General features: G+C 41.1%; 1 pseudogene; it reads left to right on the top strand.

Annotated features, from left to right (window-relative positions):
* Positions 1 to 32,473: 32,473 nt before the first annotated feature.
* Positions 32,474 to 70,405, top strand: LOC147421997 (uncharacterized; annotated as a pseudogene).
* The last annotated feature ends 1,684 nt before the right edge of the window (positions 70,406 to 72,089 follow it).

The raw sequence follows: 72,089 nt of genomic DNA, 5'->3' as shown, positions 1-72,089 counted from the left end.
TTAAAGCCTTAAAAAGGAGAGCCACCTCAAGAACCAACTATTGAAGACCCACCGAAGATCGAGGACGAAGAAGAGGTGCTGCAGCCCAAGTCCATTCTTAGACATGAAGACAAGGTATTGAGAGGCGGTAAGATTATCTGACAGTATCTTATTAATTTTAAGAACTATACTTTTGAAGATGCTAGATGGATGCAAGGCATACAATTAAAGGATAACCTAAACCTTGTCAATGCTTACAATGCTTCCCTAGAGTAAGCAAACGTACAAATGTTTAAAATGAACAAAGTTTTTTTCTTATAAAACTCTCTTTTTATTTATTGTGCACAAATATTAAGTAGTATGCATGCTTAGGATCAAGTTTGCGGAGACGACGTCTTCCAAACACCAAGTAGAGCTTGTCACTCTACTATGAAGATTGATAGGACTAATGTGCAGACATGCTTGCGGGTAGCTTAGGCTCTCAAGCACCAAATGGATTAGTCATCCATTCTGGAACGATGTTGTAGGGTAAGATAGGGATCCTCTACTTGCTAGAAAAAGGACTAATGAATAGGGTTTATCTTCTCTACCCCATAGTCAAGGAAGACTATGATTTCAAGAGAGAGGTAATGTCATAATAAATTATATCTACTTCTCCTAAATGATTTTCTCATGTTAAACTGATCATTTTATATGGGGAAGTACCAATGGAGAAAAAGCTAGAATATTGGTTAAGCTTGCAGACCGGTCATAGTAGGGATCCAAAGGAGGGAAAATAGGGATCCAAAGGGGAGACCATCTGCAAAAGAGCAATGTGCAAACAATGGACTTCAAAGACCCTAAGGTTCAACCTTCATCTAGCTTGAGATCACAACGATGTTTATCTGCTGTTGTCTTATGATTTTCTTGAAATCTAAGGATAACATGCTTCACTTGAGTGTAAGCGGTATCTAAATCTTGAACAAACTCATTAGCTGCAAATATCCTATCCTTGGTGAGAAGTATTGGGGAAAGATGTGTTCCTGTAGAGAAATGTATGGTGCTATTATAAGAAAATTTTGCCAGAGGTAGATATTTCTCCTATTCTTGTTGGTTATTTCAGACATAGCACTTTAAAATGTCGAGGATTGTGGAGTAAGTGATTTCACTTTGTCCATCTAGTTGAGGATGATAAGCCAAGGAAAAATTTAGCTAGTTCCTAGGTTTTTCAAAAGTGCTCACCTGAAGTTACTGGCCATTCATGGGCCACCATCACGGATAATCATTTTAGGCATACCATGCTGCCTAAAAATTCAAGCCAGAAAGATCTTGGCCATGTGATCAACTTTAATGGTCTTTCTCACTGGAATGAGATGAGCTTGCTTACTAAATCTGTCTATAATAGTCCAAATTGCATCATTTCCATTCGGGGTTTGTGGCAAATCCATTATAAAATCCATGGCAATACTTTCGCATGGTGTCTAAGGTATTGGTAGGGGTTGAAGCAAGCCAGGAGTCTTATGGTGATTATACTTAGCTTTTTGGCATGGTACATATTCTCTAATATATTTGTATATGTCAACTTGTAGTGTTGACCAATAAAGATATCTTTCTAAGTCTTGTACCGTGGACATTATGCCTCTACTTCATAAGGAGAAGCATGTTCTTCATTCATTGTTCTAAGTGGATGCGCCACACAAAGAGCCTGATGAAAATAAAGGTAACCATCTTTAATAGAATAGGGAAAAATTTTAATACCTGTTTGTAGCTGTGACAGAATTCACCAAATTGGGGTTGTGAGGGTACATCTCGGGTAGAGATTCCAATTTTTGATGATGTATACTCGTTATAGCATTTACTTGGGGCCGATGAGAGAGAGCATATGCTACTACATTCTTACTTCCAGAAGTGTGTAGAATTTGGAAGTGAAACATGGAAAGAAAATTGGCCCACAGCATCTGTTTCTCAGACAACCTACATTGAGAGAAAAAATACCAAAGACTTTGATGATGTGTTTTGATCCCAAAATCTCGTCCCAGAAGGTAGTGTTTCCAAATTGAGAGAGCATGAAGGCTTCCATGAGTTCCTTCTCATAGATGGAAGTTTTAAAGCTAATTTACTATTTCAAATGGAATTCTGCAACACGTAGAATTGGGAAAAACAATGCACAAAAATTGACATAGCACTAGGGACCAGAAGATGGGTTGACCCCCCCCCCCCCCCCCCCCCCTTTCATGGAGATTTTTATCAATTTCTAACTATTACAAGCACGTGAATCCAAAACAGAACTCATTGTTCATGTTACAAATACTTTTTTGATGTATAAAGATGCATAATTTCATAAGCCTATTGGCTGAAATTCATCATACTTGTACCCGAGTACAACTATGTCTGCTTCATACTGGGATTGGCAACGTGGGAGAAGCTTCTACAGATATGTGCTCGCATAGGGGATGCCCACACGATTTCTCTTGGTTAAAATCTACTTTTGAAATGCGTCATAGTGCTAAATTTTTTATGGACAGCTGGTACTGTGCTCATCTGAGTGCGACTATTTGCTACAGGGACACACATAAGCTCATGTGGCTGCACTCCATCTTCCTTCTGGGCTTCCAAGCCTCTACATGGCCTTCACGGACCCTAGAGTAAGAAAATCATGAGGAGAGAGAGAATGGGTTAAAGTAAGAGCTGAGAGAGGTGGCTTTGTGTGTGAGTGAAAATTGCTGCAGAGCACCCCACTTGAGGTAACGCTAGACTTCCTTATAGTCTTGTCAAGAAGATTTTGCATCTAGCTCTACATGGGAGTGGGGGGGGAGAGAGAGAGAGAGAGAGAGAGAGAGAGAGATCAATTTTTTTTTCACACTAATGTGCAATTTTTCCAAGGCTATAGCTGAGTCTTTTAACTTTACCAATTCTGGCCGTGCTCAAACTGGGTGGCCACTAAGTTTAAAAGGTTTTTAACCTTTACACTTAAAATTGGGCATTAAATCCCATTTTTTTGGCCAATCTAGGGCATTATTAACCCAGTCAATTTCATATCTCTTCTAACTCAGTCTGTCAGCTCCCACCGAACTGTATTTCCACTGTGTCCAACCGACCACTTCGTGTGCGACCGTTGCAAAAAACTATTAAATTATAGCTTTTCTTAGCAAATTGGGGACACCATCTTATTCATGTGCTTGTTTTGAACTATTATGCATTGCGTCCGACTGATAATAGATTCATCGCTTTCAACATAGTGATCTTGGTTACATAGGCTCTTGAATTAGAGCGGTTTTGAAATCATTTGAGCGGCTTTCCTCACATGCCTCTTGTGTCAGTACATTGATTGCCATATTTGCTAAGAGTTCTCTTGGATAGCTTATGCCAAAATATAGGTTGTATTTTGACAATGCTTGGTGTATTCATTAGCCATGACTTGGCTATTGTTAGTAGATCAATTTTTGCTTGATCTTATTCATAGGTTATCACCATGGATTTAGGAAGTACATCATTGTTGGAGTTTACGCTTTTTCATATGAGGTTTGATGGCTTAGACTTCGAGCATTGGAAAGCAGGTATGCATGATACATTGACTCAGTTGGGCAGGTGTTGCCACTGTAGAGCATGGATGCTAGGCCAAAGTCTATGACTAATGATGAGTGAGAGACCTTGGACGATTCTATGACTGAGGATGAATGGGAGAACTTGGACAAGCTTGCACATTTAAGGATGATCATGTTGCACCTTGGTGAGTCCGTCTATCACATTGCTTTTTATGCATACACCGCTGTATATTTAGGGCAAAGATTGCACGCAATGCTTTTGGCATAGATGAGTCTAGAGAGATCTGCCTATAGGCAAAGGACAATCTTGCAAGCACAAAGACATTGTATGTTGGGACTGTGGTCATATAGGGCATAGGCATTGTTTTTGGTGGATGAGATAGCGTAGGAGACAACACGCACAAATGTTGTCACTTTGACTGATGTTGGAGAAGAGGTAGCGTATAAGGCCACACATGACGGAGATGTCGAATTTGCTTCATGTTTAGTCCTAAATTTCTTATGGCAGTTGATGAACTTTACATTGGATACTAGATACAAGTGCTAGGTTTCACGTCACGTCAAGTTGTGAGTGTTTTAGCACATATGTGAGTGGTATGCTTGGAAGTGTGCATCTAGCGAATGGTTCAACACATGACATAGTTGATGCAGTAGATGTCAAACTATCATTGCCAAGTGGTGCATCATACGTGCTAATTGTATGCCATGTACCAAGTTTGACGTAGATCTTGATCTTTGTGAGTAAGTTACAAGACAACATATGCTAGCTAGTGCTAGACAGACACTGTTTCAGATTGCATCATAGGCATCTAGTCATAGCAAGAGGTGCTAGTGTTGGAAAGATTCATGCGATGAAAGTACGCCATGTTCAAGACGACACAATCTCTGTGAGTACAAAGCCTTGGAGACAAGGCATGTCTCTTTTGCAGATAGGTTGCGTGATGCTCAAGTTGGTGAGCATGTTGAGCCACTTGTGTAGACAGTTGAGCATTAGGGCTTGTCATTTGTGGATGCAGATATGGATGACTTGAGCATTAATAATTCAATCTCGATTCAATCATTCATGGATATGCTTAGGCTAAAGGCTGATGCATGTGAGTTGGAGCTAGATATTTCTCTCAACACACATGGTTCAGGATAGATAGATGCTTTTGGTATGCATGTGATATGCGATGGATACGAGGATGGATTTTAAGGACTGAAGTTCAAGTGTGAGAATGATTTCCATGAGTTGAGTTCTGAGCCAGATTTGATTGAGATGGTTAGATTGGCAGAGATTGCCAGGATTGCATCAACATTCAAGAGTTTCATGTATTAGATATTGATCTTGAGACTCAAAACTGCATATGTGCGGTAAGGCACAATTGCAGTGGGAGCAGTCAACCGTGCAATGGCTAGTACTGGCTTTTTGAGCATAGAGGCACTTTGCAGCATATTGTGAGATACCTTTCAGAACGTGTGCAACTTTGGTAAGGAGTATGTGGTTGATTGATCTATACTTCCTTTGCAGCTGAGCTAGATACACACAGATTCAATGAGTTAGTGGGCGTTGGTTGAGGTCATACTTGATGATAACCTTGTACATGTTTTGTACAATTTTTGTTTGTTTTCCCCCTCACGACCACATTGGTCTTTATGTGGGGGGTTGCCGGGGGTAATGCCCCATGTGGCTGCTTAGGCCAGGATCCACCCAATCCACTTATTATTTTATGTATATAATAGGATAAGGAGCTCACATATTCTAGGTGGGTTTTTGTCCCTACAAATAAAGGTCTCCTCTTCTTCTCTCATACTCACTTATTCTTTATATACATAGAAGAATAAGGAGTGAGTGCTGCTTAAGGCCACTCTTCTCCGCCCCACTCTGTGTGTGTGTTCTCTCTCTCTCTCTCTCTCTCTCTCTCTCTCTCTCTCTCTCTCTCTCTCTCTCTCTCTCTCTCTCTCTCTCTCTCTCTCTCTCTCTCTCTCTCTCTCTCTCTCTCTCAGCAAACCCTAGCCAGAGGGCCTTTCTCTTGCTTCCACAATCCCCCCTTGGGCGAGGGGTAGCCCTATGGGGGGGGGGGGTTTATTCTATCAACCCTGCTCCACCCAAGTGAGAGAAACCATCACCAATAGCAACATCTCAACTTGCTCACCCACCAGCTCTTGCACAATAGCAACCAAATTCCCTCTAGCCTCAAACTCCAAGCTGTAGCCCACAGAGGATAGGAAGCTTGGCCATGTTTTGATGAGTTGCAGATTGCATCCCATGGTTGCAGTTGTAGAGCATCAACAAGCTTCACCTACAAAAAAAAACTTCAAGCTTGGCCTTCGAAGTTAAAGGGATTTTTTCCCAAAGTTAAGGGCGGTTTCTCTCTAGCTTTGTGTGGGCCTTTGCTCACATATGAGAGACTTGGGAGTGTTTTCTAAGAGAAAACCGAGATTTGGACCAAATATCTAATGTCTTCCTTCAACACACCAATTTCAAGCACACGCAAGATTTTTCTTGCCGTGGTGGCTGTGCTAAGAAAGGAATTCACTACTCACCCTAGAAGCTCAGATCTAAGAACTTATTTTGAAGAATGCTAAACTCAAGCAACTCTTGAGTAAGCTTCAGGATATGCAAGCAAAGGAAAGCCAAAATCTCAGCTCACAAAGAAGCCCATGAGGTGGCACATAAGAAGATCGATAGTGAGATACAAGCGGCCTTACAAGAACACCGGCCACAAGAATCCCTTGGAGTCAAGGTTAGGTTTAGAGGGCTCCGCTCACCACAGTGCATCGAGGAGGACACTCTTGAAGAAGCCATCACCAAGCTCAATGACATTCTTCAACCAATTAACATCGATCCCAACACTATCTCTTGGATCAATGACATGCATAGGCACATGCCACTTGATTAATTTATCCTCACTTTCAAGAACAAAGAAGAACCAATAAGGTTGCTACGCCAATCCTACCGCCTCAAGGGAAAAAAGCCTTGGATCACCAAGGAATTGACCACAAATCAACTCAAGATTAAAGAGAGTGAGTTGAAGTAGATTCATGAAGCTCACAAGCAAGGTAAATGGGAAATCTACCATGGCGACAAAGCCATCATTTAGGAGTTTTGAACGCCCAAGCTAGCTCTTCCACCATATGACCCCCCTTAGGTTTTCTTCTTGTTCTTTTCCTTTTTTCCTTTACCCTTCTGATGGGCCCTCTGTCCTTAACTGATATGTATCTAATCCCTTCACCTCAAAAGAATGGATGTGATGTTTTGTTTTTGTTCCATGGGTCATATCTGACCTTCGTGGACGATAATTCAATGTATCTATCTATCTTTCATTCAGCACATGCACCGCTTTTGTGCATCCCTTTGATGATATTGCTAGTCAGGGGTTGTTTAAAAAACAAATCGTGCTTGGCACTGCCTTGGTTTACATGCAAGCAAAATGTGGTGTACTTCAAAAAGCATAAAGCTTGCTTCAAGAGCTTCATGACTGGATTATTTTCTCTTGAAGTGCATTGATTGTGCAATATGCCCAATAGGGATAGGAACAAAGCCAAGAAGCTTTGGGTTTTTTTCTAAGATTTGTGAAGTAATTAGCACATATGTCACCAAGGCATTTCCAAGCACAATGTCTTTTTCCAATAACCCTTGACTAAAAATATCATTGTGAATTCGGTTTCCCATTTCATCATCTTGCATAATGCCACATGCCTTTAAGATACAAGTGTAGGTGATTTCATTTGGAGAGATGCCATGTCTTTATTGACGACCTTCCTGTCGTCTCTTGGAATACACTGATTACGGGATATTCCCAACAAGGGCAGGGCAAGAAGCTCTGAATAAGGGTAGGGCATCTCTACATATGCAATCACCTATGCTTGCATTTTGAAGGCATGTGACACTATGCAAGACGTTGATATGGGCCAAAATATTCATGATGATATTTTTTTTCATAGGGTTTTTCAAAAAAGAATGTTGTACTTGGCACTACCTTGGTTGACATGTATGCCAAATGTGGTGTACTTCAAAAAGCACAAAACTTACTTCAGGAGTTTCCTATCCGAAATTTCGTCTCTTGGAGTGCATTGATTGCAGATATGCCCAATAGAGAGAGGGCCAGGAAACTCTGGGCTATTTTAAGCAGATGTATAGAGATGGCATCCCTCTACATGCAATCACCTATACTCGCATCTTATAGGCATGTGGCATTACAGAAGACGTTGACATGGGCAAAGGAATTTATAATGATATGTTTAGTCAAGGGCCGCTGAAAAAAGACGTCATGCGAGTGAAACCAATACAACTAAGGTGAGTGCTCTATCTTGACGTATACATTGCACTAGTTGTGAGGTCCCCTCCCCGTCTCACCTTGACGGAACTGGAGGACACATGACGGTCGTTAGATCCTATGCGGAAGCAAACAAAAAAATTGGCTAATAAAAAAACTAGTGGATGGTTTCTCATCACTTAGTGAGTTGAGTCCAAGCCACCAGTGAAAGGAATCTAGCTCCGCCCCACAACGGAAGCATAACTACGTACTATCGGTCCTAATCTCATCTTCTAGAAGGAGAAGAAACCTCGGTGCCTTTTTCCCCGTAGCTTGCAAAGGCACGTACACTGAGTTTCTGCCACTCTGGCGTAATAAGATATCTAATTTCGTACTCTGTCACAAAGGGAAGAGAGTTCCCAACTGATCGGGACCACCCGTCTCGTAGGCTTTGGCAACCTGAGCCAAGTCCCCACTTTCCACCCTGCACTCACACAGAGTCTTTGTGTGGCCTAATTACTAACGCATTTTTGTTCAACACTTAGGGTTCCTTCTTTATATTTCCTCGACATAAGTTCCTTAAGACAATCCCTTCAATCAAGAAAAATCGGCACCAAAACATATCTTTCCTAAGAAAAAATACTTGACAAACAATACTTCATTAAAAATTCCAATGTCCTGAAGTCGTGAGGACCTCTAGCGAGTGTAAATTCCACCCGTTGTCAACTGGCCGCCCATACAACCGGCCATGATCCACCCAATTCTTGGAGTAACTCTCGCGGTAAAATCACGTATCCACTGCATCAAAAGCAAGCCATCATGACATATCCACCGCATAAAAAGCAAGTCGTGGATTTAGCTCCTACGACGATAACTTCGCGAGCTACCGCCCTGCTGTCAATTAGGGGTTCAAACTAAATCGACATTGGAATAATGAATGAAATTTGGTTGAGATAGTTTTTCCTAACAACCATTCTTTCCTACCTCAAAACAATATTTCCATAAAGCATTTCTTTCCTATTTAATTTAAACTTAAATTTAGATAAAAACCATTAAATTACTAATGCCGTTGTCTCAATTGGATTTTCAACATATTTCGGGGAGTTTAGACATTCCTAAATTGATCGTAATGCAATGCTTATGTAAGTTGCAAAATAAAATCCATCCTACCTCATGAATTTCCTCCACGTCGCTTCGTGGGATGGCCGGAATTCCCTCTCTCATTGGCACCTTACCGTTGGTCACCATGTTGCTAGTTCCCGCCTCGCGGTCGTTAGCACCACAAAACTGAGTTCTTTTGGGAGCCATTTCTCAAGACTAGGATTAGTTCTTTTGGAAAAACGAGGAGACTAAGTGTAGTACAAAAATTTGCACAACAGCCAACGAGAAAACTTAACAAGGATAACCTTAATCTTATACTTAATACTAGGCTAATTTACAATCTTTCACAACTATAAGTATGCAAGCAACGAGATGATTATACCCTTATTACTCATAATTTCACACTAAGATTATCATAACCAAGACTTCTCCCATATGTAATATGAGATCAAGATTATTGCACTAACTAGATGCATCTGTATATCACACAATGATAGACTATAACCATGCAAATACCAACTGTAGTAAATGATTAACTTCCACACTATTATACATAGATTATTCATAATTTACTAGTGCAAAACAAGACTCTAACTATGCATCTTTTAGTATGCAAGAATTCTCATAATTTTGCTCTAATTTCATGGATAAATCAAGGTTTTTATCACCTTAATTATGCTTCAATTTGGGTGCATAACAAAGACAATAAGATTCACCATATCTTAGAGAATCATACGTGAAAGAGCTTTACAACATAATTATGCATAATTTTTTTAACTAGCAATGATAATTATGTGCATAAACTCATGCTCAAGTAAGAAAAATTAGATATACTTAAGAAGCAAGGTGTTCCTTAATCCAATAATAGAACTACAATCAATGGATGGAAACCTTTGACAATACTTCGCATGGATTATAATAGAGTCTAGATTGCTTAATGCTATAGCCATCTAGCATAATTAGGCTCAACATATGAATCCTCTAGAGAAAAGAGGTTATGGAGCAATAGAATTAGCATAAACATGGTTAAGGTCTCCTTTGTGATGTAGAAAAGGCTTCACAAAAAATCACTATAGTAGCAACACTTCCTTACACTGTCTTGGGATTGTGTGTGCCTAGAGAGGGTTGAAACTACTCTTATATAGGAATCCCCCTCAAGGAGGTTTGATTTTTCTTGCTAAAATTGGAACTGGAGAGCCCATACACACACACACACACACACACACCTCCAAGTGTCATGCTAGGTGTGGGGGTTCCCTAGTGAGGTGTCCTCACTTGCCGATCTCTCTTGCCTATTCTCCCTCTCTCTCTTTCTCTCTCTCGCACACTTACAAAATCAATTCCTAAAAGGGGAGGTAGCGCTAGCTTTTGCTATTTTGAGGGGGTGTGGTGGCCTAAGTCCATGCTTCATTGCCCATACTATGCCACACCTCACACTTGACCCATGTGCCACCTTATCTACGCCATGCTACACTCTCCATGCCTAACTTAAAACTTGTCACAAGACTAGCCATGCTCATGACCCATGGCCATACATGATGGGAACGCATGTCCATCCATACCCGACCATGCATGCACATCCATGCTCATGCATACCCATGCATGCACATCCACATTCATGCCATACATACCTTAGAAATTGCTAACCTTAGGCTAATTAGATTAGTACTGACCCAAATTCAATTTTGAAACTTGCTAACTCGAGACAGATCTGCAGGTAACAAATACGACTACCTGCCAAAAATAGCAGCTTTCGACGTCTAGACCCTATTTTTAAGTAAACGTGGGTCAGTGCACAATTTGACGAGCCGGTCGATCCTAGACCATACTGGTGGTCAAAAACTTTCTATTTATGGAAAAATTTCACAAAACATGACTTTGACCGAAATTAAAAGTTCTATAGGAATTTCAATACGAAAATGATATCTGATCACTAGAAACTGCTAAAAATAGCAACTTTTGCCATTCAGAAACTTGGATCCAAAACTTTACATAGGGACTCCTTTTGCAAGAAAGATAGAAACCTTACACTAGTGCTTTACACACAAAAGAACAAGAGTTTATGATTATAATTTAACAATTAGAATCTAGTTTTCACGCAAAAAATATGTTTCAAAAAAATCTTTTATGTTTGTCTTGATATATTATTTGCTAAACTTTTTTCCCAATAGTATGTGTCCACGATTATGTTTTTTTTTCCAATAGTATGTGCCCACAATTATGAAAAAAGCAAAGTGAAGAGAATCTTAAGTGATGCGAGGTGCCCTCCATTTAATAGGGGGATTGGGATGCAATGCTTTAGATAAGGTAGGGGATAGACAAGGAGGAGCGTGTCGAGTGTCAGGCAACCAACATGGTAATGGCCGCGTGCAAGGAATATCATTGTTACTGGCACAATTGAGGTTTAGTTTAGTTTTTTCATGAGTGATTTGCAGCAGAAACAATGCTAGTTGGATGCTGGGTTGGTTATGTGAGCAGTCCCCTAAAACTGCTCTTTGTAGCTGACATGTGTTCAAAACCCTTTTAGAGGATGAGAGAGAGGGGTTTAAATGCTGGAACTGGAACATAAGGAATCTCTAGTATGAATGAATATAATATAAAAGGACCCATAGGTACCCACAATTCAAATAAAATCTTGTGAAGGTGAATCTTTAATAGATGCTTTACTTAACTAAAAGGTAAAAGGTAGAAAAGCACATGCATAGTTCGCGTGGTGGCCATGGAGGTGAGCAAGGGTAGAAGATGGGGAAAAAAGTAGGCAGGAGTACGGGGGTAACTGGCAGACTAGGTGGCAAGAGCAAGGTCGAGAAGAGTGAGGGGAGCAAATGACAGGCCCGAAAGACCAAGCGTAGCCGTTTTTTTAAAATTTCAAGTCTCCATCATAAGTCACCTAACCTCACAAGGCGAGGTGATGTAGGTGATGCAAAGATTGAGCATGCCCTGACGAGCTCGATCCTTGCTCTTGTGTGCCTGCATCGTGACTTTTGTAGACACGCTTCTAGACCAAATAGGACATTGGCAATGGTGCATCTTGAGAGATTTGCTATAATAAAATAACAATAGAGCCAATATGTAGTATGCAATTCTGCAATTGCATATAGAAACCCACTTCAATAAACCAACATAATAAGAAATAATTGCAATGTACGACAATTATGAACGTAAAAACTTCAATCCGAATCAAAATTTCAAAAATTTTAAGAGGAACTTCAATCAACAAAACTTTAACCAAAACCAGAGACAATCTCAAACCAAGGGAACTTTAGACCAAGCAATCTACCTTTTGTTCGGAATGGACCGCCTACCAACAATAACAACAATGGAAATGTTAAACGTCAACCTCATCCAGGAGGAGGAGGAAATCAAAGACCTCAAGGAAGACCTCAAGTTAACAGAGCTCAAGGGGGTAGAGGTGAAGGAAATCAGGCAAAGGCGTATGTTCATGCAACAATTGAACATCAAGAAGTGAATGAACAATTTTTAGTAATCCAGAACCCAGCGGAGTATCAAGGTAACCATTTTACCTTATTGATTGATTCAAGGAGTACACACTCTTTCATATCTCCTGTTGGGTTCAAGCCCTTGTCGATCAGCCCATGGGAAAAGCCTCTTATAGGCATGCAGTAGAGACTCAATTAGAGTAAATTTTGCATGGCCTTTTTGGCTTAATATATACATTGTAAGCATCAATCGATATAGAGTATCACTTTTTCTACTATGTGTCGAGTCTCTCCTCTCTCTCTCAACCTTCTCGTTCTCTACAGCTCGCACAGCCTCTCGCCATGGCCCTCAGGCGGCATCCACCCTAGCCCTCTAATCCTAACACATGGTATCAGAGCTTCGGTGCTCCTTCGGCACTGGCTTCTCAAGACGCCCACAGGTGGTGCCTCTGCAACTACTAGTTTCATATCTAAACGCAATCGCAAGGAGGTTTGCAGACGCAGGGAATCAATAGTGACAAGAGCATGCGCCTGTTGCTGCAGGCATCTCAAGACGCTGCCGGTTTGGTACGCAGCCACAGCACATCGTCTCAAAATGCAGGAGCTCCTAGGTGTGGTGCATTTGTAGTTGCTTTTCAAAACGCTGCCTTTTGTTGTGTTGTCTAGAGCAGAGCCCGGCTGTGGCTGCAACGGCGAGCCTGCATATCAAAACACCCTTTGTAGGAAGTAAATTGGCAGCTTTGTGCACATACTTTTGAAATGCTGCAGAGTTGAAGATTCTTGGTTGTGCAAGGTGGCTCAATACTTCAAAGGCCCTCCGATTTTCGAGCCTTTCAAAACACCACCCTTGGAAGCGCGCTCACTAATTCAATAAGGCAAGGCGACATATCTTCCCTGCAATACTACAAGCTTATCAAAACATTGTAGGGCAATAATATTCAATCAAGCATTTTGACATGCTATCGCAAGGCAAGCTTTCCAAAAATTTGACTGCAATGGTCATAGTCGTCAAGCTCGCAATAGAGGGTGAATTTGATGGCAGTTTTCTGTCACGCTTATCAAGAGGCTATCTTGCAAATAACATGGCCGACACTCCTTATAAAATTTCAATATGCTATCTCCTATTGAGTCTCCTAGGTCTACCAGGATTTTGTTTATATCATCATCTATATTTTTTCAAAGCTTTGTCAGTTGTCAATCATGGTCATGTCACTTTTGTACGGGTTATAGACACTGCCATCCATAAATGGTAAGACCTCCCATTTTGCCAATTCTCAGCCTATTGTTATCACTTCTCATGAGGTTATTGGGTACACCTTAAACCCAAGGTTTGGCAGTGAACCAAAAACTCCATTTTTGGTAGCTAACTTTTTTGCCCTACACCCTATCTGTTCAAGGGGGGGTTCTACCGACATAGCACTAGGTTATGGATACACCAGAAATCCTTGGTTGTGAGAAAACCTAAAACTCACGGTTGACAAGTACACCAAAAACTCGAGGTATCATGAGTTGCTTGTCCAGTTCGGGCTTGAGGGGGGGATTGTTTGGTTCAAGCCTTGTCGGTTAGCGCGTGGGAAAAGCCTCTTATAGGCATGCAGTAGAGACTCGGTTAGAGTAAAGTTTGCATGGCCTTTTTGGCTTAATATATACATTGTAAGCATCAATCAATATAGCGTATCACTTTTTCTATTGTGTGTCGAATCTCTCCTCTCTCTCTCAACCTTCTCGTTCTTTGCAGCTCGCACAGCCTCTCGCCATGGCCTCACGCAGCATCCACCATAGCCCTCTAATCCTAACATCTCCTAAGTGTATTGAAAATCTCATTTTGCCTAAACACCCTCCTACTGATGTCACTCTTTACCAAACTCCTGTTAGATGCCTCATTTATGTATGCAACATGAGGCCAGATATTCAGTTTGCAGTCTCACAGGTTAGCAAATTTATGCATAGCCCAAGGTCTAAGCATTAGCAGGTTCTCAAGACAATTTTTAGCTACCTTAGTGGCACTTTACATCTTGTCTTGTTTTATCCCAAGGGGGGATCATTGCCGCCAGACTTACATGCTTTTTCGGACTTAGATTGGGTTGGTTGTTTTGACACGCGAGTGTCCATAACTGGTTTTTGTTTCATGCTTGGTAGTTCATATCATGGCTGAGTGAGAAGAAACCTATTGTGGCCATTTTGAGCTGTGAGGCTGAGTACAGGGTAATCTTCACAGCTATGGTTGAGTGTGTATGGCTCAGACGCCTTATGGATGATTTGGGTGTTGGACAGGACACTATCTACACTAATAGTCAGAGCGCGTTGGCAGCTGCGAGGAACACAGTTTTTCATGCTTGCACAAAGCACATTGAGGTGCATTACCACTATGTCAGGGAGAGGCTCTTAGCAGGAGAGATCAGCTTGGCTTATGTGCCATCACGGGACAACCTTGCAAATCTTTTCACAAAGGCATTATCTCGTGAGAAGCTCGAAGCTTTCCACAAAGCTTTGGGCTTACTCCCCTTTGTGGACTGATCATGTCCTCAGGGCATGGCACTTCCCTTTACTCATGTGCCAGCTCTCGTTCACCGCATCACTCCAAGGGGGATTTTTTACCATATACATGTGGTAGTGATGTGTGGGAACCCACTAGGACCGCCGGGGCATTTTTTCCCTCTTTAGGAGGTTTTTACTCTCGTGCATCATATATACTCCCATCACTCTAGGGCTATCTATCTTTCCATTGCACACTAAGTAACACACTCTATTGTGTGCCTTGAGCTTCCTTTGTCTTCTCAAAGATGTGTGCATTTCTCTACAACCCTAATTCCAACAACAAGGGATGCCAAAAGCAGAGTCCTAAAAGCTGAAAATCAAAAAGCTTTCAAAAGCGCTTCAAAATCTAAATCTCTATCTCTCTCTCTTGCTTAGTGGACAAATAAAGCAAGCCCCAAAAAGCTTCAACGTAGGAATTTTTAGCTAGCATCACATAGATCAAAAAGCGCCCTTGAATGCCACAAAAATCGGGTGTCCGTACAAACTGCTACGTGTCATCCTTTTTTGCCATTTTTGGGTTTTGCACCGCATTTGGCGGGGGCTGTCATACAGCCATGCCACGTCAACTTTGTATTGTCCACCAGGATTATCCCAAGCCTGAAGGGAATGTATGTGTGTATCGGGAAGCCTTGTCACCAATTTGTGACAATATGTTAGGTTAGTTAAAGGTTAGGTTAGAGCTAGTGGCAAATAGTAGAAAAAACGTAAACAGATTTCAAAAATGACTCGTGTACTTCAAAAAACGCAAACAAACTTCGGTTAGGTTATGTTATAGGTGAGTTCATAGATCAGGTTTAAGCTGGTTATAGGCTAGGTTAGATTAAGTTATAAGTTATAGGTTATAGGTTATAGGTTATAGGTTATAGGTTATAGGTTAGGTTATGTTTGGTTATAGGTTATAGATTAGGTTTAGGTTATAGTTTTCAAAAGCACAATTGAACTTCAATAAGGCACACAGACTTCAAAAACACTTATATATAGTCATTGACCCTGTGGCCCTAGAGAATATGAGGTTGTTAGAGCTAGTCGAAAATAGTTGAAAAAATATAAAAAAACTTTGGAAATGTCTTGTGTACTTCAAAACGTAAACGAAAGTTGACAAACGAAGTAAAATAATGCAATTGAACTTCAAAAGCGCACACAAACTTAAAAAACCTTAATATATAGTCATTGACCAATAAAGACGAGATTATTACCCTATGGTCTTAATCTCCGTGAACCTCTAGACCAAGGTGTGTGGAGATCGGGCCTAGCTAGAGAATGTGAGGTTGTCATGTAGTTAGTAGTGTATAGTTATAACAACTAGAGTGTTTTAATTATTTGTTGCATCATTGGTAGATAAATTACGGACGATAGGATGGCGTGTCCTTGTGCGCATTGCAAGCATCCGATCTTTCAAAAAACAAAAGCGACCAGTACATACGCAATCACGGTCTCTTTTCGATAGAGCAACTACAAGACCTACGTTATTGATCTCATGGTCCCGAGACATAGATCAAACTCCGTAAGTAGATAATGCTCCAACTTCATCCCAGAGAAGAAAATTTTCAAATGAACAGTCATCGACTAAGTCCTCCCAACCAATACCTGATGTGGCATTTCAAGAAGTAGAGATGGAGCAGATGTTAGACGCATTCTTTGACGTGGATCCCATCATTGAAAACATAGAAGATGATATCATTCAAGGTAATACTGCCAACCAATCTCAATCATTCTGTCCATAACGACGGCATGATAGCAACGATAAAGAGGGCGAGATGATGCAAACTCTTGCACGCGTGTCGCTTTACAATGGTGCAAAAATCTCAGTTCTCCATACTGCTTTGGCAATGCTTAATTTGCAGTCTGTTGTCTACGGGTAGTCTGACACCTCTGCCATAGAGCTTTTTAGGTAAATGCATTGTATCCTAATCATGATCAACTGCAAGCTACAGTTCAATAATTTGATCAAGGGATTGGCATGTTCATGTAATGACAACTTGCTTAACTAGCAAATATTTTAGAAGAGAATCACATGTCCCCTCCCCATCCAGCTGCTAAAAAGATTCTTACTAATTTGGGCTTGGATTATCACAAAATACATGCATGTCCTAATGATTGTATACTTTTTGCAATGAGTATGCAAATTTGGAATAATGTTCCAATTGTGGATCAAACAGGTATAGAGAGGACACACAAGGAAAATTTACCCCTGCAAAGGTACTTCCACACTTTCCTATCATTGCAAGAATAAAGAGCATGTTCATGTGCAAGTCTATAGCCGCTTTGATGACATGGCACTCAAATACTAGATCGATAGATGATGTGATGCGGGTACCTGCTGACTCTTGTGCATGGAAGCACATAGAGGAAAGTTGGTCTACATTTAAGAATGAGCCTCGATGTATCCACTTTGGTTTGGCAATGGACAGAGTAAACCCATTTGGATTACTAAGTCTATCATGGAGCACATGGCCTATTTGTCTGGTTAATTATAATCTTCCACCATGGATAGCTATCAAGAAGGGCCATCTGCTCTTGTCATTGATCATCCCAGGAAAGTACAAAGCAAAGAACATGGACATCTATCTAGCACCGCTTATAGAGGAGCTCCAAAATCTTGTGGACAGGAATCGATGTGGTTGATATGTCCCAACTAATCAGACAACAAAATGTACATGTACAAGGCATTTTCATGTGGACCATGCATGATTGGCTAGGCTTTGATGAGTGTTCAGGTAAGTGCCTTTAAAACCCTCACACACGTCATGTTATTTCTAGCTATGCCGATGCTTTATATTTTAAATTTGTGCTTTTTCAAGCTTGAGTTACTCAGGCAATCATGCATGTCCAAAATGTGATCCTTGACTTGGCTTCCGCTGCTTTGAGCATTTGAGCAAGACAGTTTACAAGGAGCATGATAATTTTTTCCCTGAAGGACATGAGCTACATGGACCAAACATATGCAAACATGACATGCATCCACTAAAAGCAAGCGATTGGAAAAACATGTTGCTGGAGAGGGAAGATTTCATGCCACCCGGAATGAAAAGACTTTCTATTTTCCATAAACTCTTGTACTGGAGTGACCTGCTGATTAATCATTTGCTTGACCCAATGCACATCTTCAAGAATGTGGGGAGATCATATGGAAAACCAACACTAGAAAAAGAGAGAGCAAGGTCCAAAGAGATGACATGCAGGCTCTGGGTCGAATGCCAGAGATGTGGCCTCAACTTAAACCCAATGGGAAGTTTGCTATACCAAAAGGACCATGGGTTTTGAGTCGTGTTGTTAACTGAGTCAACGTCAGTTAATAGAAGCTACTAAATACGAAAGACGTAAGAATGCACATCGAAGATCAACATAAAGAAGCAGTAAAGATTGGAGTTACACATTTTCCACGATTTTCCAAAATGGTCACGTATTATAAATTCCCAATTTATTTTAAGCCATTGTAATATTGTTAATGTGTTACGGGCTCAATGGGAGTTCCAAGTTGTAAAGAACAGGTCAGTTAATGTTCCTAGGTAGCAGATTCAGTAAGTGGTGGAGCCCTAAAAGCCTTGGACGCCTGGACATTGCATATTTTTACCCTAGGTATATAAGGCAGTGTGTAAAAGAAATTAGGGTTCTCAAGCTCATTTGTTGAGAGCACTCTTTGGTGATATCTCTTGAGGTGTGTGTCTATGGAGTCCTTAAGCTTCTCTTTGCTCATGAGACTTGATTTACACTAATCAATGATTCATTCTCTTTCACTATGCCTCTCATGCTTCTTATGATTGCCTATGATGCTTAGATTAGCTAGATCTTAACTAATTAGTGATAAATACCTCTCTAATCTTGTGTGATTGCCCTCTCTTGCTTGTGTGTGCATGTAGGTTTGATGGAGTGTGGTGCTCGATAGATCTATGTGTGTGTGTGTGCTTACAATTAATGTGTTGCATGATAGGATTAGTGTTGTGTGTGTCTTGCAATCATAGTATGTGTGATTGGGTTGATTGGAGGTGAAGAGAAGTGGATGTGGAGATTGTCCTTCATTGTGGCTTAGCTCCTCCATACATCGAGAAGCTCACCTCGTAGATTTAACCATTTGTGTTGCCATAATTAGCTCACTAACCATGTGAGTGTTTCCATGCCCTATTTGGGTAGCTCATCCCTCCGGATTGATAATTTTTTTGTTCATTGGATCTATTGCAACAATGGAACCTCCAACAGTACATAAGAGCAACAAGTGAAGAAGACTATATCTTCATTCAACACTCCCACTGGGTGCATGTGATGTTTGAAAACTGCTTTTACAAGAGATGACAATCTTAGTGGTCTTAAGTCCCACGATTGGCACAAATTTTTGTAGTTTATCTTACCAATTTCCATAAAGGATTTTTCGACAGATGACATTAGAAGAACAATCTACAAAATTAGTGAGTTGATATGCTGGATCAATTCAAAAGAGATAAGACAAGACAGCATCAATGTAGCATTCTTAAATGCTATTGAAGCAGTGTGCATGGTGGAGAAGTACTTTCCAACAAACATTCTTACCATCCAAATGCATATACTTGTGCATGTGATCAATGAAGTTGCAATTGCTGGGGAAGTCCATAGCATGTGGATGTTCTTCTTGGAGAGATTTATGAAGACTTTAAAGGGGTTCGTTCATCAAAGGGCCCTGTCCCTAGGGTAGCATGGCCGAAGGATGGCTTGTACAAGAGTCTCTTGTCCTCATCAGTGAATTTTTTGTCTCAATTGATCTAGAGATGTCTCGGATGTGGACTACTGAGATCAACGTAAAGGTGACAAGGGGGACAAGCCGCAGGGACAAGGCATCGTTAGAAAGATGGACATCACAATGCGAGAAAAGGTTATGAGATTTTGCCTTCTTAACTCAGATATCATGCAAAAGTGGCTAGAGAGGTATGAAGGGGAAAAGCAACAGCTCTTGACAGATTGCCTGCAATTCAAGCGCAACCATGCCACTAGAAACCTTTCTTTTCCATATCATTTTCAAAAAGCACCCGACTTTCCAACTGGGTAGTGGTTAGATGCAACAATCTTAGAGGCACTGAAAGACAAATGGAGTGTTGATTAGTGAAGAGGAAGAGGAAATATCAAGGGGTTGCAATTGGCACGTATATTTTCACAACTTCCTTTTTGAGCTCCAGATAATAACATTACTTTAATAACTTTAAGTCTGTTTCAATTTTGTGGCTGCAGTATCATAAATATGCTTTGAGGTCACATGGGAAACACTTCAGAGTGCAACAAATCGACGAACAAAGGGTCACTTTAGACAGTGGTGTTAGGGCAAGCTTCGTCCAAGAAAGTAGGTGTAGTGTCAGGTATGAGAACACACAGACTAGCCAACTTGAATAATTTGGCTACATCCAATACATCTTGAAGAGTAGCTTTAGTTTGGTATTATTATCTTTGATGTCAAGTGGTTCAAAGTTATTACCAGCAGCCCTAATGCAATTTTTTGCAAAGACAAGAGTGGATTGATTCAAGTGAACTCTAGGCAAGTGTGGATAGATGCGCGGGATACATTTGTACTTCCGGAGCATTGTGAACAAGTTGTGTTCACACTAGATCCATTGTGGAGAGAAAATGATAAAAATGATATGTTTAAACCGCGCTGGCTATATGTTGTTCAAGTTGCTCCACGGAGCAAGCAAGTGTGTGAAGGATTGGACGTTGAGACCGACGAGGTGATTCATGAACAAAGTGGAGGGTCGAGAGATGATATAAGTTTGGATTTTGAGCGAGAGGTCAGTGGTGAGCATATGCCTGAACCTAGAGATGAAGTGTCAAATACTGAAGCTGATGCGGAGAGCAACAAAGAAGTAGGGTTTGATGACAAAGATGCAAAAGTACAGATTGAGATAGACATCTTTGGTGCATCAGATCTCATAGAAGATAAGAGATTAACTAATGATTTTTGCTAGAAACTCTTTTGTAAAACTCTTTTTTTTAGTTTACAATACACTTTAGATTCATTCATTTGTGTTGGCAATTTGTTTATTTGTTATTTGTATCGATTAAGCATTTCTTCTGTAAACTAACGTATTTTGTGAGTGTTATTTGTGTATCTATAGCCATGGCCGATGACAATGAGGCATACTCTCCTAGTTTTAGTTTTCCTGTCACTCCGATCGGCATGTCACCCCGAGCGGATGGGTCTCTTTTTTACACAGTTCACACCATAGCAGATCACAATGGCATAGAACCTTTGGGCAGCACATTCCTCTAGACCTACTACGATCGAGCCTACGCCTAGGACTAGTGTGGTCCCTACATCAATCAAGCCCGCACCTCAGTTGAGTGTGTCCCCTACACCTAGGACTAGTGTGCCCCCTACAGCGATGAGTGGTTCATCCTCGAGACGAGGTAGGCATCATTTTGGAGGTGGTGGTTGTTGTGGTAGTGGTTCTACCAATGCGTCCACACCACCTAGAGAGTGTCCCCCACTCTCTTCAGTAGATATTTCACAAATTGGCACACCACATACACCTTGGGGATCACACGAGCATGATCCTAGCAAGGTGTACAAGAGTAGGGATGGAGCTATTGTGGTGGATAGGGTCGAAAAGGCCATGCAAAAAAGGATTCGACAGCTCTATACAACTTAGTTTGGTCACTCTTTGATGGAGGTTGGGATAATCTTGACCATGAAAGAAAGAGTTACATCATCGAGGCCATTCACAGAGAGTACAGGTTGGTAGAGAGATACGATCCACCCTCAAATGATTGGATTTTGGGCGTGGCAAAGGCCACAATGTCACACCGTCTGTTAGAGGCAAGAGACAAGTACAATATCGATAGTCCAAAGCCGGCATGGTTGGACACAGAGGAGTGGGCGAGGATTTCAAAGGAGACACAAGACAATCCAGACAGATTTCAACAGCAGCAGCAGAGAGATGTAGCCAGAGCACGTTTGGAGTCTGCTGGAGCGTCACATCTTGGGAGTGGAGGCTACGAAACACTTTGACATGATTTTTTAAGTATTTTATATTTTCTTTTCATTGTTGAAAATATATATGAAGCTTAAATATTTATCTCATGATTAAACTATAATTTTGTAGGAAGTTTTTGGGAAGCACCCTTCGACACGCCAAGAGGAGAAGTATGGGTACAAGCATGGGCTTGTGGCCCTTTTGACCCAGTTTTTGCAGGAGGAGGAAGAGGACGTCAACTGGAAGGGATTACCATGAAGGTCTTCTTGATATAGTCTTACTCAATCATCTTCATACAGTTTTCTTTGTACAGTCTTTTTTGTAGTTGTGGTCTTCTTGATACATTCTTACTCAGTGATTGTTTGCATGTACAGTTTTGTAGTGCTTATGTTTATGGTTTTGCATTTTGTTTGTTATTATGATTTTTTTCACAATTATGGTATGGCACAAAGGTTATGGTTATGGTATGGCACAGAGGTTTTGGTCATGGTTTGGCAATCAAGTTATGCTTATGGTTTTGCAATGATGGTATGGCAATTATGGTATGGTTAGGGTTTGGCAATCAAGTTATGGTTATGGTTTTTAGTGATGGTATGGCAATCATGTGATGGAACTTATGGTTTGGCAATCTGATTATGGTTATGGTTATGGTTTTCCAATGATGGTATGGTTGTTATGGTTATGGTATGACAAGCAAGTTATGGTAATGGTTATGGTATGGGAAGTGGGTTATGTTTATGGTTTTGCAGTTTTTGAATCATGTTTTAAATATGGCTATAAAATCTTTATGTGGTTGTGCCTATGGTTTGGGAGTCGGTGTTATGCTTATGCTTTTGAGAACTTGTCATGATTAAGCTTTTGATTTTGTGGTTTTGTTCTTTTTACAGTTTTGCTAATCTGTATATACCTGCTCTTTAGCGTCAAATGTATGTGGAGTGTGGTTGCTTGTGTACTCTTCCTTTGGGTAGAGAAGGTTGTTTTCTGTTGCTGCAGTACATGTAGCACCAGTTCCCAGCCCTCTCTACCCCCACAAAAATTGCAGGTTTGGTTGTTGGAACAGAGTTTGGTATACATGCCGATATAGGCCTCAAAACAACCATCGATATTAGATAAACTTTTTTGCACTAATAACTGCGTATACACATGCATAGATAACTATGTGTATTTCGATGGTAATAACTGCATGTATTCCGACAGTAGTTATAGATACATATAACAACGCTACAATATCAGCATTTATTATGATGCTTATTCCAGCATATTTTACTTTTAAAAGAAAAGTTGTCTCGTCGGTATCTACGTTGATTTTTGCGCGACGTGTTATAGTGATTGGCAATTTTGATTTCCCTTGGTCATCTTTTTTCCACAACTCAATGCTTGACTCTCTTGGATGATCCAATCAGGTGATTTGGGATGAATTTTGTATTGCATTACTGGGATTTCATGTTGCATATAGAAACAAAACTGGAGTATTTTAAAGTGTCAAACTAGAGCATCTTCTCCATCACACATATATGTACCCTTTTAACAAAGGATTTGAAGTCAAGAACCTGTGTCATTAGAAATGGTGCCAGAGTTGAGCTTTTATATTTTTGAAAATATTCCATCAAATGTGGAAAACTGAATATTATTCCTGTTTGCGATCTCTCTAAACATTGTATCTATGTCCTCATGTGTATGACCCACCATTAAGAATCACAAATACACAGTTTTGAAAACATCTTTTGCTACTAGTAAGGTTAAGTACACAAATAAATATCCGTTCTTATTCTCTCCAACACAATTATCTGGCTATAGCAAAGATTTTTAGGCAATTTTTTGAAATGCATGACTTGGTATGCTATCCTTAGCACATTGAGAGGAGGCTGATTGTAAGATAATAATCTCTTCAATATATCCTTCAATAGACAACAGTTGTGTTATTGTTGATGTAGTCCTCTCATGCTTGTGCTTCATTTTGTTTTGGAGAGCTATCCTTGAGTTCAATGCGTTGAATGATATTACGTCACTGCATGGAATACCATCATGGCATAAATCTCCTAGTCCATGGTTTTTTGTTATTTTCAAATTTTGTAAGTATAATGCAAGGGATCCAATTGGTTTGATGACGTATGGACATGGTCATGGGATGTATACTTGCAATTGATATGCATTCGCATAGTCTTTTGAGTTCACCTACAATCTAGGTATTGTTGTCTATTTTTGGTCCATTTTATAATGTATAATGCATAAATACTTATCCTTTTGTAATTGTGATAACTTACTCCATGTGCAGTACACATTCATACAACTTTATTGTTGCATCATGTGAATTATATGTTCATCCTTCAAACGTGCAATCATTTTATCATCCTTTGTTGACTCTAGTTGAGACTTTATATTACTACATACAACACATTTAAAGAACTCACTTGTTTTTGACAAGATTACATTAGCAAACTCTATAGTCCAAATCCTATTGAATGTAGTGATAGAAATTAGCTTGAGACTCGTACTCTCGAGTGTTTTACTGACATCATGTAAAATGTCTATTTGCTTGTACGTATTCAGTATTACAAGCAAGGTTTTTCTAATTCCATAGTTCCATAGTTCTACTCTTATGTGGCATTCTCTCTCTAAGTTTTCCTTTACAAAAGAGCGCATCAATGCCTTCCCATTTATGTAGGTCTCTTCCTTTTCTTATGACACCATGATTACCATGCATTGAGCATTAAATCCATTTTCAAATAGTTCATGATAACGATAAAATGATGTTTTGGGTATGCCATGAATTTCATACCAAACTCAACTGCAAACCTTAGTGCATTAAAAGAAAAGACATAGCAAGTCTTTGTAGTCATTGTGTTCTGACGCCAAGCAGCCAACATTGTATTATACAAATAGTTGCTTATATTTTGCAAGCTCTATCCCCAAACACTATAAGAGGAGTAGTCTATAACCGCTAGTATTGTCACAAAAAAACAAAGGAAAACGGAGAGAGAAAAACTTGCATACGCGGCTATAAGCGCGGCTCTGAATGCAGTAGTGGTAATATCTGTTGTAATATAACCACTGATACTATCGCATCTGTTGCCGCTGCTATTTCTGTGCTTATTGCTGCTAAAGGAATATTTTAAAATAAAGGTGCTCACCTTTATTTTTGACCTGCATAAAACAATGAAACATCAATTGTTTTTTGGAAGAGTATACAAAAAAACCAAAGAATTGAATTTGACTTTACTTTACGTTGACAATTTAATAAGCAGAAGATCAACTATTTAAAAAAGTTACAATAAAATATAAATAGTTGTATATGCATTGTGCCACATTGGGACTTTACGAAATTTTGGACAAATATTCTTCTATCTAATCCTCCTCGATCTCGTCATCGTCGAGAGGCACGTACGTTTGATCACCTTGACTCTACATAAACCCAAACCAGATTAAACAATTATCAACAACTCAAAGCAATTGATACAAAATTACTTGTTTAAACTTACCGCTTGTAGTGATCCAATCACTGCGTCGAATTGCTTGCGAGAGATGTGGTTGTTCTTGAACAACCATCGCCAATTATCAAATTTTGTATGGCGCTCCTAATACTTGACCATGTCTTTGGTTGGTCGAGGAAGAGTGATATTTTCCTAATTTCGCAATTACAATAACAAATCATCAACTACAATCTTTATAATCGACCGATGTTATAACTTAGTCAATCTTACATATTTGTCCTTCCACGCTGCCTTGCCTCCTGAGCCATAGTGCGTGGGAGTTTGTCTGGCGCGAGCTTCACATTGTTGTTTGTAGGATGAGCCCGTTGCAGCTTGATCGCTCTTTTTTTGCATTGCCCACTCCCACTCCGTGTCTGTCATGTTCCCACCGCCATAGCTCCCATCTAGATCTCTAACCTGGTTACGCCCCGCACACTTGACTGCTTGTTTTTCAAAAATTGTTTTATATAGCCCTCCAACCACTGTTGTGAAAAACGTTGATCGGGGGTATTTGAAAATATAGCTAGCAACGCGTCCTCAATGTAGAGTGCATGTATTGGCAGTAGGTCACTAAACTTTACAAAACATTTCTTATACGTTGAATGTATAAGAATTTGTAGACGGCATCAAAATGCCCTACCCTATGTTGTGCCAAAGTCCACCTCACCGCCATATTTAACCCTGTAGTAGCACCCATGCGTGTCTGGCATGGGTGCGCCAGTATCCTCGTCCTCTGCATCCATGGCTGCACAGTCTGAAAATGGGGACTCCATTCCACCGGCACTACCAAAACAGGCGAAGCCACAAGATCCGCCACCGCTTCGTCTCTCACAGTGCTCGTTGGCTTGAGATGAGCGTCCACACACGCTGCTAGAGGAAGTTTTTTGATGGTGTTCTGGAGAGCAGGAGTGGAATGGAGTGGTGTAGGACCCTGTGATGTGATGGGAGTGGGACCCTGCAATGGAAGGGGAGTAGGGCCCTGTGATGGAAGGGGAGTAGGACCGTGCGATGGAAGGGGAGTAGGACGATAAGCAAGGGACGTAGATTGAGGTGTCGTCGGTGCGAGACTCTGTAGTTAAGGAGTCCCTCCCTGACTCCCCCATGGTGTGGTCTACGGAGAAAGATAGTAGGTCGCAAGCTGCTGCGGAGTGTAGCGGCCAAACAAATCCTTCATCGAACGGAGATACTGCTCTCGTAAAGAGATAGCCCGCTGGAGGTCTAGATCTACGATCAGTGGAGGAACCCTAGCAGAGTAGGTGTAGGATGGTCATGCCTGCAAAGAACAAAAATAAACCTATGACACTCATGGTTTAGGGTTAACTAGCTAGAAACAATGTTTATTTCTTTGCTTGTTCTCACCGCCTCAAGATTTGGGTCCAGATGGCTGCTCCCCACCAGATGGTCTCTCGTCTAACATCTACATTACAAAGATCAATATGAGATTTAGCTTTCCCCCCTACTCGCTCATCTATAAATACATACACAAGTATATTCGCACACAAACATGTACATACATATACATACTAGTAGAGCTAAGTAGAGGCTAGTAGTGCCAAAGGCCAAGTGCGTCTCTTTAGATATCATCATAGTCTCGACTGTGGTAAAACCAAAGGTACATTGCGGTAATCCATGCATGAGTGGATCAATGACCACAACGCCACGATTAACTATACCCAAGAGGAAGCGTCTAACCTTCGGGTGCTATGCTCCCATACTTAGTGCCTACATACATGCATAAACAAATATATATATATGTATACACAAATATATATACAATTACGTAATGTAGCCATGGTTTTGAGTAGAGATAAAGAGTTATGGTTATAAACGTAGCCATCATTTTGTGCTGTGCACAGTGCGAGAGTGCTCCTTGCTTTTGTAGAGTGCTATGAAGAAGAGCTTATTTATTGGCTTCTTGTGCAGCATCTCTTCACAGCAGCTCCTAGTTCGAGGGATTACTTTGCACATTGCATGCCTACCTCCATTCTAAGGTACGGTACCATTAAAAGTTGTACAACCTAATGCCTATTCAGTGGGGAAAAAGAGATAGGAAGAGAGAGAGAGAGAGAGAGAGAGAGAGAGAGAGAGAGAGAAAGATAGAGAAGCTAAGGAGAACAGAGTAGAAAGTAATTTTTGAGGGTCCATTGTCTTCATGTAAATAAGGTCTTTTCCATAGCACTCTACAGAAGCAAAAGCATACCCGCATTGCGCACACCACAAAATGGTTGCTTCACCTATAACTATTGCCCTTTATCTCTCTATTTCTTTACCTATCTATCTCTCTCTTTCCCTCTATCTATCTATCTTTCTCTCTCTCCCTCTCTCTATTTCTCTCCCTCTCTCTCTCTTTCCTCCCTCTCGCTCTTTCTCTACCTCTATCTCTCCCTCTCTTTCTCTCTTTCTCTTTCTCTATCCCCCCTCTCTCTCTCTCTCTCTCTCTCTCTCTCTCTCTCTTTCTCTATCTCTATCTTTCCCTCTCTTTCTCTATCTCTCTATCTCTCCCTCTCTATCTCTCTTCTCTCTATCTCTATCTATCTCTATCTCTATCTCTCCCTCTTTATCTCTTTTCTCTATCTCTCCCCCTTTCCTCCCTCCCTCTCTTTCTCTATCTCCATCTCTCCCTCTCTTTGTCCCTTTCTCTATCTCTATCTCTATCTCTATCTCTATCTCTATCTCTATCTCTATCTCTTTCCCTCTCTCTCTCTCTCTCTCTCTCTCTCTATATATATATATATATATATATATATATATATATATCTGTCTCCCTCTCTTTCTCTATCTCTCCCTCTCTTTGTATTGACTTCCTAGAATCGCATATGAAGCAAATCAAAAGGTCCAAAAGACATGCAAGAGAAAAATACCAAGTCGGGGTGGATGCTTGACATCAAGAAATGGTTTGGAAGATGGGATGCATGTCACTTGGTTAAGGATGCGTCGATTGACTCCCAAGTTAATGAGGCCTTCTTACAACGCCAATGTATCACAACTTGGGAGAAATCCAGAGGTTCTCGCTTCAGCCATTACACCACACACATTGCCCCAAACTACAAATCTCTCTTCTTCTCCGAGCACAATAACCGAACCCATCCCTACATCCTTGAGCCCATCCCATTGAGTGTGATCCGCACCATTGCCTCCATTCGTCTTAGCTCCCGTTCTCTACGCTGTGAGACAGGACATTGGGGCACTGGCGAGGAGTCTCATTGACTTTGAACCTTATGCCCTCGTCAAGTGCGAGAGTGAGTACCACACACTACTTGAGTGCTCAGCTTTTGACCACATTAGGTCCTCTTTTCCCCATATATTCAGCCATGAACTCTTCCTACATACCTTCCTCTCCTAACCACGATGTGGACTCTCTATTGCGACGCCCATTTCAGCCATTTTTGAGCATCAACCGTCACTTACAACCTCCACTCGCACCATGTGACATGTTCATTTGGTCCCATAGGTCATATTTGACCTCCAAGGACGGTAAGAGAACTCTCTCTCTCTCTCTCTCTCTCTCTCTCTCTCTCTCTCTCTCTCTCTCTCTCTCTCTCTCTCTCTCTAGATATATATATATATATTTTTTTTATTTTTTATTTTTCTCTCCCTCTTTCTCTATCTCTATCTTTTCCTCTCTCCCTCCCCCCCTCTCTCTCTCTCTCTCTCTCTCTCTCTCTCTCTCTCTCTCTCTCTCTCTCTCTCTCTCTCTCTCTCAAAACGAACAAATCTAACATTTGCAAACATCATTGTACGAGGTTTTTTTTTGCTTCTCGTGGATTTTACGAGGTTCATCTGACATATCACCTGTATAACCAAAAACTGCTTGAGGCTTCGCCATTGTTTTATGGCATGCAGATGGTTCATGTTTTTCCTTGGTCGCCTAGCAAGGACTATCAGAATTTGATTCGTCACTTTTTTCCAGTATGGGTCGAAGTAGTGAATTTTCCTGTCTATATGAGAGAGGAGCTCCCTGGTTTGGCCGCCTCATTCGGTAAAGTAATATGTTCTCCTCGTCCCACTGGGAATAGAAACAGGTTTTGCATTTTGTGGGACACTAATAAACCCACTCCGCCATCTATTGCAATTGAGGTTGAAGATGTTGAAATGGGGGAAACCTATTTTGATTTGAAATGGGGATTTTTTGCAGGCGCGTGTTTTACATGCCATAAATTTGGACATCTTGCTTTGGAGTGTCCACGAGTGGTTCATAAGACATCCCCAAATGCTATCCCTCAATCGGACATTGTTCGTGCTTGTTTAGTAACAGAAAAAGCTAAACCTTCGGGATCTGTCGTATCTGATGCTAATTTAAAGTCTGCTCCTTATCTAGTTGCACAGTCTTCAAAAGCTAAAGACAAAGGGAAAGCTTTGATCGCAGATGCTAAAAAGGCTGATTTTAATGGTTGGCAACAGCCAAAAAAAGTTTTCTCGCCAAAGACAAATCCTCTCCAATCTAGAAATTGGAGTGCGATGGCTCCTACGCCGGGACAGATTTCAGTGGATACGTCTCCAGCTTGTAGACTTTGGACTGATGTTTTGAAAAAAGGGTTGCCTTTGCTGGATGTAGATGACATGGATGTTCTTCATGTTCATGCTCAGCCGGACGAGCATGAAGATATGGATGTTGCTTGATCTTTTATGCAAGGATTTGTACATATGTATATACTCAATGTCTTCTTCACTTAAGTGTGTCTCTTTTAACATACAAGGCCTCTCGCATGTAAATAAATGGAGGCTTTTTCAGGATTACGCCAATACAATGCATCCTCATGTTGTCTGTTTGCAAGAGCACAATCAACATTGTTTGGCTGGTCAGTCTGGATTCTTCGCGGGCTACCATATCTTTTATGCAGGCTCTACAAATTTCTCAGGAGTGGTTATGCCAGTCCACCATGAACTGAATCCGCATGTCGCATACAATGATCCTGACGGTAGATGGATGGTTGTCCAATGTATCATAAATAACTTGCCATCTTCTCGAGATAATACTTCTCAGAATTCGCATATGCTTCAGTTTAAAAAACAGAGATGGTCATCTTTACTAGAGGTTTTGCATGCTGAGGACTTATGGCTTTGTACAAATTCGATCAATTTGGGATTTACATATACGCATAATGCTTCTACACGCTATCGAGCGAGACTAGATCGGTGGTATCTTCTCAATGCAAATCAGTACAACTCTTTTGTATGTAAAATGTGGATAGATCATTCCATATGTTTATCAGATCATGCTCCATTATGGTTGGAGATGTTGTTTGATATGTCTCGAACTGAGGATGCTTTGCCGTCTCGCCGTTTATTACATGTAAATAGCAGTTACCTATCGCATGAGGTTTTCCATCAAATGGTTGTCACGGCTATACATCCTCTTTTCATGCATGCGCATGCTGACATTGAATTTGCATGGCATTCTTTTGTGGTACATATGCAATCTGTTATTCAGGACTTTGTAATATGGTATCTTGGGGATCAAAGAAGAGCATTGGCTTGGGCAAAACAACATCGACAATGTATTATGGAGTCAGATTCTGATAGTTTGTCAGTTCAGTCTGGTCAAGAATTGTTATGTGAGGCAAACCATGTAATTTCATGCAATCAAATGCGTAAAGTTCACCAATGGCAAGTACGATCTAGAGAAAAGCAGATAGCGGACAAAGGTTGTTCATACAAACAATTTTTTAAACGTTTGCATGCTTCGTGACGGAGACACTCCATTTCTCGCATCAAAATTTCAGATGGCTCATGGACTTCTTCGAAACTGCAACTGTCCCAGGAATGCGTTCAGCATTATACTAGATTGTTTGCTGCTCCTGCCCCTTTATCTACTTCAGAATCTTGTGCTAGACTGCAATTTCTAGAAGTTGTTTCCCCGATTATGGATTCTGATGAAGCGAATGCATTGGAACAACCCTTCTCAGATGAAGAGTTGTATCATGCTTTGAAAGCACTAGGGAAGGGGAAAGATCCAGGATGGGATGGTCTTATTGCTGAATTTTTTCATGCTTTTTTGGATGAACTGAAAGATGCTTTATTGCTCATGATAAACAGTGCATGGCTCCAACAACAGCTTCCATCTTTATGGAAACAAGGTTTGTTGAAATTGCTCCCGAAAAAGCATTTGGCTGAAATCTTTGATGACTGGAGACCAATCACTCTTATGCCAGTCGTATACAAACTTGTTGCCAAGATGCTGGTGCACAGAGTAAGGGAGATTCTTTATTGTGGCCTTCATCCTCATCAATATGGGTTCATTCTGAGACGTCATATTATTGATAATATTGCGAATGCTATGATAGCCATTGAATATGCAAAATATTCCTCTCAGGATGTACTTGTATTGCAGGTAGACATAGCCAAAGCCTTTGATTCGGTTCGCTGGGATTTTATTTCTCAGATTATGTCTACATTGGTTTTTGGTCCTAAATGGATTAATGTCATTTACTGGTTGTATTCTGAGGCTACGACTCGTGCTATCATTGCGAACGGGCTCTCTGACCCTTGCAAACTGGGTCGTTCTGTTAGACAGGGTTGTCCGTTGAGTGCTTTGCTTTATGCAATTTCCACTCACCCATTGCTTTTATATGTGGACAAGATGGTTGACGATGGTTTGTTACATGGAGTGCAAATTCCAGGGAGTCCTTCTTTTCTTCCTCAGGCATATGCAGACGACTCTTTTTTAATGCCTAAAAATGATCGTGCGGATCTTCAAGCTTTGATGAAGATTTTGTCAGATTTTAAGTTGGCAGCTGGTTTGCATATCAACTTCAAAAAGTCCATTTTGCTGCCTCACTCTATTTTATGGCCTAGACAACTGTTGTCACCACATGATGTGATACGTCACCTTGGTTATCTGATTGGTTGGTTCATTACAGCGACACAACAAATGGAATGTGTGACTGCTAAGCTTGCACAGAAACTGAGATATTGGAAATTGTCCACTTGGCCTCTTCATGTACGACTGCGAATAGTACAATCCATTGTGATGATGGCACATGTTCAATTCTATTTGTTGTTGCTGTCTTGGACGCATAAAGACATTCAGCCTTTATGTCACAGGAAATGGAATTGTTATGGAAGACACATCCCAAACACAAAGCTTTATGCTTGTTGAGAATGCAGTCTACTTGTACACCAAGATCGCATGGTGGGCTTAATATATTGAACATACATTTCCATCTTTTGGCACGCAAAGCCACACTGCTGGCTGATTTTTTTGCGCAAGTACAACCTTGGTCACTCATGCTAGCTACTATGTGCAGTTCTATGAGCACAATGGCATATGGTAATTGGATCACTGATCAATGGGAAGTTGTATTGGGTCGCTTTGAAGGTACCATACCTGACCGCCCTCACTCTACAAGATTGATATTGGATTGAAAACATGTACTTTCTTAGATTAAGTGATCCGGGAGATCCTCTTTGAATGGTAACTCATTGCGGAAAGAAAGCCTTCACTGGTCTGCAGTATTTCCTTTTCCCTTGGCAGTTACTCAACCGGTCAAGGCTTACAACTTGATGAAATGGGTATCAGACATATTGAGGATGTTGTGGATGAAAATGGTTCTGTGTTATCTTTTCCCTGTGCTTGTCAAACACTTAATTTGGGCATGCACCATCGGCTAATTTGGAGGGACATATGTGCTTTGCTTGCTCCTCTTATAGCTATATCGATACTCAATGAGGAGGATAGGCTTAAAGATTGGGAACTCATTGGCAATTCCCCAGGTTCCAAACCTGTTTCTATGCAGAATTGGACTTCAAGGCAAATTTACAGAGCTATTTTGCCTCCTCCGTGGATACAGTCTCATGGAAATTTGCTTTCGCACATGCATAAGTCAATGCGGTGGTGGAAAATGGTTCTTTCCATCAATTGGAAAAGCAAGTTGCCATTAAAACAAAGAGTGTTTCTATGGAGATGCATGCTTGGCATATTACCGGTGGATAAGATTTTGGCTTCTCGTCACATTGCCCCTTCATCTTGCCAAAGATGCTCGAATGGAATGGAATCAGTTCCTCATCTTCTTTGGTTTTGCCCCGACTCTCGGGATTTCTTGCTTGTGCTTTCAAGGCAATTGCGTTCGAGGTTTCCTTCTGCTGCATTTGGGAAACTTTTCTGGGTTTTCAAAAAACTCACACTGCAATTGCGTCCGCATGCGATTTTCATGCATTGGGTCAGATTTTGGGCCTTCTCCTCGATCGAGGCTCTCTACGGCAATCCTTGTTTGACTGTTGTAGACTAAAAGACATAGACATCACGACTTTGACACTTTTCTATGACTGTTTCTAGTTTGGAAGTTTGCTCCTATATGGAGTGACTTCTGCATTTTCGGTTCTATAGATCTTTATGGTGGGTTTTCCTCGCATTGAGACTTCCCACATGTAAATTAATCCAATAGATTTACAACAAAAAAAAAGTGTTGTTGTTGTTGTGTTTGAAATGGAGTAGGGAGAGGGGGAGTAGCAAGAGGGGGAGTAGGGAGAGAGGGAGTAGGGAGAGGGGGAGTGATGGTGTGGGAGGTGGAGAAGGGGGGGGGGAGCTTGAGATGTAGCAATGGTAGAGAGGAAGGAGGGCAGGTTATGCAGCCAAAACACGGCATACTCTATCATCCTCCCTCTATTTTAGGCACCAAGCATTACCGCGGTTATTACAACGCCTATTACCGCTCGTATTACCACGCCTATTATCGCCAGTATTACCGCGATAAGTCATTTCAAATGAATACAAACGTATCCAAGGTTGCAGAGGGGGCGGGGGGGGGTACAAACCACCTCTTCTACCCTTAGATATCAATTATTTCATTTCTTAGCCTTTTGAGTTTTTTAATGAAGATTTTTACTTTTTTATGAGTATTTTATTTTGTAGTACTTTTAGATGTTTATTAATTGCATTTTCTAAGTCCACTTTTGTTTAAAAATAATTTTAGCACTCATTGCCGTTTATTCTCTTTGAATTTAACTTCATGTATTTTTTTATTAGAATTTAGAACTTTCTCTAATTAATTATTTAATTTTTAAGGCATGTGACTAAATAAAAAATTTATCGAGTGTGTAGGACATCGACTGGGATTATCGTGGCCCCCTTGGAGGCCTTGAGGGGTCGATGGCTCAAGGAAAAACTCTCGTGTCCTTGCACCAAGTGCAAAAGGGCAATCCCTTGCTTGAGGTGCATTGCATTAGAGCACGTGGAGAACGAAGGGCTTTGGCATCCTCAAAAAAAGCGCTCGAAGAGATGAGTTACTAGCTCATGAGCGCGACGTGTGCAAGGAGGTTATGAGCCCTGCACTCAACAGATAGTGGCAACAGAGAATAGATTGATGGTGAGTGCCCGGACACCTCTTTATGATGGTGCACAGTACTCGGTGCTCTAGGCATCGTTGGAAGTCCTCAACTTGCAAGTAAAATTCGGTTTGATCAATGCAAGTGTCAATACTCTCCTTGGGTAAGTATGAAATATGGCTGTTTATATACTCTTCACTCGCTATTCCTTGTCGTCTCCTAGCAATTGTACTGATATGTGGTTTGTTGTAGTTTGATGGGCAAAATGTTGCCAAAGGTCACCACATGCCTCCAGATCATTGACGAGCTAGATCATATGTCACTGCAGTTGGAATGGAGTATGAGCACATCCATGCATGCATCAATGATTGCATGCTATACCGCAATGAGCATGCACATGCTACCTCATGTCCCGTGTGAGGGGAGGCACTATACAAGACCGACGTGAGTGGGGTGCACCTACCCCGCAAGGTATTGAGGCATTTTCCATTAATTCCTTGCATTCAACACATGTTTAAAAGCAAATCTACCATGGAGCTTCTCCATGGCACGCCATCCATGGATCAATGATAGAATGATGCATCAAAACTCAATGGCCAGAGTTTGGGTTGGAGCCACGACACTTGAGGCTTGGGTTAGCAAGTGATGGTTTCAACCCCTTCGGCACTAAGTCTACTTCATGAAGCACTTGGCCTGTGGTGATCAGCAACTACACTATTCCACCATGGGAGACAACCAAGAAGGGCAATATACTTCTTTCCTTGCTTGTGCCAAGGAAGTAAAAAGTGTCAAATATTGACGTCTACCTCAAGCCCCTCATCGAGGAGTTGGAGGAGTCATGGAGAGGCATTCTTGTTGTCGATGTCTCACTTGCAAAGGGGGAGAGAGAAGCCATTGTAAGGGGAATCCTTATGTGGAATATGCACAACTATCCTGGGCTTGGCAAGATTTCTGGTAACCCCCTTTTTCTCACTTTCTCTATCTCTCTCTCCCTTTAGTTCACTCATCTCTCTAACGATATGATATGTATGCAGGGTTGTCCACATCGGGGCAGAATGCATGTCCTACTTGAGGGCCATTGGTGACAGAGAGGCCCGACGCCTTGCCCAAGGTAATCTATCCAAACAACCATCATTTCTTACCCCAAGGGCATAGCAAGCACAAGGCTCCAACAAATGGGAAGACCCCTCTAAAGCTCACGATGGCAGATTGGGCAATCATTTGAGAAGAGCACCACAACAACAATCCGGCTCCATGTCCTCCACCAAAAGTTATGTCAAGGTATTCCATATTTTTTAGGCTTCCATATTGTAAGGACTTAAAAATACAACACCTCTTGGAGCGCATGCACATATTCAAGAATGTAGCCCAAACACTATAGGACCACATTATTGGCAAGAAGGACTCTTTGGGTGCGAGGGAGGATTTGGGGCTTTTGAAACTTCTCCCCGCCTCTACTACTCCATGTTGTGCCCCCAATGGAAATATTGTGCTTCCTAATGTACCATGGATGCTGGCCAAAGAAGAATTAGACAAAGTGAAGGGTACCATTGCTTCTATTCACACACCAACAGAATACATGAGGTCGGTAAAGGGATCTTTCACAAAAGTGAGGGTGGAAGCTCAAATGTATGGGTTGATGTCCCATGATTTCCACAAGATGCTTCAGGTAATGTCCCTCTCCTTATTCTATCTATAGTTTGTGTGTATGAGTTTCTCTCACTTTCCCTTCCCCTACTTTACATTGTAGTTTATTATGCCGGTGAGTGTGTATATGTCGGGGACAAGAAAGTCAGGGATGCTATTTTCAAACTTGGAGAGCTAGTAAGGTACACCACAACACTCCACTCAACTACACCTTTCCTATGTACACAATAATTTCAACGAGCACTTAGTGTATCTTTGTGTGTTTTCTCGTAGATTTGTGAGCTCCAAGGAAATTGAAATAGATGCTATCCCTGTTGCCCAAACACTTGCTATAGAAATTGTGTGTTCCATTGAGGATGCATTCCCTTGATCGATCCTTCTTAGTCAAATTCACCTCTTGGTTCACGTGGTGGAGGAGATTGCTAGATGTGGAGTAGTGCATGCACGATGTATGTTCTTCTTAGAGAGGTTTTTAAAGACTCTCAAAGAGTTTGTGCGGCTACGATCTCAATTAGAGGCATGTATGGCCGAAGGGTGGATCCTGCAAGAGGCATTTGTTTACATATCAGAGTATTTGGCACAAGTTGATCCTTCAATGCCTCGCATGTGGTCAGATGAGGAAAATGCAAGGATGACTTCACATTTGCCAAGTGGAAAGGGAAAACTACTTAACATGGATACGAATCTATCCCGAGTGGTCAATAACTTTTGTATTCTCAATGCAAAGATAATGACCAAGTGGGTGGACTTGTGGACAGTGGCAAACGCAAGGCGTTTGCAAGAGAGAGAAGCATGGAAACAGGCACATGGAGGAAGGAGGGCACCCCTAGTGCCTAGACACCTTGCATGTTTCTTAGATCTCATTAGTGCGGAGTGGATTCATGAGAGAATGACCGAAGCAAAAGCGCACAGAGAAGACATCAGCAACAAAGAATGGGAGTATGCACGAGGTTGTGTACCAAAGGTAGAGTACTCATATACCTAAACCATATTGTAAATTTTTTGTGTGTTATCTTTAATTTGTATTTAATAAAAGATATTTTCCTATTTTGTAGTGCCTTTCCTTTAACTCTATGTGGTCAAAGGGTTATCACTTTCATAAGGGCCACATTGACGAGTGTAGAACCACCATGGATTGTGCCATCATGGGCAACTTTGACACAGACGATGATGAAGCCAGATACTGTGGAACTATTGAAAGGATACTAAAGGTTAATTGTAGAACCTTTCATACCTTCATCTTCAAGTGCAAGTGGTTTGCAAATGTGTTTAGACGACATGAGAATGGCCTCTACATGGTGGACTCTAGTGTGCATCACACAAGGAGGTATGACAATTTAGTTGTACCGCACAATTGTGAGCAGGTGAGTGGCATGTATCTTTTTTATTCTTATTTTCTTGTAACATTAATTATACCAATGTTACTCACTTTGTGCTTCTCTTTTATAGGTCATCTATATCCCAGCAATCCACCAACCAAAACTTTGGTTTGTAATTCCCGTAACACCCGGGAGAACCATTTTTTCCACTAATGAAGTGGAGACCATCTTGACCCTCTTCCACCTCCGACTTTGGATGCGGTGGAGAGAGAGAGGAGAGGGAGGTCAATGAATCAAGTTCGACGGCGGTAATTCTTAGCGAGGATGATTGTCGTGATGATTAAGATGATGAGATGGAGGATGACGAATTCGAAGATGATGAAGCCAATGCATCCACAAATGACAATTCCGTTTCTCTCTTTATTGATTTAGGAGCCATGGGCTTAGAATTGGATGATGCCTTATGTAGGGATCTTTTGGAAGATGATTCATAAATATTTTGCAGTTATATGAAGTTTTTTGGTCATGTAATCTATTCATCTATCTCTCCCCCCTCTTCCTCTCTCTAATTTTGTGAACATGCTCAATTATGTTAATCAAGTGACAATGATTATTTTAGTTGTAACCAAGTGTAATCTTATCATCACCTCCTCTCTCTCTCTCTCTCTCTCTCTCTCTCTCTCTCTCTCTTTCTCTTTTCTTTTTAAATTTAAAAATTTCATACAATATTCTTTAATTTTTATTGAGAGGAGGGAAACACCAATATTTGAAGAAGGGGGTGGGGGGGTGGGGGGGGGGGATGTTTAGCCAGAATTTGAAAGTTTAGGCGCTAAAATGTTTTTTGGAAATAAACGCGATAATACGAGCAATAGTAGCTGAGGTAATAAACGCGGTAATAACCGCAAAAAAAACCCATGATAATAGTTTAAATAGAAAAAAAAAACCGCCCTCCTCTCTCTCTTCCTTCTCCAACCGAGTTTGGACCTTCTCCCTACAAAACACGGTAAAAGAGCGCAGTAAACACTTAGTGATTTTCATAGTGAAAATTTGTTGCATATAGTTGTGAACTTTTCTTGATTGGCATATTGATAACACATTTTGGAACAACAATCTATGGTTGATGAAACAAGCTGGACGGATGATAGAGATGCTTGATTGGATTTCTTAGAAGGTTTCATAGATATTTATCGCTTCCTATTTATAAAGAAATACTTTTATTTTTTTGAAATAGGCTCTACCAAATGACTTGATTTAATGCATGTGTCTTGTAACACATCTGTAGCATGTAAATCCTCATACCGTAACAACACTTTTAATCCATAGTTTTCACCCTCTTAATAAATCAACAAATATGATTGATGCTGCATACATCAGATTCCGGAGAAATACTAGCCTTACCAACATAAAATATTTAAATACCAATACCGATGTTATCTTCACCTACCTCACCAAAGTTTACAAAATCAAACGGACACACATACATGGAAACCCCTTCCGCTAATACGCATGTTCTGCTTTCATCCCATAGTTGAACCCTCTTATCCTTTCAAACCTTCCTATAACTCATTCCATCATATTGTGCCTCCAATCCTCCCATTTCTTATGGAGCCTCGAGCATAGAAACCCCTTCCTGTTGCATCTCAGTCATATGTTTTAGCAAACCAACACTCCATTTTGCAATATTATGGAAAGCATCTCCCACTATCAATGCATCCATTGTTGGAAATGGAATGAGTGATTCTTTTCAAAATAAAAATCAACTTTGAAGATGCATACTAGCAAAAAGGTTTCAAAAAACGTTTGTTAAACAAACTATCTTGGACAATTACATGGAAGGTGTGTCAATACACAACTTTATACTTGTACATTGACCATATTATGGCCAAAGGGTGCTTTTTTGTGGGTGTCCTTGGAAAAAAAAAACATTAAAAAAGGACATATTATGGACCTAGTGCCATAGGGTACTCTATGTAGGTGCAACAAAGAACACATGTATTGCCTTTGGAGAGTAAACTAATAGCTCTATATGTAGATGATTCATGGAGATTATATGTGCATCTTATGGCCATAGGGCCAAAAGGTTCTATATGTATGTGTGACAAGTGCACTACATAGCCTAATAGGTGAGTGAAAAGAATACCGTATGGCCCTAAGACCATAGGGTGTTCTATATGTATGTGTGACAAGTGCACTACATAGCCTAATAGGTGAGTGACAAGAATACCGTATGGCCCTAAGACCATAGGGTGTTGTTTATTGGTATGTAAAAGGAAACCTTAAAATCCAACAAGTATCACAAAGGGGAATCTTATGGACATATGTTTCCTTTTGTAGATGTTTCATGAAGAGTACATATAGATTCCTCAATAACACCTCAAGGTGAGTATATATGCACCCTCTAGCCTCAAGCCCATACGGTGCTCTATGTAGTCGTTGAAAAGGGTACCACATGAATCCTTCAATATCACAAAAGGATACCCTATGGCTCTACAAAAAAATAGACAAATAGGAATCACAAAATGACACTATATGGCCTCAAAATCATAGGTACTCTCAATGTATATGCTTCATAAAGAGTATATATTTGACCTAGTACGGCCATAAGGCCATAGGGTTCTTTATTTAGGTGTGCCAAGGGGCACCACATAGCTCATCAAATGATATATAGGGTTCTATATGTGGATGTTTCATGAGGAGTATATATATATATCTTATGGCCTTAAGGTCATAGGGTGCTCTAAATGGTACATGAAAGGGAACCACATGAGCAAAGCTCATAGTTTTCTTTATTAGAAACATTCATGGAGAGTATATATACATCATATGGCCCTAATGCAACCATAGGGTGATACAAAAGGGCCCTCTATGACCTTAGGGCCATATGATGCTAAATGTAGGTGTTTCATGATGAGTATATATACGTCCTATGGCCTTAGGTCCATACGGTGATATTTATAGATGTATCGTGATGTGTATACATCCTATGGACTTAGGGCCATAGGGTTCTATATGTAGTTTTTTCATGACGAGTATATATACATCTTATGGACTTAGGGCCATAGAATGCTATATGTAGGTGTTTCATGATGAGTATATATAGACCCTATGGACTTAGGGACGTAGAGTGATATGTGTAGGTCTTTCATGGTGAGTATATATACACCCTATGGACTTACATCCATAGGGTGCTATATGGAGCCTATATGTAGGCGTCTCATGATGAGTATATATACATCCTATGGACTTAGGGAAATAGGATGCTATATGTAGGTGTTTTTTGATGAGTATATATACATCCTATGGCCTTAGGTCAATAGGTGCTCTATGTGGGTGTGTGGAAGGGAGCCACATATTCCAAGAACCATCTCAAAGGGATACCTTATGGACAAGGTCATATGGTGCTATATGTAGGTGTTCCATGCCAAGATTCAAGTCCTAGTGTATTTGTTACAAAGGACTCCAAATATCGAATATGCACAACATGACACCCTATTACCCTAGGTTATTGTGCTTTGACTAGTAGCTATTGAGGATGTGGAGGTGGTCCAAATGGATGTGAAGATAGAGTTTCTTCATGGTGCTCTCCAAGAGGAAGTATACATGCAAAATTTGAACAATTCATTAAGATATAAAAGGATTCGAGAGGATCACTACTAGTACATGAACAATCTTAGTGATGGATCACTCATTATTCTTGTGTTATACATCAACGAGATGCTTATCACTGGGAAGAACTATCATGAGATTTCTTGTTGAGGAAATGTTTAATCATACCTTTTCTATGAAGGAATTGGGAGAAGTTAGTCGCTTTCTTGGTATTTTTATCAAATATGACAACTCAAATGGCATTCTTGAATTGTGTCAATAATCGTACATACATAATGTATTGCATTGTTTCGATATGTAATCTCAAGGGGTCACTACGTATGAACTATGTATATCACGTACGTTCAAGGACTATTTCTAAAAATTCTTCTCTATGAATTTTTGACAAATAAAATACATCCTTTTCCTATTACACCTGTAAATTTTTTCCCAATTCCATTTTATGGTACCTTGATAGAGGGAAGGCAAATAATATCCCAATATAGGCAATATGAAACATAGAGAGAATGATTCTCCTAAATAAGATGCTAAGAGAGTAAAGATGATTAAGATTCCATATTCTTGAGCATTGGTAGCCTCATGTACATGATGGTGGCTATGAAGCAAGACATTGCACTTGTAGTGGGAGTTGCGAGTCGTTACATGGCTAACCCTGGCAATAAAAACATTAGGATGCAATGAGTTATATCCTTCGACACTTGAAAGATACAACAACCAAGTTCTTACACTTTGGAAACATTAATGCATTAGTCATTGGATACACAGATTTCATTTATGTAGTGAATCATTAGATAGGAGAAGGTTACATCTGGCTATATTTTCATATGTGCTAGATAAGCTATTTCTTGGAGATCCCATGTATAGATTGCATGCCCTCGTCCACTAGAGAGGCTAAGTATGTTGCATCATTAGAGGCAAGTAATAGAGCTTTATGGTTGGCATGTTTTGTAGAAGATCTAGGCAAGGGTTGGTAGATTCCAGTGTTGCACTATGATAGTCAAAGTGCCATTACTTTGGCAAAGCATCTTATGTATCATTTCAAAACAAAACACATTGATGTGAGATATTACTTCATTTAAGATGTGTTGGAACATAGGTGCATCAAGCTTGTCAAAGGTCCATACATATGAAAACTCTATGGATGTTGCTACAAAGAGCCTAGCTTTGAAGTGGTTTGCACATTACATAGAGTTGATGGGTGGGGTGAAGCCATTGTCATGCTTCACAATTGTACAGGTTTTTGTACACAGTTTTATTTTTATTCCACTTAGGTCCATTGAAATTGATGCCCCTTAGTTTGACAAAGTATAAGTGCCCTAAATAGTGATAAGGGGAGTGTAGGCTTTCATAGGATAGGGGTAAAAAATTTGAGAGCTCCTTATGAGTATGAATGGGGGAAGGGGACTGTTGGCTTAGTGGACATGGATGCAAGTTAGTAGGATAATGCTGTGACGAACAGCCCAACCCAGCTAGGATGGTTGGGAGATTGAGGTTGTTGGGGACACCCAATTATGGAGGACATCGTTGCCTATGGTTCTATGGACGTAGTTGAAGGCTATGTCCTAAAAGAAATGGCCAAAAGGGGACGGCCAAATGACTTACTTATCTTTGGCTAGTAAGAGTAGAGTGCTCTATCTTAGGAGTTTTGCAAGTATTTTATCATGTTTTGCCTTTATATTTCATAAGATTAGAAGGAGCTAAAATAATCAAGGCCTGCATCAGATCATTTGTGGTTGACATCTTGTGGCATTATGAGATTTCGGAGGTCTTTTAGAGGTTAATATTGAAGAGAGAGAAAAGGAAGTGAGTCCAATGAGCAGCAAGGCAACATAACATAGAAAATAGATGAAATAAATCAAGAAATACAAAGAAATTTGATCGAACGTGAGATAACATCTTGTTTTCACGGGGTTTATGGTATCCATATGTGGATTTGCTGTAAATGGACTCTAATAGCCATAAAGGTATTAAAAGACAGTGAGGCGGTCCGGGGCGGGCAACAAGAAGAGCGGTCTCTAAACACCCTTCGAGGCTCCCGTGCTGCTCAATTAGGGCTGGGGCATGCACAATCAGAGACAACAACAACCCACAGCCCGAAACCAAACAAGAAAAGGGGCACCACCTAGTTGTAGATGCAAACTAGGACGCACGTGATATCTCCTTGTACTCAAACGCACAAAGAGAGGGGAATGCAAGATAGCCACACACACCAAACACAAACATTCACCACGCCAGAGAGAGGTAAAGCGCACAAATCAACTTGAGCAACTCAGTCTTAGCCTTAAAGACTAAATGCACACAAAGCTTGATGAGAAATAGAGAGACAACACAAAACTTGACCTTCAAATTGTCTTAGGGTCACGGGAGCCCTCTCACCGAGCACCCTCTTACAATTGACCTTTTAGGCAAACAATTCAACAAGCCCTCAAACCACCAAGCATGAAATGGCACAAAAAACTTCAAGGACAATATACCTTCAACCACCTGATTAGCCAACTTATCAAGTCAATTTGGAGAGAAGAGTCGTAGTTACAGCATACAATTGCACCCAAAACTATAAATCTTATTTATGCACAAGAGTAGGCTACAAGTGTGGTGAAGAGTATGGCATACACTCCACTCCTCTAGATGGCATAACTAACTTCAAGCTTCTCCATGCACCTATGTGTAATCATGGAATAGAGCACTCACGATGCACACACTCTACACAACTAGGCTTGAAGAGTGGTGTGTTATGTGTTGAGAATGGTGTGGTGTAGTGTGATCATGTGATGATTTACAAGGGAGAGAAGGGCTCTATTTATAGGTTTTAGAAGCCCCGATTTGGATTAGGCCTAATCAATTTTATTTGAAGGAATAAAAGATTATGCATATTTTTATTATTTTTAATGAGGGTGGGTCTCTTGTCCTTTGAGTCACATTGATGTGGGCTCAAGGGAAGAGAATTATTGAGCATGAAAGGAGAGAGGATTGAGTGAATAATTTGGGAGTGCCTACTCTAGTAGAGGGTGCATTTTACAATAAGGTTAGTGGTTAGTAGTTAGTAATTATCACTAAAAAATATTTACAAAATCATTCACCAAATGGTGAGATATATGATGAGAAAAGTTAGAGAAGGGATAAGCTTGTAAAGCAAGGTTGAAGCTTGGAGAAGTTGACATTCACCTCTTTACAGCACCGGTAGAAGAAGCGGTCAGCATGGCGAAGCAACGAGTGTCGATGAAGCTATGTTATCTTCAAACCTTGGAAAATTAATGATAAAAGCCTTCATTTGCAGAGGTTATCCTTGGATTTTTGCTGATTTTTTGAAGTTCTTTACAAAGCTGAAGGGAGTATGGTAATATGGACATATATGTAGAGAGAAAGGGGGACACATAGGGTGTAAAAATAGAGGATGACGGCTATGGAGGTGTGAGAGATGTGGCAATGGTGAAGAGGGTGAATTAGGACATGGGAGTTGCAGGTTTGGGAGTGGGAAGGAGAGGGAGGAGTGTGTATGAAAGAGGAAAATGATAAAGTGGAAGAGAGAGTGTGGCTGCATAGCATGGGCAAACTGGGGTCCACCAATAAAATCATAGCTCACAACTCGTAGCTCAAAAAAATATGAAAAAATTTGAGGTGAAAGTTCAGCTTACGAGCTACAACTTTTGTTTGTATCGCCTTTTCAAATTCGGGGAGCATGTGATCTTTAAAAATTCAAAAACACCGACTGTTTTTTCCACTGCACAAGGTCCTTGTGAGGGCCTTCTTTGGATGATTCTTTTGAATACCTCCAAGAGTGAGCTCCCCATGGTGCATGCATGCATTCCGCATACCCTTGACCTTTATTTGGTAGGTCTATAATTGAAGATATTGTTGAGATCATGATATAAGTGAATAGTACAACTAACAAAATCAAATATTGAGGGGTCTAAAAAAATATGTACATGTCAAATATAAATAATATAGGTGGAAAAAATATAAAGGGGTCAAAATAAATCTCTCTCATTATAAGTCTACCATAAAAAGATGAATATTTTTGGTGTTCTAATTTATGAGAGTAAAAGAGAATAGATGTAGGAAGGAAAATTCACAATAGTGAAAAAATATACACATAAATAAACTAGTTTTTTTTTATATGGAGTTACACCAAAAATAAGAGAAGCTTGCATGAAATTATTTTTATATGGAATAAAGAGTATGCAAAATGGTAAGAAAAAATATGGTAATGGTGAGTCAATGTACATAGCATAAATAACACACCATAGGTAGAAATATTTAAATAAATACCAAAATACCAAAATAACACACCATAGGTAGAAATATTTAAATAAATACCAAAATAATTATGAAAAATCCTTTTATTTAGGCCCTATATACAATGAAATATTTACACACGAATGGGCTATAATATACTTATAATTTTTATTTTTTAAAATTTTTTGGCTCAACTAGCCCAGTGACTAGCTAATTAAGGGTTTTTAAGAAGATATGGGAAAAGTCCCCTAGCTCACACACACCTATATACAGTGAAATGGTAGGGATAGCCACAGTGTTTGGATGATTTTGGTAGGGTGGGTTAACTCACTATGGAAATTACGGAGAGCCGAAAAACGGCTATCAACAGCTACAAAAATCTATCATACCCCCACCACAAAAATCTATTCCTCCATTAAAGAGGCATTCAAAAATGATCCTCCCTCCATTACAAGTAAGTTCAGGCTTTCTTCTTCCACTCAGAAAGAACCATGGCTTCTTCTTCTTCTTCTTCCCACCCTAAAAGTTCTAGGGGTTGTTGTACTCTCTCCCCAACTAGCCTCACCATTAGTCTACCAAGGAGGCCAAGCAGCAACATCTGCTCTATTTCCATCTCAAACTCCATCATTACAGATAGTCAATGGCAAGAGCAGACAATATGAGAATGTTCTTGGGTTCTTATGCAGCCAAGAAGGAGGAAAAGATCCTCTAAACCAAATCTATTTTGTTCCGCATGGAAAGCATACAGTGCTAGATTTCAAAGTGGAGATCCGCAAGAAGACTATGAATGAGGTTTTAGTTCATCATTTCTACACTCACTCTGATGTGATTGCGAATGGCAAAAATGTCTCAATGGTGCATCACCCTCGATGCAATTGTAAGTGCTTTCTTAGCCTTCCTTTTTTAGTCTTCCTTTCACACCTTTCTGGTCTAGTACTTTTTTCTCTTTTTGAAATGGTCTCTTATTTTTGGTTTTGCACTTGTAGATGTCTATCCTTCTTTGTACGAGGAATGGGAGCCAGTGGAGTGTATTATAGGACACATATGTATAATCCACACTCACATTGGTGTTTTAAAACATGTTGGAAGATCTAGCAAGAGCCTTGAGGGCATTTTCTTCTATGAGCACTTCTATGAGCTCAACAAGAGAAATCAAAAAGGTACGTTGGTTAAGGTCCCTCTCCCTACCAATTGGAGCTTTATGGATTGGACAATGAGTAAAGCTCTCTGAGAAGCAAGCTATTTAGGGATGTGCAGAGGTCCTCCAAAACTTTGTACCCACAAAATTGGTGAAGATTGCTAATTTTTGTCCTATAAGTTTATTTGTGGAGCTTTTCCACACCTCTCACATACATGTCGTGAAGACTATACTGGTATGTACATCTCTAGATTCTTGCTTCTGTGAAAAGCGTCGTGGTAGAGGGTGGTATGTTAAAGAGGTGGATGGCATACATTGTGAGATTGCACTTGACACTTTTGTGGCCAAGTATATCATCGGCACATAGTCATTGTCGTCTCTTTCAGGTACAAGCACTCTCAGTTTGTTGCACGTTGCTCTTAGTTTGTGTCTATTGATCAAAAGTCAACAGGCTTGGAGAATAGCATTGTCATAATAACTAATATCTAATTCTCCTAAATGAATTTCTCATGTTAAACTAATCGTGCCAGGGGAGAAAAAGCTAGAATATTGGTTAAGCTAGCAGACCGGCCACCCATAGGAGGTAAAGTAGGGATCCAAAGGAGGTAAAATAGGGATCCAAAGGGTAGCACAACGTTCAAAAACATTGTCAAAGGCCATCGCCATGACAAACAATGATGCCACCAATGCCCAGCAGTACCATGCAAACAATTCCCATGAGTGTGCACCATCACCATAGCTCGCAAGGAGTTCCACTATCCACTTCCAATGCCTATTCCGAGCTCACGTTGTTTTACATATACCCCATGCTCCTTGTGTCAGACACTACATGTGGGATATCTTTTGGACACGTGAAGGCTCCAAAAGGCTTGCCCTTTGGGGTCTCCAAACTCCCCTAAAAGCTTCAAAACACACCAAAAATTCGTCTTTTCTTCCTCCTTTAAACTGCTTTGACCACTTCTACTCAGGGCTCCTATTATCAAGCCTTCAAAACCACTTGAAAGCTCGTATTGTAGGCCTCAAGATCCACCATTTTCATTGCACTTCTACTTCTACAAGCCACCTAATTGATCCAACCAAAAACTACAAAAAATCATCTGGCATTGCACCACTATCGATTGGCTCAAACTTCATCGTAATATCATGCTCCTCTGCTAGCTTCATACAATATCCACCACCTTTGCAAATCCCATTGAGCTTCAAGAAACAAATGATGGCACATTTCTCAATGCAATCAAACCGGCTCAAAACCAACCCCCTGGTAGGACTTCGAATGTTGACTTGAAACCTCGTATTGCCAGCCTCAAGCTCCACCATTTCCACTCCACTTTGACTACTACAAGCCACCCAATCGAGGCGTCCAAAAAACTACAAAAAATCATCTAGCATTGCATCACTATTTTGCAAATGCAAATGTGGATTCAAAGATATTTCAGATGCAAAATTTTGGCATTCATGTTTTGGTCATCTGAATTTTGCCAGTTTGCTACATTTGCAGAAATCTGATATGGTTGCTTCTATGAAGGTTGTATTTCGGGTAAGGTGTAGCATTCTAAGTTTCCAAAGGTTGGTTCAGCTAGGGCCACCTGTAGGTTGCAGCTTGTGCATAGTGATGTTTGTGGGTCCATGCAAACTCCGTCCTTGCGGAATTACCTTTACTTCGTGACTTAATTGAAGATTACTCCAGGCACGCATGGGTATATCCTCTTAAAGCGAAAACCAAAGTATTTATGTGCTTCAAATAATTTTTTGGCTATGACTGAAAATGTCTCAAAATGTACTATGGGCACCCTCCATCCCGATCTAGGGGGGAGTATATGTCTCATGAATTTAATGCGTTTCTTGCTAGTCGTGGGATAAAACACCAATGTACATTACCTTATATGCCTCAGTAAAATGGTGTTGCTGAGAGGAAAAACATGTCACTTACAAAAATGGGACGATGTATGGTCAAAAGTTAAGCTTTGCCGCATTTGTTTTGGCTTGAGGCCATCATGTGTGCCACTTATGTACTTAACAAGTGTCCTATAAAATCTTTGCAATCTATGACTCCATATGAAGCATGGCATGATAGAAAGCCTTCTATTGAGCACATGCATATTTTTGGTTGTTTGTCATATACTTTGGTGCCACAAACACAACACAAAAAATTGGATGATATGGCTGTCAAATGTATTTTTGCTGGTTATAGTGCTGAAAGAAAAGGTTACAGATTGTATCATCCACAAAGTGTATTCTGGTTTCACGGGATGTTGTGTTTGTGGAAGATTCTATTCAACCCTTGCCGTTGATCCGAGCCTATCACAAATTTTTGTTTATCATATTTTGTTGGTTTTCCTTTCTTCTAGAGGTTTACAATAAAAGAAAGAGTGAGAACAACCTCTTGGAAAAATTAAAAAAAAATGATTTGATAGGAATTTTTTCTTGACTAGTTCACCGGAGGTGAAAGGTAGAGGGAGAACCTAGTGGTAAAGGGAAGGGAAAATATGTAAATGTGAAAAGAAAAGATATGATGTGGTTGTGGAGCCATGCACCCATGATTCAAGGGTCATGAGTGGCTCATATCATCATGGCTTTGGAGCCATATGATGATTCAAACAAATGGGACCCAAATGCAAGACTTGGTAAAGGAAGGACCAGACACATGATTTTGCTGAATTTTTAAAAAATACTTCCACTCCGATCCAAGAAAAGTTGTCTTCATCAAAGTTGTAGCTGATGAGTTGTAGATTCTAGCCATATTTTTTTTATAATTTTTGCATCTACGGTCTAGGAGATATGGCCAAAATGGCGGACGCCAATTTTTTCAACTGTGGTGGAGACCACCCCCCCTACCTTTACACACACACACCCTTCCTTTTCCACATTGAGACCTTCTCTAAAATCAGCCATTAGTCTTCTCACCCTCCTCTCCTTCCTCCTCTCTCTCAAGCTCAAAAACCCACCAAAATTCCTCTTCTAATCACCTCTCAAGTCATGCTTAATCTTGTTGTAATTCATAAGTTCTCATTCAACCCCTTTTTATTATTACTAGATATGTATTTATTTTATGTAGATTCTTTACATTTTAAAATAAGGAAGCTCTTGGACTCAAGCTATGGAGAAAGGAGTGAAGACAACACAAGTGATGATGGAGCTAATTGGTCAACAAATCACTTGGAAGGAGCTTCTTCATTGGTTGAATGTCCCTAATCAAGCTTCATTTGTACAAATTACACTTGGATCTTAACCTCACTCCTAATCACTCCCTTTCCTATATAAAGAGGCCTTCCCCTTTGTAATTTCAAGCCTCCCTCAGCCCCATTGAGTCTTTGTATCACTCACCATGAGCCCATAAGCTCATTCATTCACTCTATTCTTGCACATTCTAGAGTGCAAATTGTTTCATGCTAGTAACCTCTCCTCCTCTTACTTATGTTAATTAAGAGAAATCTTTTATATGTGTGTGAAAGTGCTTGATGTGATCTTGGCTAATCCTTGAGTGGTTGTTTGGTAATCTACATGACTATTTGTGTTGGGAGTGTTTGAAGTCATCCATTCCTTGTACACACACTAAGGTTAATGCTTCATTCATAGTGATCTCTCTCTCTCTCTCTCTCTCTCTCTCTCTCTCTCTCTCTCTCTTTGTGTAGCGGTCCTAGCCCACGCTTCCAAGACTAGGTGGTGCCCTTATCTCATTTCCCTTGTAGCGCAATGGAGTTTGTTTTGGTGTAGAGGCCGCCATTCCAAATTTCCTTCGTCACCGTCATGTACTAGAAACAGTAATGTAAGCTCACATGACATTTATGACACTTTGTTACCTCTTTTTAGTGGTGGAAGTTCAAATGTAAATTCCAATGAGTCAACTGTAAACAGCCTATGGGGGCTTTTGAAAATGTTACAGATCGGCCTATTACTAATACAGATGTACATGATGTACTTGATGAGAAAAGGGTTGAAAATGAGCAGGCTAGAGGTATGCCAAAATGGTTGGTGCATACATTGCATGACAATAAATTGGATGTACCTTTGTCTAGTCGTACTTGCTCAGAGGCTCTCACCATGCATCTTATGCACTAGATTGTTATGCTTTAGTTGTGTCTAGCTTACATGATGTTGAGAAACCTCTATCTTTTGATGAAGCACAGGATTCAAAAAATTGGGTGGTTGCCATGCAATCAGAATAAATATGATGCACTTATAAAAAAATGACACATGGACTTTATGTGATTTGCCTCCTGGAAAAAAGGCCATTGGTACAAAGTGGGTTTACAAGTTGAATAGCAAGCCGTACAGTGAGATTGATCACTATAAGGCTTGACTTGTTGCAAAGGATTATGCACAAAAAAAGGCATAGATTATGAAGAGACTTTTGCTCCCACTTGTTGTATGACTACTGTGCATTTTCTATGTGCATTGCCAGCTCATTTTGGTTGGGATGTACATCAATCAAACATTATTATTTCTTTCTTGAATGGTGACATATTTGAGGAAGTTTATGTAACGCAGCCTCGCAGTTTGTCAAGAAAGGACAAGAGGATAAAGTATGCAAATGTAACAAAGCTTTGTATGGGTTGAAGCAATCTCCTCGTGCTTGGTATGAAAATGCTGACACTCATTTGGTCAAACGAGGCTTTTGTAACACTTCAACAAAAATCACATTGTATGTAAAGCGTGAGGGTGATGGACTTCTCATTGTGGTTCTCTACGTGGATGATTTGTTGGTCACTGGACCAAATGAGAGACATATTGCTAAATTTAAGGCTGATTTGAATGCTAATTTCAAGCTGAAATATTTGGGATTGTTGCATCATTACTTGGGTATACAGTTTAAGCAGTAAGATGGTGGTATTTCCTTGTGTCAAAAAGTTACATGGAGACATTGCCATGTAAGTTTGGACTTGAGGATTGCAAACCTATTTCCACTCCCATGGAAACAGGTTTGAAATTGAGTCTTCATGGTGCTGATGATCCTGAAGATGTCACTATTTACCAAACTATTGTTGCATGTCTCATTTATGTATGCAACATGAGGCCGGATATTCAATTTGCAGTCTCAAAGGTCAACATATTTATGCATAGCCTAGGGTCTAAGCATTGGTAGGCTTTCAAGAGTATTTTCCACTACTTGAGTGGCACTTTCATCTTGGCTTGTTTTATCACAAGGAGGGATCATTGTCGCCAGACTTACATGCTTTTTTGGACTCATATTGGGCTGGTTGTTTTGACATGCAAGTGTACACAAGTGGTTTTTGTTTCATGCTTAGTATTTCATGTATATCATGGTTGAGCAAGAAGAAACCTACTGTGGACACTTCTAGTTGTGAGGATGAGTACAGGGCATTCTTCACATCTACGGTTGAGTGTGTATGGCTCAAACGCCTTATGGCTTATTTGGGTGTTGGAAAGGACACTACCAACACTATCTACACTGGTAGTCAGAGCCCATTGGCAGTTGTGCAAGGAACCCCGTTTTTCATGCTCGCACAAAGCACATTGAGGGGCATTACCACTATGTCAGGGACAGGCTCTTAGCAGGAGAGATCAACTTGGCTTATGTGCTAACACAGAACAACCTTGCAACTCTTTTCACCAAGGCATTGTCTCATGAGAAGTTCAAAGCTTTCTGCAAAGCTTACTCCCCTTTGTGGACTGATCATGTCCTCAGGGCATGGCACTTCCCTTTACTCATGTGCCAGCTCTCGTTCACCGCATCACTTCAGGGGGGACTCGTTACCATATACATGTGGTAGTGATGTGTGTCAACACACTTAGGACCGTTGGGGCATTTTTTCCCCCCACTAGGAGGTTTTTTCCCCCGTGCATTGCATATACGCCCATCATTCTAGGTCTATCTATCTTTCCATTGCACGCTAACTAATACACTCTCTATTTTGTACCTTGAGCTTCCTTTGTCTTCTCCAAAGTGTGTGTGTTTTACATTGCAATACCTTGCGAATATACTCTTCCTATGATAGTTCAAGTGTTCCACGCTTATGATCTCTCTTTATACGCATACCAAGAAAATGATGTGCATCACCCAACTCTTTCATGGAAAGCTGCTTGGTCAAGGCATTCTTGAGAAGTGAAATCTCATCTTTGGACTTCCTGGCTATAATCATATCATCCACGTACAAGATCAGAATGATGAAGGAACCATTGTTCAACCTCCTTGTGTATAAGTAGTGATCCTCTTAGCTCCGTACATAACCTTGGAATTAAATGTACTTATCAAACTTAACGCACCATTGTCTTGAGCCTTGCACTAGTCCATACAAAGATTTCTTTAGTCTACACACCAATTCTGCCCTTGTTGGTTCCTCACGCTTGATCTTAATTTTGGTTGCTTCATGTAGACATCTTATTCAAGATCCCCATGAAGAAACACCAGCTTCACATCCATATGGACCAATTCCTTGCCCTTAATGGCTACTAAACCAAGCACAAGATGTATTATATTCATCTTGACCGCTGGAGAAAAAATATCATCAAAATTTATGCGTTTCTTTTGCTTGAAACCTTTAGCAACCAATCTAGCCTTATACTTAGGCTTGGGATCTTTTTCCGTGTACTTCTTCTTGTACATCCATTTTCAAGGGAATGCATGTTTACCCTCTGGTAACTTTGTCAATTCCCAAGTCTCATTGGCTAAAATTGACTTATACTCGGATTGCATAGCTGCTCCCACTTGGCTTTGGAATGGGTCCGCCTATCCTTTGTACCCTTGGGCGACCCTCTGGGAAAGCTTTGAACACACTTCCTCTCTCTCTCTCTCTCTCTCTCTCTCTCTCTCTCTCTCTCTCTCTCTCTCTCTCTCTCTCTCTCTCTCTCTCTCTCTCCCCCCCCCCCCATATATATATTTTATATATATATATATGGGAACCACCCCTCCTCCTTTGGACTCGGCTCGGCTCTATTGCTCTGCCCGGCCATTCTCCCTCTTTCTCATATGAAACCTTCCCTACCCCAAGGCACTAGCGAGGTCACTAGTGGGGGTTGGGGGGGGGGGGGTTGCGTTGCCTCTACAGTCAAAATAAGGGGGTGCCAACGGGAACGTGGGAACCCAGCCCATCTCGGGCTCCATGCCACATCATCAGCCGCGGCCGTTGGCTAGCCGCCCACTTTCAACCAATGATTGTCGGCTACCGCCGGGCGCAATTTCCCACCTCCAAAACCGCCAAATGTTCCACCATCGTGCGCACACACAGTGCCACGAGCGGCTCTTGCCAAGGTGCCACACCATGAGAGGGGTTCTCCCCCCCCACCCCCCTTTCTCCTTATGCTTCAAAAGGGTGGTCCGCCCTGGCCCATATACTCTCTCCTCTCGTGCACACACCCCCGCATGTGGGATAATTTTGTTGGGCCACGTGACCGCCATTGGCTCCATGGTCCCTCAAGCCCACAAAAACCCTCCAAAAATGTATATATAAAACCTTCTTTTTGGGCCTTCTTCCGCCGGCTTCCATATCTTGCCCGATTGGTCGGAAGCTCGAGCCGCCAAGCCGTGCTGCATCTTCACCGTGTCGCCCCTAAGACGTGCAAACCTCACCGTCTTCTGACTCCTCTAAGCTTGCTATCTGAGGCCACCCAAAAGCGAGAAAATTATCTGCATCTTTCTGTCTAGCATCTGTCGCCAGTTTCAACTCGTTGTATCTCGTTGACCGAGCATCCAATTGACGGGCCGTCGATTTGTGCTATCCTCACATGATGTCCTCCACCTTCCAGGGCCTGGTTGAAGCCAAAAAGATACCAGATGGTGCATCCTGTGATGCGGTCGACTTGGTCCATAACTGGCCCCCGAAAAAGCTTCTAATGGCCATAACTTGCTATTCCGAGCTCTAATTCCCAATCTGAGAAGATAGGCATGCTCCATAATTTGAGCTTTACACATGTATTTGCTGATATCTATTCGGGACATCTGTCCCTAGCTGCTCTACCCATCGGGGATCTGCAACACCTTCAAACTTTGAACTTTAGTATCTTGCACACCGGGGCTGCGTTTGACGAGCCGTTTGGACCGGCTTCTAGAGAACATCAAACACTACATTTTAGAGCACTCACTTGGCACTTTGGGCACCTTGATATGTCATGTCATCTGGACCATACTTTAGCTCTTTTGGCCTAAAAAGCCGCATCAAGCATACATTTCCACTAGCCTTCGGCCACCCAAGACCTTCGTACCTGCCCTAGCCTTCTGCACTGCACCTGCCTGTAGCCTTTGCCTGGCATAGATCACTTTCCATCTTGGATCAACTTTGGCTGCACCATCATTTCCCAGCCTCCTCGTCGAACATTTATGTTCGACCAAAAGCATATTTATAGAACTTTGGAAACTTGCAACAATTGAAAGCACTTGCAAAATCACAACCCTATGTACAGACTATGTACAAAAGCTTCGCCTTTTCTCGCACACCATATGCTTTAGGTGGGTTGCCCCCCCTCTTCACTACAATTTGATGCACCTCAAGCACTAAATCCCTCTCAAAATACAATTGGAGCCGCACATCGTTCACCCTGTTCCTAAGAAGTTTGCCATTTGCTCTCACCAACTGTTAGGTCCCATTCGAAAAGGCCTTCTGCACTTTATATGGACCTGTCCACTTCTTCTTGAACTTCTTTTGGAACATGAAATCTAGGTAAATTTCGTATTTCATGACCAACTCTCCTTCCTCTATCCTCTTAATGTCTGGGAGGTTCTGATTGAACTTGGCAACTCACCTCTCTCTTTGCTTCACATAGTAGTCTGATGCTACCTTTCTGTCCATCGCAAAGCCTCCAAACTAGCTATCCGATCATGTAGAACTCCTTGTTGAGTGGCATTGACATGCCACATACCTTTTAAAGCACCCAATTGTGCATGCATTGGCAATACAGTCTCCTTACCATAGACTAGCTCGAATGGAGTGAAATTTGTAGTTACTTTATAGGACGTCTATACACCCACAAAAACTTCTCTAGATTTGTTTCCCACTCAGTTTCCTGTTTATACACGTAATTTGTTAACATTTTGATTTTTGCCCATTATCACTCTCGACTAGATCATTGCATTGGGGGTGATAGGGTGAGGAAAACCGATGCTGAATCTTCAACTTTCCCATTAATGCACGCATGAGCTTGCTTTTACACCCCTGACCCCTATCAAAAACTAGCACCCATGGAACACCAAACCGGCTATAGATGTTATCGAACACAAACTGAGCTACCACATTAGCATTTACTTCCTTCACAGCCTTTGCCTCGACCCCCCTTGTAAGGTAGTCAATGGCTATCACCACGTGCTTCTTACCACTTGTAGACTTTGGGAGAGGACCTATGGCATCGAGACCCCACTTTTTGAAAGCACTTTGTGCGATGATGACACCTTGTCACTCCGCTACCAAACATATTTCACCTATAGTCTGACACTCGTGGCATGTCTTGCACCAGTAATGCACATCCTTCACAATGGAAGGCCACCAAAAGCATGCTCTCAGCACTCGAAACAAAACCTGATCTTTGCCCTAATGTCCACTTTCTTCATGGCATTGCTCTAGCACTATACTTATCTCTTCTTTGTACATCACCCTTCTTAGCACTCCGTCAAGCCCATAGTTCATGAGATCTTCACCTACGAGTGTAAATTTGTGGGCCTTCTAGACCACTCTTCTCCTCTTCAACTTGGACAAACCCCCTAGACACTACCCTGTACTCAAAAACTCTTCAATTTCCTTTAAATTCTCCCTGCCTGCATAAGTGGTTGGGGCCACATATAGACCAGCAACATGCACTTGCACTTTGCTACTTGCTAATTGATCCGCCTCTTGGTTATGCTCTCTCCTCACATGCTTGAATTGAACCTCTTCAAAATACTTTAGCATTTTCTTGATGGAAAATAATCAATGCTTCAAAGAATCCTGCTTTACCTGCCATTGGCCAACAAATTGCTTGATGACTAGCAACACATCTCCCTTCACCACCAACCTGGAAATGCCAAACTCTATACACTGCTTCAAATCCAAATGCAGAGAGATACTTTGTCTCATTATTGGTGTGGACATCCTCCAGATCATATGCCTTCAAAATATAGCTTTGCCGTGTGGGTCGTGTATCACCACACTCCAACTCGAACTCTTGCAGCTCCAACACCCACTTCATAATCCTCCTTCTTGGCTTCAAATGTAGCACTACCTCTAGCAATAGATTGTTAGCTATCAACACAAAAAAAATTCACACAATTAAATGCACCTTAAACTTCCTGCAAAAGCGAAGACCAGAGCCATCACCCACTGCTCTGCTTCGGTGTGGGTAGCCTCTCCTAGGCTAATCACCCTATTCTCAAAGTATATCGACATGTAGCTCCTTCCTACCTTTTGCAATAAAATCGCTCCAATAGCAATTGTGCCCACTGTCATAGACACATAGAAGTCATCCTCTTGATTGGGAGGACACACCACTGGAAGCTGACACAAAATTTCCTTGACCCTGTCAAAAGCTTCCTGAGCTTCCTCATCCCACTCGTAACTGTGCACATGTTGAGCTCTCTTTTGAAGAGGATGTACATATTGCGACAACATCCAAAAGAAGCATGAAAGATACTTTAGCTTGTGAACAAACGAAGCCAAACCTTGAGCATCTTATGGTGGCTCCATCAACACCAACGCCTTCACCTTCTCGGGATCAGCCTCTATACCATTTTGCAATACCAAATGACCCAACAGCTGCACTTGAGGTTGTGCTAGCTTGCACTTCTTGGACTTCAGTTGACCTCCCTCTTCATCAAGCCTTTGAAAGCATGATTGCAGCTTCAATAGGTGCTCCAATCTTGACCTATAGCAACCTATGTTATCCATGAAAACTCTGATAAAGCGGCCCAAGTATGGACCAAATACCCCCCTGTTCATGCAATCTTGAAAGGTGGCATATGCATTCACCAATCCGAACGACATTCTGCGGTAAGCAAAACAACCCCATGGAGATATGAATGTGGTCTTTAGTTGGTCCTCGAGTGCAATCCCTATCCGAACGTACCCCAAGAAACCATCCATAATCAAGTATCTTTTCGTGCCCAACCACCTGGTTTAGGATCTCGTCTTGAAATGGCAACGAATAGTGATTTCTCTTGGTTGCCGCATTCAGTGGCTTGTAATCAATGCACAGTCTCTGTTTCCCATTCTTCTTAGGGGTTATAACCACTGGTAAGACCCACTCTGACTCTTTTACAATATATATGATGCCTGCATCCAGCAACTTATTGATCTCCTGCCAAAGGGCCTCCTTTTGGATTTCCCCTAGTCTTCTCAGCTTATGTTCTTTAGGACTATGTCCCTCCTTAAGAACAATCTTTTGCTCTACCCCTCTTGCTCCACGCAAATGCTTCTATTCCGTTACAAATAGGTTTGGATAGGACTTGAAGGAGTACGAGCAGAAGTGTGACGCGAGAGAGAGTGCGAGAAGAAGAGCACGACGATATGGTGAAATCGCTCTACTGTAATGTGTAGAGCATAGTGAGTTCTTATTAGGTTTTTACAAAAGAATATGTGTACATACCTGGCGGCCCGCCCACTTACCTGGGCGACCACATTGGGCTTTATACCCCAACAACCTCCCACTTAAAGTCCAATGTGGTACTTTAAGTGTGAGAGAAGCTACTATACAAGCTAATATACAAGAGATGTAGAGAAGTGATGTACTACCCTACACCTAACTGCTTGCGAAAATGCGCAAAGCTCTCTGAGGGAAGTCCTTTTGTAAGTAGATCAGCAGGATTTTCTATGGTGTGAACTTTGACAAGCTGAAGTTGCTTATCCTCGAGCATTTCCCTGATGAAATGATACTTCACATCCACATGCTTTGTCTTTGAGTGATAAACTGGATTGCGAGCCAATTGTATAGCACTTTGACTATCACAATATAACACAGGCATCTCTTCTTTGATTCCCAAATCTATTACTAGTCGATTAAGCCAAATTGATTCTTTGCATGCCTCTGATGCTACAACATATTCAGCCTCTATAGTAGACTGAGTAACACAATCTTGTAATCTAGAACGCCATGATACTGCTCCACCAGCCAATGTAAAGACATACCCTGACGTAGACCTTCGGTTTTCTAAGTCACCTGCATAATATGAGTCTGTAAAACCCTTTACACTTATCTCCTGACTCCCATAGGATATACGCATACTCTTTGTAGCTTTCAGGTATCTCAATATTCCTTTCACTGCCTCCCAATGTTTCTTGCCTGGGTTTGACATGTATCGACTTACTACTCCCACTGCAAATGCAATGTCTGGGCGAGTAGCAATCATTGCATACATTAAACTACCCACTGTAGACGCATATGGAATCTTATCCATTTCAGCCCGTTCTTCCTCAAACACAGGACAATCTTGTTTGCTAAGTTTCACATATGGTGGCAATGGAACACTCAATGCCTTTCCCTTCTCCATATTGAAACGTTGCAAAACCTTGTCAATATACTCTGTTTGAGATAACCAAATTAACTTCTTTGATCTGTCTCTCTCAATGCGCATACCAAGTATATGACTTGCCTCACCCATGTATTTCATGTCAAACGATTTTGCCATCTTTGACTTCAAAGCTGAAATTTCTTCCAAGTGCTTGCCAGCAATCAACATGTCATCCACATACAAAATAAGGATCAGCCAACTGCCATCCTTAGCCTTCTTTGTATATAGACAGTGATCGAACTCACTACGTTTGTAGCCTTGAGAAAGCATAAACTTGTGGAACTTATGGTACCATGCCCTCGGTGATTGTTTTAAGCCATAAAGACTCTTTAACAACTGGCATACCAAATCTTCCTTGCCTTTCTCAACAACCCTTCTGGCTGCTGCATGTAAATTTCCACATCTAAATCACCATGCAAGAACACTGTCTTGACATCCATTTGGTGCAACACCAAATCTAATATGGCAACCAATGCAAGAAAGCATCTCAATGTAGTCATCTTGACCACCGGAGAGAAGACTTCATCAAAGTCAATGCCTTGTTCTTGCTTAAAGCCCTTGGCAACAAGCCTTGCTTTGTACTTTGGCTGACTATCATGAGCGGTGATCTTATACCTGTAAACCCATTTACAAGGTAGAGCCTTTTTGCCTTGTGGTAATTTAACTAGCTTCCATGTCTGGTTTTTATGCAGAGCTGTCATCTCTGACTGCATGGCCAGTTGCCAATTCCAGGAGTCCTTCATTTGCACTGCTTCCTTGTAACATGAAGGCTCATTGCAATCAGTCAACATGACATACTTCATAGATGGAACAAACCGATCAGGAGATCGCGTGATACGTCCAGATCTACTCAAAATAGGTGGCTCAGGCTCAGCCACAACCTGTGGTTACAATCTATCCTGTCCTTGCTCCTCTTGAGCCCTGACATTTTGTCTTGCACGTGCAGGTCCATCTTCTTGGAAGACAACTCTTCTAATCTCCTCAACCCTCTCTGGTTTAGAATGATATTTGGATTCATTAAAGTGAACATCATTGCTGTGGACAACCTTTCTGGATTCGGTATCCCAAAGTCTGTACCCCATCTCACCAGAATTACCATAGCCTAGAAAGATGCACTTTCTACTCTTTGGCTCAAGTTTGTTCCTAAATTCCTTTGGAATGTGAGTATATGCCTCACAGCCAAAGGCTCTGAGATGCTTGTATGAGGGCATTTTGCCTGACCATACCATCTCTGGGACTGAATCATTCTGCAAAACCTTGCTAGGAGATCTATTTACAAGATGAACAGTTGTTGATACAGCTTCGGCCCAAAACCCATTTGGCAGCTGTGCATTAGACAACATACTTCTGACCTTCTCTTGTATGGTCCTATTCATCCTCTCAGCAACACCATTTTGAGGAGGATTGTAAGGAGCATTAAGTTCACGTTTTATACCTTTTGACTCACAAAAGTCCTGAAAGGCCTTTGAAGCATACTCTCCACCATTGTCAGTGCGTAAGCATTTAAGCTTCTTGCCACTCTGATTCTCCACAAGTGTCACAAACGTTTTGAAAACACTAAACGCTTCATCCTTGTGCTTGAGAAAGTAAACCCATACTTTCCTCGAGTAATCATCTATAAATGTCATAAAGTAAGAAGCTCCCCCTAGAGATAGGTTAGGCATAGGTCCACACAAATCACTATGAACAAGTGCCAACTCTGTATCTCTTCTACTGCTTCTATGCTTATGTGGCTGTTGTGTTTGCTTACCATATAGACAATGTTCACAGAATTCAAAATCATTAAATGAAAAGCCAGGCAAATAACCAGAACGAGACAAGATTTCCATTCCCTTCTTGGACATATGTCCTAACCGGCTATGCCACAAAGAAACGTTCGGCTGCTCGGTTACATTGATTACATTTTTAGAGACATTTGATACATAAATCATGTAAAGTCCTCCAGACTTTACTCCATGTGCTACTGTCATAGAACCCTTGGATATCTTCCACAGTTCTGTCCAAAAGTGGTGACGTAGCCAGCATCATCAAGTAAACCTGTGCTGATCAAGCTCTTTGTAATTGCGGGAACATGTCTCACATTCTTCAGCGTGAAAGAAGAGCCATTCTGAAACTTCAATTGAACATCTCCAACACCTAAGATCTCACATGTCTGCCCATTGCCTAGCCGAACATGATCTTTAGTGGTCACATAAGAGGTAAACCACTCCGTGTTTGGAGACACATGAAGTGATGCCCCTGAGTCTATAATCCAGTCACTCAGTGCATTTCCATCAGATGCTGTAAGAAGAGCTGAGTCCATTGTATTCTTCAAGAAGTAGATGTCTCCTGACACTAGACTGTCTGCAACAGTGTTTGTCACATTTATTTCTTGAATCTTCACTGAGGACTTGTTCTTCTCACCATGGTCTTCAGCTTTCTCTTTGCCTTTTTCTGCTTTCCATTCTCTACAGTCTCTTTTCATGTGACCCTTCTTGCCACAATGGTAGCATTCTATGTCACTCTTGCCTTTAGCACTGCGGGACTTGCTACGAGACTGATTCCTCTTTCCACCTTTGTACTTTTCTTTGGTCCTTCCCCTGACAACTAAGGTTGTTCCTTTGCCTTTGTCCATTGTCTTTCTATTGGTTTCTTCAGTAAGCAGACTTCCTTCTACACCTGCTATGTTCAGACCATCTGGAGGTGCAGAATTACTCAAAGCTGTGTGAAAAGTGTCCCAACTTTTTGTCAATGTGATCAACAGGAACATAGCTCTAACAGGTTCATCAAACTTGACACCTTGAGCTGACAACTGACTGTAGATTTTGTTGAATTCATTCAGATGATTGGACATAGGTGTCCCTTCTTTCATCTTCAAGTCAACAAGCTTCTTAAGCCAGTATACCTATGAAGCTACACTCTGCTTCTCATAAAGATCACTCAGCTTTAACCATGCTTGATAAGCCGACATCTCGTCTGCTACATTGAAGTAAACGCTTTCTGCCAAAGTCAGCATAATGGTAGAAAGTGCCAATTCATCCATTTCGCTCCATTCATCTTCGTCCATATCTTCTGGTTTTATCCCCTTGAGCTTTATAGGTTTTATCTGCTTCTTTTGTACCAACACGTGCCAAATCTGCTTCTTCCACAATGGGAAATTGGTTCCATCCAGCTTCTTGATATTGTAAAGAGCAGTGTCCTGTGATCCAGCCATAGCTACGCTTCACAGTAGTTTACTTTCCTGGGAAAAATTCGGCAGAGTTTCCCCTGTAAACTGACCTCTGAACCAATATCAACCTGTCAAATGAACCAAGAAAGCTTCAGATTCCGCATAAATTTCGGCAGAGTCTCCTTTGTAAAATGGCTCTGGTGTACTCAAAAACAAACCAAAAAACAACTCAAAAAACCACTATCTCTCTAACACTGTAAGCTGTGGGTAAACCTGTCCTGCACCTGTACTGTCTCTCATTGTCCTGTCACTGTCCTGTAAGCATAGACTGTGACAATGCCTCAACGGCAGTAAAGCAAAGATGCAATCCCAACTGTCTAACTCACAGTCAATACATCCGAGCTGTCTATCTAAAGGTGCTCGAGGGATCGCTCCAAGACCTGTATCACCGAAAGGATCTCAACATTCGAGAATCCCCCAACTCAATAAAACCTCACTCGACCCTCAACAAAGGCTGCAGTAAATCTGACAATACATATATTTCCCACAAAGTCATACATCCACAAATTTCCCACTATATGCTGTAACCGTTGTTGCGGTTGTTTGCTGCGTGACTCACAGCCAGCAAACCCTCAACAGATATACATCATCTCTGACAATACATCCCATGTGGAAGTACCTGAAATGTCAGGATGAAATCTGGAATATCAAGCAGCAAACACAAGCTACCTAATGAACTAGTGGATGTCGCCTACAGTCTGTGTGTAGATGCGCCCGTTTCGTATGTGACACGCCTCCAAGAACTGTGAGCCGTCCTTCGATGTGTAGACAGCCACAAATCAACACTCTGGGAGTGTCGATATCCTCAGCACCTGCAGTCGTTCGTAGGCCGAAACCCCAAATTTGCAGAGTCGGATCTGCACCCGCTGAGACCACGTAGTCGAAAATGGCCTGCGCAGAACTTTGTCAAAGCCGAACGGTGGTCGAGATGACCTCAGAATGAAATTCTAAGAACACCAAGCCCTTAGAGCTCTCCCACAAGATTTGGGGCCGTGTCTTCGCCTATCGAATCTCACTCCAATCTGAGCAGGTGACTCTGGCTACCTACAAATGCTGCCCTGAGCCTCGATCTGAGCTCTGATACCAGTTGAAGGAGTACAAGCAGAAGTGTGACGCGAGAGAGAGTGCGAGAAGAAGAGCACGACGATATGGTGAAATCGCTCTACTGTAATGTGTAGAGCATAGTGAGTTCTTATTAGGTTTTTAGAAAAGAATATGTGTACATACCTGGCGGCCCGCCCACTTACCTGGGCGACCACATTGGGCTTTATACCCCAACAGGACTCACACAATTGAACATAACTCTCCTTCTCACCTTTGGTCAAATTTTCCCTTAACATGCTTGAAACCTCCTCTATGCTTAAGCCATGAGTTTGAGGTTGCATACCTTTTCCTTTAGGAGTGGAGTCGTCTATGGTGACTCCAAATAAATCTGCATCTATCTTCAACATGTCATCCTTGCTCTCCTCTTCCTCTGTGCTAGTGTAGCCTTCATCATAGGTCTTCTCTGTCTCATACTCGTAGCTTGTCGTGTCATCCTCATCTTTAGCTGCCATAGGACGGGAACTCCTCTCCTTGGTCTTCAAATCTAGCACAATCTGTCTCCCTTTCTCTCTGTCAGGCAAGGTGAACACTTTGCTCTCCCAATTCTGCTTAGCACCTATCACCAAAAGCCATGGCCTACCCAAAATGATCAGATAAGCATTATCTCCTGCCGCATTGATTATAAACCATTAAATGTAGTGAACAAGAAAGATCCTTATCCCTTACCTTTTATTGATTAACTTTTGGATGACGTGGTTGGCTTTGAAAGATACAGTGTCTATGATGGTTATTCAGGGTTTTTCCAACTTATCCTTTCCCTTGAAGACCAAAAGAAAACTACTTTTATCACTCCATGGGGTTGTTTCTGCTTTTGCTACCTTCCTTTTGGGTTAACAAATAGGCCTGGAGCTTTTGAAAGAAGAGTGGATTGGGTCCTTACCCTGTTTCTTGGGAAGTTTGTCAAAGAATTTATAGGTGATTTTTGTGTGTATAGTTCATGGAAAGAGCATGTTCAGAAGCTTGAAATGACTTTTGCAAGGTATTGTGAATGCATGGGTCAGTTAAACCCTAAGAAATGTCATTTGGCACAGCCAAGAGTGAAGCTTCTTGGACATGTAATTTCAAAAACTGGGATTGAGGCATATCTAGAGAAAGTGGAAGTTTGTTTATTCTCTAAAAGATACAAGACAATTGGCCACTTTCATACAGAAGGTTAAATATCTGTCTCGATTCATACCTTTGGCATCACGGTTATTGTATCCATTGTACCAAGCATCCAAGAATGATCCATTGAAGTGGACATATAACTGTGAAGATGTTTTTGATAGAGTCAAAGAATTTTTAAGTACACTACCTATTATGCAAGCTCCTGATTAAGGAAAATGAATTCTATGTTAACCCATCAATTGGAGATGATGCCATTGGAGCTATGTTGTTGCAAAGAGGGAAGGAATCTCAGTATATGAAACTTGCTCATTATGCCAATAGTGTGAAGACTCCTCATGCAAGAGATTACTCAGTAATTGAATTGGTGATGACCAGTATGGTTTATGCTTGCAGACAATTCAGACATTACTTGCTACAAAAGTCTTTCACTTTTCTCACTAGTTATTTATCGCTTCCTCAGCTGTTTAATAACTTAAATATATCAAAGACATTGATGAAATGGGTTATTGACCTGCAAGAGTTTCATTTCACTTTTTTAGTGGAAGAGAGTACTCGGGCTACTCTGGCAGATTTACTCACTTATAAAGAGACTCCTGCTTTGGTTAAGGAAGAGGTGATACAAAGGAAGAAAGTGGAAACTCTTGCCATATCCAATGCTTCACTATTATATTTTGATGGCTCTTATCGAAGAAGTCATGATGCTGCTTCTGGAGGGATTGTCATTTATGATGCATAAGGAAACCTTGTAAGGAAACAAGGGCTGAAATTTGATGCAAAAAGTAACAATGAAGCAGAGTACATGGCTCTTGAAGGTGGCTTGCACGTCTATTTACAGTTGGGAATTAAACGCCTATAAATCAAAGGAGATGCCTTGTTGGTTGTGAAGCACATATTAGGAGTGTGGAAAAATAAGAATCCTAAACTAAAAATATTTTGCTTCAAGGTGAAATTGTTACTCAAAAAGTTTGAGGCATGGAGTTTGCAGCATATTGAAAATGAAGAAGTTCAAGAGACTGTTCAAGAAATGATCACTTGTGTGTTTCTGTTGAAGGCTAATACCCCTTTGTATCATGGAAGGGAAGTGTTATCAAAGGAAGTGGACTTTTTGTTGATAGGTGTTTTACCTGAGGGTCTACAATTGTCTAAAAAGTATGCTTTTATGAGAAAAACCAGGAAATACAAAATACTTGATGATGTACTTTACATGAAGGGAAGTGATTTAGTATTGCGTCGTGTGCCCTAGAAAGAATAAATCTATAAGATTTTGGAAGAAAATCACGAGGGATCTTGCGGACGCCATTTTGCCATGAAGATTATGTTACATAATATTTTGCAAGAAGGCTATGTGTGGCCAAGTATTGAACGGGATGTTAACCATTGGTGCAAAACTTGTTTATCTTGTCAAAAGATGGGGAAGAGAATTTTGAATCCTGAGTTACAAAAGACAATTCTGGCTTTTGATGTGTTTGAATAATGGGGTATTGATGCTATTGGACCACTACTTATGACTGTTAAAAGAAATGCTTACATTTTGACAACAATGGATTATTTATCACGTTGGGTAGAAGGTAAAGCTGTCAAACAGATTACCAGTAAGGAGATGGAAAAATTTGTATATGAACATATATGCTGCAGGTTTGGTGTGCCATTGGAACTACTTTCCAATAGGAGACCGGGATTTAGAGGAGAGATGTTTGATTTCCTATGCAAAAAGCTCAATATACAACACAGATACAGTTCTCTTATTATCCACAATGCAATAGTCTCAATGAAAGGTTCAATGAAGAGTTGGTGAGAATCTTAACAAAGATGACCCAGACACATGGGAAAACTTGGGATTTAGAGTTGCCTTGTGCATTATGGTCCTATAGAACTGTTATCAAAATGAGCATAGGGTTTTCTGCTTGCGACTTGGTTTATGGCAAAGAGATAGTTGGCAGAAAAGGTTGTTGGATTTACAATGTTTGCAATTGGACAGAGTTTTAGCTTTGAGTTACTATGAACAGGTGTCAAAGAAAGCTCAGATGAAGGCTAATGAATGTGGGAAGGATAAGGGAATTGAAAAGGGTGATCTTGTGTTGCGTTACAATAGTAAGTTGGACAATACTTTTCAGAAAAAAATTCAAATTAAGTGGGAAGGTCCTTTTACTGTTGTAAACAAATTTGACAATGGAACGTATCAACTGATAGATTTGAGTGGTGCAGAGCACAAATACAATGTTAATGGTTATAGGTTGAAGAAGTATCTGACACGTTTGATGACAATTGACGGATGAGATGTTATCAATGGAAGAAAAGAATGTGAAAATGTTTGAGAATGTGAATGAGGTTTTTGGGAATGAACCACAGCAATTGTTCACCCTAGAGACCTCTGCTTGGCATGAATGATCTAGCAAGCTTGGCAAGCTATGTCATGCATTTTTTGGATGAGCATAAAGCTAGTAAATCATGCCAAAAAGCTTGCTAACTAGCTTCATGTATATATGTGTGCATAGTGTTTTGAGTCTTGGGAGTGACCATGTAAAAATTCATCTACAAAGGCTTGGTTTTTTTGGGCTTGACTTTTGAGTTGTTTGAGTCCGCAAAAGATGGTTTTCAATGAGTGCTTTTAGCCGTGCTTTATAGCTTGTGAATCGGACCCATACATCATGAGTTACGTGCATTTGGAGTGAGTGATCTCTACTTCTAGGTGGTTGCAGATTCATATGAAGAAGGGCAACTGGACCGACATGATGGCTTTAATTAGAAATGATGAAGTTAAATATTTTTGGAAGTAGTCAAGGTTGCAGGCTCCGAGCCGTGCTTTACAACATCGCATTTGGTGGCCAGAGCAGTGCACTATGCTCCTGAGAAGTTGTTTCTGAGAAAGGTTGTGGGGTGCAAATTTTTTGGGATGTTAAGGAAATGGGAAGAAGGATTAATAAAGTCATTATTCAAGGCAGGCTGATAAGATGGATGATGTTCCTAATGGAATTTGAATTGAGAATTTTCCATAAGCCTGGCCGAAACCATTGTGGAGCTGATTTTCTTTCAAGAAGTACGAAAGGATATTCAAAATCACCCTTGAGAGATGAACCAGTGGATGCTGATTTATTTCAGTTAGAGGCAGAAGACTCAGTGGATCCTGAATGGTATGATATTTATTAATTTCTTTCCCAAGGTGCCTTTCCAGAGGATTGGAAGCAGAATCAGAAGAAAGCTCTGATCATAAAAAGCCTGAAATTTACTATCATAGGAGGATTACTTTATCGACTGGGTGTTGATGGTATACTTCGACGATGTGTCCCTATGGAAGGAAGAATGCAAGTAATTTCAGAAGCGCATAATGTGAATCTGGTGGACACTTTTCCAACGAAGTAACCTATAAGAAGATTCTGCAAGCTGGTATGTGGTGGAAAACACTGATTGTTGATGTCAGAAGTTTTTGTAAAACTTGTGACATATACCAAAGAATGGGTCAACCAATAGCTGCAGATATGACTCCCTTGATGCCAGTACAACCACTAGGAGTATTCATGAAATGGGGACTAGATTTTATGGGACCTTTTAAGAAGGTTACTCCCAGGAAGTTTAAGTACATAGTAATGGCTACTTGTTATGTAACCAAGTGGGTTGAAGCTAAGGCTCTTCCTGACAACACAGCCAAGTCAACTGCAAGGTTTCTATTTGAGAATATTGTCTGCCGATATGGATGTCCAGTAGAGATTGTGACCGATCAAGGAACACATTTTATCAACAACACTATGGAAATCCTATTGGATATGCTTTCAGTCAAGCATCGGAAATCTACTCCTTACTATCCCAGATGCAATGGACAGGCTAAAAGTAGCAACAAGACATAAAGACTATTCTCACTAAGGTGGTGCAAAAGAAACCAGACCAGTGGGATTTGAAACTTCAGACTGCTCTATGGGCTTATAGGACAGCTTATAAGGTAACTACTGGAATGACACCATTTAGAATGGTGTATGAAACTGAAGTTGTGGTTCCTATGGAGTTTGTGATCCCAAGTCTGAGAATGGCTGTGAAGTATGGCTTAGACTTCAACCATAATCTTAAAAATGGCTAGATGAACTGATACAATTAGATGAACTCAGGCAACGGGCTATGTTGGAACAAGAAATTGTTCAACAACGAAGGAAGCACTGGCATGATTGCCGAATTAAAGTTTGGGAATTCCAGAAAGGAGATTTGGTGCTTCTATATCAGTCTAGACTGGGTCCAAAGAAGCCAAACCTGAAGATTGCCTGGGCAGGACCATTTGAGGTAGACTGGGTCTTCTCCAATGGCACAGTCAGACTGAAAGATTTATCTCGATTGTTGTTTCCAGGAGTATATAATGGGGCAAAGATCAAGCTTTATTATTCAGAGGCTAGAGAAACTGGGCAAGAACAAGGTACTAAGGAACTGGAACTTACTGATCAAGAGATACTAGAATCAGACAATTTTTGGACTTTTTCATGTGCAACCAGTTCTAATTTCAGAACCAGATCTGGCTGACCTTAGAATCAATACCAGTATGGTCGAGCCAAACTGGAAATCAGTCCAGTATCAGTGGAGGCACACTTTCCAATTTTTAAGCGCCCAACGGTCAGATGGCATGCCAGTAATAATTATTTCAAGGATGGGTCGCAGTCTTGTCCAATGCATGTCTGCCACGACAGCAGCGATGCACACAAGTCTAGGAACGGCGAGTGGTGGAGCTTTTATGGCGCGAACACGTATAACAGTCAGGAGAGTTAGCATTTTTCCTCATAAATCCCCTGCGCGACGCTTTCCTCCTGTTAACCATTCGCCATCGCCAAGCTCCGAGGTTTCTTCACTACAGCCACAAACCTCGACCTTTGAAGAGACAGTTGACTGTCAGCTAGCCTTGCCAGCGACACCAGGAAACGGCTTTGACACGACAAGTAAGTCATCTTCTCCTTCGCCTCTTTCATCGTCATCGTCTTCACAGTGTATGGGTAGAAGGAAACGCTCAGAGAATATGCAGGAGTCTCTTGAGGAAATCCAGGCCATAGTTGTTGTTGGAAAGGCAAGCCTTCCGATTATACCGTATAGTAAAATCCAGTGTTATGTATTCACTGACCAAGCAATGACTCTGCTACAACTATGGGATCTCCGAGTTGTGTTGCAAGCTACAAGAATTGCTTTTGATGCAGACATCATCAAGCAAGTTCTTGACTCTTTCGACGCTGAAGATGGCAGTGCCATGGTAAATGTTAGAAAGGTGTCGGTGACACCAGAAACCATAGCTTTTGCATTCAGAATGCCCAACGAGCCCAAACCATCTGTGGCAACTACACAGCAAATAAGTATAGGTCTGAAGGAGGATGAAGCGGCTAAACGTAAGCGCAAGGCAAGTGGTCAAGGAGTTCCAGTAGCAGGACTGGAAGCTTCCACTGCTTACAGGTTTGTAGCTGAAGCAGTAAGCCTTAAAAACAACCCAACGTATGTATCCAAAAAACTTTTTGCTATGCTGTTGGCCAAGATATTGGATCCACAGGTTCCTATTAACCTTTGTCAAATTCTCTCGCACAATGTACTCCAGCAAACTGCCAAGCTAAAATCTCAAAATGTTTACAAAGCTTGGTATGTTTGGCAATTCCTGTATTGGGCTACTTCTGCAAATGTTAATGAGCATGTAAAAAAGACTTAGAGTGAGAAGCCAATTTTTGAGCCTAAGAACATTGAACTGTCCTCAGACGACGAAGCAACGGACAGTCAGACTACTTCAACAGACCTGAAAAGAAAAGAAACTGCAGAACAGGCTGGCAGTTCAAAGAAGCCAAAGACTACACTGACAAAGAGTAGTGAGTTTTTGAAACAGATAGAAAGTCAGGTCAAGACAGTGAATACTGAGAAAGTTGTAGTAAGCCAGATAGAGCAACAATCTGCTCAGAAGACTGTGCCTAGCCAGTCAGTAGCACAAAGTGCAGTTGCTACTGGTTCTAGAAAAGATCAGGCCAAGCCAACCACTTCTGAGAAGTTAGCAGACCAGTTAGTGGACAAAGGCAAGAGCCACATGGACAAAGGGAAAGGTCCAGCTTCTTCGACTCTGCTAGGTGGAGTTCCTACTCCAAATACTGAACACATTCTGCAACTGGTAAAACAGGACAAGTTGTAGCAAATGCAGACTCATCAATTGAAAGGGCATCTTCTGCTACGCAAAGCTGATTATGCAACTTTACCCTACATGGCTCCAGTGACAATATATGAGCCTACTGATTCTGATCCAGCCACAATTAAAGACAGATGTTCAGTCCTCATACATTCTTCTTGGAATACCATTGTCAGTTGTATGGGACAACTGATGGAGGCTACTAGATCAGAAGATGAAGTGAAAAAGCTTAAAACTGACTTGAAGGAGGCACAAGATCAGATTGAAAAACTCCAGAAAGCCCGAGAACAACAGAATATACAACACAAGGTACTAGAAGCTCATTCAGAAAGGCCTAGTGAGTTGTTAAACAAGAAGCTAGCTAAGGCTGAATCTGAATTAATGATCATCAAGAATCAATAAAATGAAGCACTGAGAGCTGCAAAACGGGCTGAAACAATGCTCAGGATGAAGCAGGTGGAATTCAAAAACCTGTTAATTCGCCATACAGCTCTGAAGGCCTCTCTGACTGAAAGATACATTTATAGCAGCTTGTCTGAAATTCTAAATCCATCAGGCAATGTTGTTTTCAATTTAGAGAATTTGAAGTCCTTGATGGAAAGTATGCAGAGTGATTTGTAGGACAAGGTGACTGAATATAATACTACTCTGATAAATCAAGCTATATTAGATTACATTGAGCAGTAGACTTCTCCGGATGAGGAAGAAGAAGACAAGGAAGATGAAGCTGACCAAGAGGAGGATGATCAAGAAGCAGGGCACACAAATGATGATGATGATGCCCCACCACCATCTCCACCTCCAGGACCTGGTACTGGTGGTACAGGGCCAACTGAAGGAGGCCAGTCTCATAGCCAGACTAGCCAGGCCAGACTGAGGGCCAGCAGGAAGGACAGAATGAAGGGCATCAGTCAGGTAACCAGTAGACTGAGGAGCAGCAACCCAATCACACTGGGAATCATCCAACTGATCAGTCCCAGCTCAGCAGGGATGCTAAAGGGAAAATGAAAGTGCAGGATGAGGGACCAGTTGTTGATCATCAACATTCATTGCAGCTCATTATCCTATAAGCAATTGAGACATCAATAGGCCTCCATAACTAGATAGTATCTGCAGGATGATGATCTCTTGTCTGACTTGGAAAGATTTCAAAGGCTATATGTTGGAGCGAGGGAAATGGTAGAACATTGGAAATCAATAGCTTTCCATGATAAAGAAGCTTGCCGTCTACCAGCTATACTGGAACGAGTTCCTGAATGGATACTCAATGCTGACGAGAGAGTGGCAAACCCGCACTTGCAAAGGCAGTCTACTGCAGATTGCCGCTCCCTTGCACTGGAACTAGAACTTCTGCTGGGTAACAAACCAACTAACCGATGTATGAAGGATGTTAGGATACAACTCAAGGAATTTTTGGTGCAAATGCAAACAGCCAGAGGTGTTTTGGATCAGAGAGTCAAAGCCATTCTTGAGGACCAGACAGCCACTAGCAAAGGACCTCAGACTAGAATGTCAGTCGAAGCACAGGCAACTGCTCTCCGAACATTGTTCCAGCTAGTGAGAATCACCAGAAAGATGATGCAGCAAGAGAACCAGGCTGTTCTCAATTTTTTAGAATTCGTGCCTGATTCTCCAGTTCTCTTGTATGTTGTTCCAGTAAGAGAAACAGAGCTGCCAAGATTCTTTACAG

This window comes from Adiantum capillus-veneris, chromosome 27 (assembly GCF_014529385.1).
Source record: "Adiantum capillus-veneris isolate H3 chromosome 27, ASM1452938v2, whole genome shotgun sequence".
Classification (NCBI taxonomy): domain Eukaryota; kingdom Viridiplantae; phylum Streptophyta; class Polypodiopsida; order Polypodiales; family Pteridaceae; genus Adiantum; species Adiantum capillus-veneris.
This window is presented reverse-complemented; position numbering and strand designations above follow the sequence as displayed.